The sequence below is a fragment of the Mesocricetus auratus genome, unplaced genomic scaffold, assembly GCF_017639785.1.
Source record: "Mesocricetus auratus isolate SY011 unplaced genomic scaffold, BCM_Maur_2.0 Super-Scaffold_100028, whole genome shotgun sequence".
NCBI classification, from domain to species: Eukaryota; Metazoa; Chordata; class Mammalia; order Rodentia; family Cricetidae; genus Mesocricetus; species Mesocricetus auratus.
In genome coordinates this window covers 20841280-20913368 of record NW_024429209.1, presented here as the reverse complement: position 1 = coordinate 20913368, position 72089 = coordinate 20841280, and the positions used below count along the sequence as shown (strand labels likewise).

The 72089-nt window shown below is 48.1% G+C and overlaps 1 long non-coding RNA gene across 1 annotated transcript; it reads right to left on the bottom strand.

Annotated features, from left to right (window-relative positions):
• Positions 1-40915: 40915 nt before the first annotated feature.
• LOC121134584 lies at positions 40916-71538 on the bottom strand. The gene is made up of 3 exons (XR_005871686.1): positions 71132-71538; positions 55710-55819; positions 40916-41095 (listed from the first exon to the last, which is right to left on the bottom strand). It is a non-coding gene; the product is annotated as an uncharacterized LOC121134584 (long non-coding RNA).
• Positions 71539-72089: the final 551 nt, after the last annotated feature.

Here is a 72089-nt window from a genome sequence, read left to right as displayed (position 1 = left end):
TTAATCCCAGCACTGGGGAATCCCACGCCTTTAATCCCAGCACTGGGGAATCCCACGCCTTTAATCCCAGCACTGGGGAATCCCACGCCTTTAATCCCAGCACTGGGGAATCCCACGCCTTTAATCCCAGCACTGGGGAATCCCACGCCTTTAATCCCAGCACTGGGGAATCACACGCCTTTAATCCCAGCACTGGGGAATCACACGCCTTTAATCCCAGCACTGGGGAATCACACGCCTTTAATCCCAGCACTGGGGAATCCCACGCCTTTAATCCCAGCACTGGGGAATCCCACGCCTTTAATCCCAGCACTGGGGAATCACACGCCTTTAATCCCAGCACTGGGGAATCACACGCCTTTAATCCCAGCACTGGGGAATCACACGCCTTTAATCCCAGCACTGGGGAGGTGGAGACCGGAAGATATGGCTGGGTGGAGTAAGGAATATAAGGAGGAGGAGACAGAAGCTCAGAACTTTTGTTCTGTGGCTTGCTGGTGTGGCTGCTTGGATTAAAGGGGTTTATCACCTTTGCCTGACCTCTCTGGCTGTGGCTAGCTTTGCATTCTGAATCCTGAGGCAAGCTTTAATAAATCATAAATAATAAATCACCACATGCCACCACACCCATTGTATGTGACTCTAAGCATGAAGCCTATGACATCATGCCTGCAAGCATCCTTACCAGTCCTGCTCATGCCCAGCCTCACTCTGACTGACATTTGTCTTGATTTATGTCATCCTCTTTGTTGGGGTTTGCTTTTTAAGATAAGGTTTCTCACACTGTAGCCCAGGCTGACCTCAAAATCAGTCTCCCTGGGATGTTGGGTGTGTGCTGCCCTGGCCTGCCTCATCTTTTCCTGTATGTGTTTATTGTCTGATGTCTGTCCTTAGACCCACACATGTGTGTACATGCACACACACACACACACACATGTGCAGCGCTCTTACTAGGCCTAGTGACCCACAGATGGCAGGAGTCAAAGGCTGACTGTGGACTCTGCATCTCCTATGCCTGTCTTGGTGCCTGGCTGCTCGTGGAGCCTGAAAGCTTCTGTCTTCCTCTTGTCTGGCCTAGGAAGTCAGTTTGCACACAGGTCCTCTCAGCTGGCAGCTGACTTGGTGCTCAGTGAAGTAATGGGTACCACAGTCACCAGAACAGCCGAGAGGAGCAGGGATAGAGAACGGTTAAGTCTTTGGAGAGAACAAAATAAGAGAGTAGCAGAGAGATCTCCTCTTTAAAAATGGTAGAAATAACAGCAAGTTATAAGTACTCTGGGAGGAAGATACAGCGGGGAGGGGCACGGTTAGGGCTGGGGATGGGGCGGGATGAACAAGGAGGGAGGTGTTTTGTGCTTGGGGAGGCCACTGGAACACAGGAACACAGACTGGGGAAGAAATTGCATTTCCTAAAAACATCCACTTGTCTCCAGCCCAGAAGCATGTCCTGCCAGCTGGGGACTGGAGCATAAGGAACACTCGGTGAATAGTTGCTGATAGACTGGTTTTCAAGAATGACTCCCACTGAGCTGGAACACACTGAGGGTCGTTGATAATTGGGTACATCTCTTTGAATCCGCCATGTGAGCGTGAGTCCGTGAAACTCACTCGCTCTCCACCGCACTTTACCCATCCTGCAACCCAGCCTCCGCCCCAATTAGCACCTCGGGATCGGTGAGTTCTGAATTAATGAGATTTCTCTGTGCTCACAGCTCAAGATTAAAATCGATGCCGTACCCAAATGAGAGTCAATGGAAAATAGTTGGGCACTGCAGAAAGTAACTTCCAAGGCCCGCCGAGCCTCCGTCTTAGGGAACATTGTTCAATTCTGACCCACTGTGAGACTTTGCAACCCACACAGCCAATGCCTTCCTCTCTGTCCTGGGGGCGAGGGGGTACTGTTGTCAAAGCCAGAGTCGTCCTCAGTAGGCTTTTCAGACAAGAAACATGCCCCTGCCATGGGCTTTCACAGACGCCACCACACAGCCAGGAGTGGCCCCAGACCACCCCCTCCCTAGTAGTCCTTCCTTTACGTCTCCCCCCCGGCTCTCCACATTACATTTCTTCTGGCGTCTGTGCGCGCTGTACTGTGTACGTGTCCAGGCGCACGCGTACGCATTATGCTGCAGGTGGAAGGGTATGTGTCCTTGTTAATGTGGGTTCCTGCACATGGGAGCGGGCGCGGGGGCAAAGGTCAACTGCAGGGGTAAAGTGAACGTCACAAATTGTCTTTATTATGGGGATACATAGGGAAACGGGATTCTAGACAGACTCACGGAATGCCGCACCTGATACCTCAGACCACGCCCTAAGGGTTGGTATGTACCCCCAAAATCTATTGGCTGGATGAGTTCCCACAACACAGGTGTCTTGCTCAGTCACCTCCCATCTTTAGGAGTCAGGGTCTCCAGTGACTCCAAAGCTTTCTGTTTCAGCTAGGCTGGCGTCTCTGACCTCCCAATGCGGGGTTATTGCTGTGAGCTGCTAGCAGCGACTTTTTTACATGGGTCCTGAGGATCTGGACTCACGTCTGTGTGACGGCACAGCGACCTCTTGACCCACTGAATCCTGTCCTCAGCCCCCTCAAGCCTCTTTTTAGCTTTGCTTTTGCTGCTTGAGTGGCCTCTCTTGGAACCCTCAGCAAGCATCATTTTGAGTCTCCTAGGTCAGAGCCAGAGCATAAATCAAAGGCGTGAGACGGCCAGAACTCACCGTCAGTTGGAAGTCATCCCTGCCTGGGGATGACGGCTTCACCCTTCTGCATGTCCAGTGTGAAGGGGGCCAGCTACCCAAACCGATAGTTCTTGCTGTCGCAAGAGCCCTGTGTTCCACGGTGAGCATCTCTTAGGACCCTCCCTACTGAAAAAGGCTGAGGTTTGGAGATGTGGCCAGAGCCCTGTCTTCTTGCTACAATTTGTCGTCTCCTTTTGCTTGTCAGGATGTGAAGAGTAGGGCCTGAAGTGGATGATCCTGGACATGTTGTACCCAAGGAGGCATCGGAGCCCACCAAGAGGCCCACTTAGGTTTACCTGTAATCCCCAACCAGATGCTCAGAGTCAACAAAAGCCAGACCCACAGCTAATCATGGTTGCAAAACCCAAATTATCAGAGAGCTAACCCTGGACAGATGGCGAGTTGGGTACACAAAAACAAACCCTGAGTGGCATTGGGGGACGTTGCCAAGGGACAAGAGAGGCGATAATTTTATTCAAAATCAGAATCTGTACGCAGCTGTGCTTCTAGCCAGCATAACCGAACACGAGGCCAGACAAGGCCACCAACACAGAAGCCATTTTTCTTTGCCAGTGGGGCCTGAGAAATGACCCTAGATACTGAAGTAACAGAATATAAACAGCCGTGTCTACACACACACACACACACACACACACACACACACACACACACACACACACACCAAACCTTGGAAATGGAGCAGCCTTAGCAGAAGCATTTATTTCTCTTCAGTCTCCAGAAAAATCACCTGATGTTGCCATTCAACACAGACTGTTTGGCACCAGGATCCCTTCCTCCTCGCTCCCTCCACTCTGGACACCTGAACCAACACCACTGACCTTCAGAGCGAATGGCAGATGTCTACCAGGAAGGGACCTGAGCTGCCTGCTTGTGCCCTGGCCGAGCTAGTTACCAGTCAAAACTCCAGTATCCTGTTACCTGGCACCCATTTCAAACATGCTCTGCGGGGCTCCAAACTGGTTTGTGCTGTGCTGAGTGAGGGAAGTCAGAGGAGGAGGACCCTGACACACGACACAAGGGAGGCCAGGTGCCCTGGACCTTGGGAGCAGTGCAGGGAAGTCTGGGGCTCCCGGGAATTCACAGAGGCCCACACCTTCACGCCAGTGGCCTTCACACCAGTGGCCAGGAAGTTGTGTCATTTCCACGGCTGTCTCCTTTGCCCCTTTCTCTCCTTGTTGTGCTGGTCAAATACTCTCTTGACCCCCCTGCCTGCCCCCCAAATCATGCCCACCAGTTCCTGCTTCGCTGTGGGCTTACGATGGTGTCTCTGTCAGCCGCAGGACCCCTTTCTCCAGGCCTTGTGTAGAACCTCCACCAAAGCAAAGCAAGCCTCCTCCACCCCACACACACACACACAAACTCCTCAGCCACACTCTTTCAGTGAAGAGGACGGATGTGCGCAGCTGCAGGGCACCCCTGCATGTGCACATGGGGATTTTCCCATCGCGTATTTGCTATGCATAAGATTTTCCACGCACGGCTGGTGGGTTTTCTCTCACAAACAGATGCCCCAAACTTCTTCCTTCCCCTCTCCCTTCATTAAACTCAACATCTGGCCCTCTATGAAGAGACGCCATAATACAGGAGGCATGAGGTGCGGGGGAAGGAGGGAGACACAGGCCAGGGAACAGAGTTGGCCCTCAAGCTCCAGAAACTTTGTGGGAGACTCTGGGCAGACTAGTTTAGTCTAACCCCTCCTTGCTTGCCCATCACGGAAGAAAGGGGACTCAGAACTACACTGAAACTTACAAACTGACATCAAGTCCTGAGCTACAGAAACATGGCACCTTCAGGCCTCCCTTAGGAGATTCTGGATCCGGTTGGGTATCCTCTGTTTGACTTCAGTGTGTCTGGAGAGCTGGACAGAGTGACCGTGACAGTAAATGTAACTAGCAGCAAGCAATGGCCCCAAGCCCACGGCAAGCCCACGGTTGCTCCAGGTTTGCTGTGCATTTGCATTTCCTCAAGGCCAATGCTAGGGTGGTGCCCAGCTTCCGTGATCCTCAAGAGCTATGAGGCTCGCATAGCATCACGCAGCCAGGAAATGGTCTCGCTTGCACTCATGTCCAGGGCTGTCTGACTTCTGACTTTCGATGTCAGCCTCGATGTCCCTTCCTGCCAAAAGAAGGCAGGAGCAAGGGACTGGAGGTTGCTAGCCCCCCTCTAGCTGAGCATGCTCTCACCCTTGGAGTGAAAGCTGGCTAATGGCACACTGCAACTCTAAGAGGAAACACTCAGAGGCCGTGTTTCCAGCTGCTTCCTGGATGTGCAGTTTTCTCCTGCTGTGAGATGGGCCACACGGGGAGGGGAGGGCTTCCTGCAGCTCACTCTGCTGTTCCCAATTCAGACGACCCTTGCTTCTGATAGGTCACTGAGGGCACGAAGGCAAGGTGGTCGGGAGGGAAAAGGCTTTTAAAAGTTAATCCCCCCTCTTTATTTTTTATAGCCCTCTGCCTTCCCAGATTTCAATCTGCAACCCTGTTGTCAAGGCAACACTAGGTTTCTCTCTTCGCACTCTAACGTCTCAATGGAGGTATCCATGGCAACAAGAATACCTTGTGCTTTCCAAGCCAGTGACCTTCCAGAGCCCCAGGACTTGTATAGGTTGCATTATGTTTAGAAACTTTTTACCACAGCAGTCGTACCTGCTCAGTGCCCAGTAAGCCTAATGAGTGATGTCTGTACTAGTTAGCCTTTGCTGAGTAACAAATAACTCCAAAAGCTTATATTACAGCCTCAGACAACAGGCATTTTTTTTCACAGCTCTGAAGGTCAGCCATGTGGTTCTTCTGGGATCAGCTAGGCGCACAGGTGCAATTCGGGTGAGTTGCCCATCTTAGCAGAATTCTTAGGTAATCTGATTGTGGGCTGGGTCAACATGACCTCGCCTAAGGTAATGAGGCTCTCTTCCCGGAAAAGCTGCATCCTGAGCAGGCTGTGCCAGGCCCTTCCAGCAAGGCAGAAGTTTACTGGGGAGCCCTGGGGGGCAGGGAGGGTGTGCAGATGAGTGAAGTTCACAGGTATGGGGGTGACCTGGTGAAACCTCTACCATGTCCTTCAGTCAAGACAGTCCCAGGCCTGGGCAGCTAACAGTAGTGAAGAAACAGACTCCGCTTCTGGAAAAGCAGTGGGGCCTGCTTTTCAGGCCTCCTCCTCTTTGGCTCCCATGTTAGTGAGGGAGCCCACTGCAAGCTGGCCCCGTGACATCAGCTCCGTAGTCACAGAGCAGCCTTGGCAGAGATGAAGCAGGGCCTCAGAGGTCCAGGGCTCTCTCTGATCGTCTAGAGGCAGGGCCGTGTTTGCGTCTGTCTATTCAGGCTGAACAATCCATCTGAGCCATAGGCTGAGAACGCAGCCCCCCCACACTCACATCCCCCCCACATCCCCCCACTCACATCCCCCACACTCACATCCCCCCACATCCCCCCACTCACATCACCCCCACATCCCCCCACTCACATCCCCCCACTCACATCCCCCCACTCACATCCCCCCACTCACATCCCCCCACTCACATCCCCCCACTCACATCCCCCCACTCACACCCCCCACTCACATGCCCCCCACTCACATCCCCCCACTCACATCCCCCCCACTCACATCCCCCCACTCACATCCCCCCACTCACATCCCCCCACTCACATGCCCCCCACTCACATCCCCCCACTCACATCCCCCCACTCACATCCCCCCTCACATCCCCCCTCACATCCCCCCTCACATCCCCCCACTCACATGCCCCCCCACTCACATCCCCCCACTCACATGCCCCCCACCCACATCCCCCCCACTCACATCCCCCCCACTCACATCCCCCCCAGGGAAAAGGGAGATTTGTCGCCAAGAAAAAGGACGGTGAGTTCTAGAAAGCCCCAAACAACAGAGACATCCTTCCAATCGTTAACGCTGCCACCAGCCAAGGCGTAAGTTACGGGAGCCCATGCTAGGTCAGCGGCCAACTTGCTTATGAGGTTAGACCTTTTTCTCAGGTGAAACGCTGGGAATCTTTAGAGCTCTGTCAAAACTACTTAAAGAAAAAAAAAAAAACAACCGACAAGTTCTGGGTGCTGCAAGCTTAGCACAGTTGGTAGAGTACTGGCCTAACATGATGAGACCCTGGGCTTGATCCCTAGCACCAGGTAAACCAGCTATGCTGATGCCCATCATCCCGGCACTTGGAGATAGACACGGGAGACCCACAAGTTCAAGGTTATCCTTGGCTGCGTAGTGGGTTCAAGGCCAGCCTGGGCGATCGAGAACCTATCTTAAAAATGAATAAATTACTAAGCAAACAAACAAATCTGGGGCACATCAGCAGTCCCAGCCCAACACTGAGATGACAAGAGCGGCCATCTTCTGGACCAGACCGTGGGGGCCCAGTGCGCTCCAGGGTGTGGTAAAAGCCCTGATGCCTTCCCATACCACTGGGACCAGGCAAACTGAGGGTTAAGCCTCTTCCCCAGGGCAGGATCCACCTGTCACCCAGCACCCCAGCCCGCTCTCTGTGACTCAGCAACTGTCTGCCATTAGGCTCTCACAAAGGCAAGCGCCCACCATGCCGCCTTTCAGAATAAGCCCCGAGCTGGGCTGTGAGGCCTGAGACTCCAGCTGCCCCCCCCTCCGCCACCCCCACCTCACTAATCCCCCATGACTCATCCACTTTAAAATTCCCGCTCTCCATCCACTTCCTGAAATGTCAGGGGCCGCCTGTCAATCAAGTCCCTAATCCCCAGTCTGAAAACCCATTTAAAACAAAAAACAAAAAAAAAAACAAAGTGATTTGTTTCAAAGAAAAAAAAATCACCTCATTGCAAACAATGACGACCCAGGAAGAGCAGACACCACGGACAGGCAAGACACATGACGCTGTCTGCTGGCTCTCCATTTAGAGGTTTTTTAAAGTAACTTGCAAATGGATCCAGGGGCCCATGAGGAGTCATTTCCGTTGTCTCACTGGTGTGTGAAAAACAGTGGCTCAAAACTGTCACCCCAAGTAACCCAAGAGCTGCCCGCTTCTTATCCCAGACTTAATGAGATGGATCCTTGTCTGGCCCATGCCCGAATAAGGCAACTTTCTCATGAAATACCCTTTAGATGGGCAGCGAGTTCAACGGCCACGAAGCTGACAAGAAAGCAATGTGTCAAAACTGATTCATCCCCTGCATTTTTAATGCCTTTAGCTCATTTCCTAATTCACAAACCTGCTGGCTTCCCATGGCGAGGCTCCATTTTTGTCTACATTTAATATGAGGAAATTGAGCCCATCAAGAAAACAGGAGGCCCGGTCACCTCGTGGGTCAGGGAGCAGGCAATTGGCTATTTCAGTAAACAATTTGCTTTCAGCCTGGTCCAAAGTCTTTTTCTCTCCCTTTGTTTTATCTACTTTTTGCTGTCTGGTTGGGGGAGGAAGGTATTTGTTTTCTGCCTTTTTGGAGGAACAGGGTTTTTTTCTATAGCACTTCAGCATGGATCCTGGACTGACCTAGAACTCATTGTGTAGCTTCAGTCTGGCTTTGAATGTATAACCCTTCTACCCCCATTTTCCAAGTTCTGTGGTGAAGGGCTACACCACCGAGCCCTACTTCCTGCTTTACCACATAGGAATTGTTGTGCCCAAATTCTGAACATCCAAATCACCAAGAGACCCACCCCAATGCAAAAGCAAAGAGTCTTTTTTTTTTTTAACGAGTTAACTGTCTTACTTAACTCAGTCTCCTCATCCACTCATCATGGCAGGTGGAGTGAGGAGGGACCCAAAGAGGCAGTGAGGCAGGGAATTTATTGGAGTGTGTAAGGGGAGTGCCTAGGGGTACGCAACAGTCTCAAGATTGGTGCGCTTCTCGCTTGGACGACCTGTCCTATGTTGATTGGTCAGCTGGTTGCTATGACCTATAGGCCCTCCCAGGGCAGTTGCTATGCTCTGAGTGTCTCAGGTATGCCATTTTTGAGTAAAGCACATCCAGAGCCCGCTGGCTAGCTTCTGATTGGTTCCTTGCCACATGGAGGTTATCTGACCTCTTAGTGACTTGGGAGGACCGGCAAGGTCAGGAAACTGAGGTCATCTTGCTGGGTCTTTTCCGCAGCCTGTCATGGCTGCTAAAGCAGGGGGCTGGGTGAGGGTCTGGTCCCTTGAGGAATAACTGTGACTCCTCTCCTTATACTTCCGTAGGTTGCCCTGTCACAAAGGTCTGGAACCTCTGAGGAGGGGGGAAAAAAATCTAAGCTTCAGCATGGAAGCAAAAAGGAGCTTCGGGGTGGAGAGAGGCACTGGCCTTGGTGCTTTCCCGGCCCTTCTCCACACACTGACATAATATATTTATGTGACTGAAGAGAGCTAATCCCTTTGGAGACAGCGCTGAAGCTGCATGGAGGCTCGGCCACCTGTCCTTCTCATCAGTCACGCCGGGAATGATTTGCGTGCGCGTCTTTCCGGTTTTACTCAATGGCATCCGTAATCCCACACTTGGCGATATGATGACCTTCAGAATGCCCTTCCTCCTGTTCTTCTCGTGTGTCTCAGTGCCATTTTCCCCACCAAGACAGCTGGCGACGTAGAGATGGAGTGCCATTGATCCCGTGAGAGCAGGAAGCGGGCTATCACTTGTCCCCTGGAGTTGGCTCAGGGATGGGAGCCTTCCAGGTCTGTCTAAACAGGAGGTCTGGACATCTCTTGCCACACTGGGAAACTAAATCACGGCTTAGATGAGCCTGGGAAACAAAGTTCTGCATGGCCTGGAGCTGCAGCTACTCATGGGTGTCCGTCAGCAAGCTGGAGAGCGGTGAGGCCCCGGCTGGCAGCCATAAAGGAAAGCTGACATTGTGTATTCAAAAACCGAGGGCAAGAGCTTAGAGGGGAGAGGACATCTGGGCATCTGTTCTAATGGCAATAAGACCTCAGCTCCCTCCAATAGCCATGTCCTGCCTAACAGCAGCTTGAGTCAGCCAGCCTCTGCAGAACATGAGAAACGACCATTCTATGTGAGGTCGTGTAGGAAGACCATTTCAGAGCATGTGAACAACTTGGGGATATCTCAGCTTTTGTAACATCCCCCCCCACACACACACAGTTCTTTGCTAGACTTTGACAGACTCTCCCAAAGCATACACACACGCATAATCTCCATGCTCTGCTTCTAGAAGGTACCCAGGCTCACTCTAACTTCTTCCTACGAGCAAATTAATCTGGAAGGTTGAATGTGCGCTACCTCTATTCCTAAAAACAAAGACTTGGGGGTTTATCGGTTGTCAAGGCAACAATAGCAGTTTTCTCCCTGACTTCTTAATGCCTAGATTTATGTTTCCATAGTTACAAGAAATCCCTAGTTCTTCAAGGTATCAAGCATTGATCTACTGAAACGTTCAGAGGTGGGATTGTGACCATCTGCTCCTCACGTTGGAGCTGCCCCTGGCTCTTTCCCACCTTGAGGTCCTTGTAGCCAACAGAGGCTTCTCTGGCTACCAGCTAAGTCACACAAGGGATTCTGAGGGGCAGGAACTAGAAAAGAACTAGGACACAGTACTCATTCAAGCTACCTACCGTGGCCAACACTGCCACAGAGAATTCTGCAAAAAAAGGTTGTTCCTCAGGGTCCAGGCACAGCCTTGGCATTGGAACAGACCCAGAGACTCTGAGATCCTCCATCAAGACTTCAAGCCCCCAACTTTGTAACATCCATACATAAGGCATAGGAGGTGCCTTCAGAATTCACTCACACACTCTTAATGGATTTTGTTTCAGCCAGTTGACTAGCAAATTGTGTTTATGCATATGGGCGGTACTGAGAATTGACACTCACTTGGCAATTGTTATACCACTGAGCTACACCTTTGGGTCTCTTCTCCTTTCTTATTTTAAGCGAGGTCTCACTATCTAGCCTAAGCTTAAACTCACTCTCCAACCCAAGGAGGGCCTTGAACTTCTCATCCTAATCCTCCTACTTCAACTTCATGAAGAGCTGGGATTATCAGACCGCACCAAGGCATAGCTAAGTAATTTTCCTTCCCTTCTTTTAAAGTTGTCAGCTTTTTTCTGAGGCATTACTACATGTGGTGATATATTATTTATGATTTATTAAAGCTTGCCTAAAGATTCAGAAAGCAAAACCAGCCACAAGCTATAGAGGTCAGTCAGTGGTGATACACACATTTAATCCCAGCAGCCACACTATCTAGCCAGGCAGTGGTGGCACACAACTTTAATCCCAGGACTCAGGATTAAGAGGTAAGACGGATCTCTGTTAGTTCAAGGCCACACTGACTACATGAAACTGATTCAGTCTTAAAAGAAACAGCTCACACAAAGGTGATCTCAGCACCTGGGATCACACGCCTTTAATCCCAGCACTAGGGAGGTGGAGACAGGAAGATAGGCTGGGTGGAGAGAGGAATAAAAGGCAGGAGGAGACAGGAACTGAGAGCTTTTGCCTCTGAGGATTCATGGAGAGAGGATTGCCCTTTCAGTTGGGTAGAGGTAAGATCTCCTGGCTTGGCTGATTTGCTTTTCTGATCTTCAGTTTGAAGCCTGAACCCCAATGTCAGTCTCTGGGTCTTTTATTTTTTATGCTACAACTATTCACACCAGGGATGACCCAGTAAATAGTAGACTATTGATCTAGCAAAGCCAGAGACAAGTCATCGAATGCGTGTTTATATGGGAATGTGTGTGTGTGTGTGTGTGTGTGTGTGTGTGTGTGTGTGTGTGCAGTTTACCATCTCTGGTTTGCTTTTTCAGAGGCCTAATGTGGTTCAAGGTGAAATCTCTCGGCTCTCAGTGGCAGCCACTATGCATGTCCTAATGTCACCCTGGGAAGTCCCACTTCCAGCTCCCCATTCCCTTCCAACCTGCTGGTGTAAACCACATCAAAGAAGCATTGCCCAGAGGAACTAACTTATCAGAGGCAGAGGGAGCTTGTTGCTGCTACTCTACTGACCCTTTGTCACCCACTGCCTATGCCTTTGTGAAGGACATCCCCCTTACTAACCTCTTACCATCATGCATCTGGGGAAAGAAAGGAAACATAGGAACACATCCTTCCTTTCCCTTCCACAACTTGCAATGAGTTCTTGTGTTTTTAGTATCACTTTGACAATAATTGATCTGCTTCAAGTAGTCGTAGTTATTATCTTGCCTGTGGCTCAGATTTCCTCGTCCTTGGTCAGTGACTAGAGTTGGATGTGTGTCCTTTGGTAAGTTTCTTGGTTTCATCAGTGGGATGGAAAACAGTACACAGAGTCAGGCGCGTACGAATATAATCACAACACACACACACACATACACACACACACCACTGCCAAAGGGTCTGGGGGCGTGGTGGAATATGGGTGCTAAGTGTTCCCCATGGTGGACTCTTTGCTCCTTCCTGTTTTTAGTCTGAATCTCCTGATTGTCCTTGCTCGGCATCTTTTGTTGGTACAAGTCACCAGGCACCTCCAGACCTCCACTGCCTCGTCTGCAAGCCCATCAGACACGAAAGCCCCCCGGTTAATGAGGGCAGTGGTCTGTCCCTGCCCTGCTCTCAGGCCAAGTCACATCTGCCCAGCCCCTGGGCAGAGGCTGTTCACACACAACCCTAACCTCACAACTTTGCAGGGGAGAGAGACGAAAGAACACCAAGTCGTTCCCCTCAGCCGACCTCTGTGAGTGCTGGCACAGAGGGACAGTCATGAGCAGATGCTGGCCCAGGCCAGGAGTTAGCCGGTTCCCATGGTCCTGCAGAATGAATGCCTCTGGGGCTCTGACAGGGCCTGGGAGCTTTCAAGGTCGCTTCACAGGGCAAAGGCTAGTGTGGGCAGAGCGTCATCCTTGGCTCCGCCACAGGTGCTCATCTGTTCTCATGGAGTGCGGTGCCCATGAATGCCACAGTTGGTGTTGGATCCCCTAGAGCCAGGACTCTGTAAAAGCAGTTAAGTACTCCTAGTCTCTGAACCGTCTCTCCAGCCCCAAGAAATCTGTCTTAAAACAATAATTTAGTATAATTTAAGTTACTTACTAAAGACAGAAGTAAATTTGCATACCAGTAAGATGTATATTCTTGTTTATTTTGCATAAAGAATTAAATCTCTATGGGAATATTTGGGGAATATTTGATCCTAAAGGACATAAAGCATCCTCAATGTTTCCCGGAGTGGACAGATATTTTATCATTGAAAATTTATAGTCAGAGATTAAAGCCAATCATACTGTCTTGAGTGAGGATGTAATACCAAGTGGAAGAAGTGTATTTAGGACCGTCTCAGAAATTGTTGGAAATTGTCCTAATACTGAGCCAAAGTCCACTGACTGCCTTCCTATGAAATTCAAAACAGTGATTGTGACATAATATTTTAATTAATTCTCTGAGAATCTAATACATTCATACAATGAATGTTGATCATATTCTCTGTCTTCTTTTCACCGTAACCCCTCCAAACTTAGTGTCCTCTTTTTCTAGAAGCTCACCAATCCCAGACTATGCTGCTCACGTACTATTCTGAGTGGGGGCCGTCGTTCACTGGGGCATGGTTGATCTGCCAGCGGCCGCACCCGTAAAGAAAACTGACTCCCCTCCCCCTGCAGCCCTCCACTGTCAATAGCTTCTCAGCTAGAGTGGGGGGGTCTCTCGAACCCCTCCTTGCTCCATGCTCAAATGACGATATTTACAATTAAGACTTCTAAAGCAGCACAAACCAAAGACAGACTAATTTGATAGACGCTGAGGGGTGGCAGGGGCAGAATACAGTCTTTGTTTTCTGATATTAGAACCGCAGCCTCTCTAAGAGCAGCAAACTTGTTGAGTTCTGTTTGAAAAGTACAGCCGCTTGTAACAACGTGCCAAGGCCTTGAACAGGAGCGAGTGTGCCAGGCGGCCCCATGGGCAGTAGGACGTGCACAAGTGTGCTCACCAGCGCTGTGGTGAGGTGCCTCGCTGCTTGTGGGTGTGAGCTGTCGCGAACACCTCAGACTGGAGTTTTGCCACCTTGTGTGTTCGATTTTGAAACGTCTTTTGGTCGTGCGTTCAGAAACCTTCTACTGTGGATGAAGTGTCTGCAGCCCTTGAGTGCAGTTATGCAACCCCCGAAGTCTCAAAGCAAGGGCCAAGAAGCTGGGGTTCTAGGCAACGAGTAGCATGCATTGCAGGGGAGGACAGGGGGCGTGGCCTGTTCTGATGCAGTGGGGGATGGATGGGCAGTGTCCTGCGGGATCAGCGTGTCTAGTGCTGAACCACTGTGGCCTTGCTCCGGCGTCTGAAGCCCAGGTAAGAGCAAGCAAAGCCTTGACTTCACACACACAAGACTTGGGTTAAGCAATAAAATAAGTCACCCATCTTCTTTATTTTTTATTTTTTTGGTTTTACGAGACAGGGTTTCTCTGTATTGTTTTGGAGGCTGTCAGTCCAGGCTGGCCTCGAACTCATGGAGATCTACCTGCCTCTGCTTCCCAAGTGCTGGTATTAAAGGCATGCGCCACCACCGTCCGGCGTCACCCATCTTCTAACCAAGATGTGTTGGAAAGTTGTGAGTGTCAGCTCACAAATGCAACCTCCCTGAAAGTTCAAGAAGCAGAGGTGGGTGGGTTGTGAGTTTCCAGGACAGCCTGTGATACACAGTGAGCTCCTTCTAAAAAAAACTAAAAATAAAGGGGAAAAATCACATGTAGTTGGTTCTAAGAGTCAACCAACTGAAGGTGAGGTGATTTTTAAAGATTTTTTCCAATTAAAATTTTATTGTAAGAAAGAAATTACACACAGAGATTACCCAGACAGACCCGAAGTTTCTGAACGGTGAATTCTATGTAGTTAGAGAAGTCATCATGAAGCTGCAGGGTGTCACACGGGGTTTACACCTTCCCTTCCGTTTCTATACGTGTGTCTACCACACACACAACACTGAAAACAAAAAATCAATGACAGACTTAAACTAGAAAAACAATTAGCTTTATGCCGTCTTTCCTGGACGCCTGAGTCCTGGACATCATCCTTCCCTCCCTACCCCCTAGATTGTGTGTGTGTGTGTGTGTGTGTGTGTGTGTGTGTGTGTGTGTGTGTGTGTGTGTGTGTGCTACATGTGTACTGCTGCTCACGGAGACCAGAGAGGGCATCAGATCCCCTTGGAGCTCCAGTTGCAGGCAGTTATGATCTACCTAGTGTGGGACCTGGGAACCAGAGCTGCCTCTTCAGCCCCATGGGGAGTGTTTTTAAATACATGCGTCCTGAATATGAACTTTTCTTGTCCTAATATGAGTCCCCAAGCAGTACGGCACAGTTATTTACACACACACACACACACACACACACACACACACACGCTCGAGAACACACACACGAGCACGCACGCGTCTGTTCTGAGTTGGGTGCTACTGATTATCTCGAGGTCATTTAAAGGGGACCATGGGAGGGCACCTGGAGGTGAAACGCAAAGTCTATAAGGACCTTGACTGTCTCAGAGTCTGATGTCCGCAAGCTGCAGAGCGTCCTCCAGGGAGAAGGCTGTGTGTGTGTGTGTGTGTGTGTGTGTGTGTGTGTGTGTGTGTGTGTGTGTGTCTGTGCTCTCCTGTTCTGAGCCTCACCCTTTCCCTTCTTACCCCTCCATCCAAAATTCCATGACGGACTGAAGCAGAGGGGGTGTGGCTGGCACACTGGGGGGAAAGGTCAGGAGCGTGGCAGAGCCCTCGGACCTGGTGCCCTTGAGCCACAGGCCTGCTGAATATCTACCTCAGGGTGGTGGGGGCGGCCCAGCCTTGCTTCCATTGTCCCTATTTGGAGTCCCTACTCTGTGCAGCTGTCTCAGTCAGTAACAGACAGGTGTCAAAGTAGAGATCAGAAAGGAGTTGGTGCCCTGCACACGCAGTTCAGTCCAGATGAGTCTGGTGTGCCCGGTGGTGTCCTGCACACACAGCCCATCCCAGACGAGAGTCTGGCGTGCCTGGTGGTGCCCTGCACACACAGCCCATCCCAGACGAGAGTCTGGCGTGCCCGGTGGTCTTGCAGGAGAGACAATGGGAAGGAGTTATGAACAGAGAATGGCAGGCTGCAGATGTGCAAGCAAGTAAGAGGACTCGGGCCCCTTGTCTAGATGTCTCAGCCCAGCCCTTTCTTCAACCGAGGTAGGAAGATTCTGGAGCCTAGATCCCACACGTGTACCCATACCTCTGACCTCAAGGCAAATGTGGGGACTTTGGAGTCATTCCATCAGTGCTTTGTGTGCTGGTGGTGGGAAGGGACCCTGGGCAGGTGAAGGTCAAGAAAGGGGTCCTTCTCTTTGGAGTAAAGAACAGGTACTGGGGTCTTCTCCTCCAAGGGTAAGTGTGTCCCTGGAGTAACTCCATGACCTTCAGATACAAGGTGACTGGGCCTGAGGAAGTAGAGGCAGTGGCTGGCCACATCCTAGTGACCACCTGGTGCCCCTCACTTGAGGTCTGCCTCCACGTCTCTTATCTCCAACGCCCTCTTCAGCTCCAACCAACCCTCAGGAAAGACAAGTAACCAGAAAGGAATGTTAAAAAAAAAAAAAACAAGCCATGAGCGAATCAAATAATCAGCAAGAGGGTCTGTCACAAGACCCGGAGAAAGGGGAGTCAGGCTGCAACCCACCAAGCCAGACGTTCCCAGCCCACCGTGGAACGCAGGGTCTCCCACCAGGCCAGAGTTTCCAGCTCTGCCAAGAGCAGATCTCTGTGTCTGACCTTTGGCCTGGCAGCCCAAAGCAGGGCGAACGGCATCCACCTTCCACCTAGTTGGAAACTAAAGGCTGGGTCAAGGAGGACAGCCAAGGAGACACTGTGCAAGACAGCGGAACCCAGGTGTCCTTGGGGGCGACCATGGCTTTCCACACGGGCGCTCCACTGGGAACAGTGGAGACTATGACCACGTCCCTCTTGGAAGCCTCCCAGGCTCTGGCAGCCCAGTCATTACCCTCCCAGAGAAGTTCACCACCATCCTCTGCTGCTATTACTGTTTCCAAAGGAAATGCAAATGGAATGGGTCCGGCCCAGAGTGAGTGAGACTTTGCTCTGCCCTGCAGGATGCTCTAATGAAGACAGGAATTACTTACACACCAAGGAAGACCTTCCAAAGGTTGTGCTCCCTGCCGAGGTCCTTTCGGGAGGGCAAGTGGTTGGCTGGTTGGCTTTCACTTCCGATCCATGTAGGGTAGAGGTTACAGGGACACTGTCAACAGGAGTTGTTGGAGGTGACATAGGACCGGTGTCCTGGGCACTGTGGGGTGAACAGCACTGCTAGGCTTCAGGCGCATGGGAAGACCCTGGCACCGTCCCCAGAGCTGTAATGAGTGCTTCTAGACAGTGTCTGCTTCCTCTAGGGGGCAGAACAGCCCCGGTGGCGGGCGACTGACCCAGGCAAGCTCTGCTATCCGACAGGGTCTGACCTGCAGCAAACCCTTTCACTCCATAGAGCCTCACTTTCCTAACAGCTGCCTCTGAATTTTCTTCCTTTAATAAAAAGTGTGTGTGTGTGTGTGTGTGTGTGTGTGTGTGTGTGTTCATCTGCGTGAGGGTCCCATGCCTATGTGTGCAGGTACATGTGGAGGCCGGAGCTCAGACACTCCCCCATCTTGGTTTTGTTATTGTTGTTGTTTTGAGACAGAGTCTCTCTTCTGGCCTGGAACTCACTGAGAAGGCCAGGCTGGCTAGCCAAGGACCCCTGAAGATCTACTGACTCTGCCTTCCCACTGCTAGTGTTAGAAACATGCACCATCATGCCCAGCTTTTTAGTGTGAGTACTGGGGTTGGATCGCAGATCCTCATGCTTGCACAGAAAGCATCTCACCCCCCTTAGCTACATCCCCCCTAGAAATTAGGGCAGTGTTGTCGTCTACTACCCAAAAAGTCCGTAGTGAACACGTATGAGCTTAAGGAGCAAAGTCGTACAACAATGACTTCGCTGGTTCCCTGTGCCCCATATCCCACAGAGACCCCGAGAGAACCAGATGACACCTACATGTGCATAGAGACTATATTACGGGGAAGGACACCAATACTCTGAATCGAGGTGTCTTCAGAGAAACTCCACGCTGGCCATTTCCAAGCTTGAGAGGGTGGGAAATTCCTGCTCCCTTAAGAAACTCCAGAATATGAAGATTCGTTTAGAAAAAGGACGAGTGAAGTTTCTACCTAGCAGTGCAAGCATTTGACCCTGCCCTTGGCTGGGATCGAGCAGCTTCAAAAGACTGTCCAACAGCTTTTGATGAGGCTTCCTTTCAACAAGCAAAGCTGAAGGTTTCTCATGTCTTGGCAATCGTGTGCTTAGAAGTCCTCCTTGGACAGTGTCTCTCCTTTGTCCGCCTGTCTAGCTGGTGAGTACCTGCCTAATCCACAGGTCTCGGGTCTGTCTTTGCCCCTAGTTGAGTCACCGTACCCCCAGGCAGGGCTCCCGCCGATGTCCACCATCTCCTATGTATCTCCATCGGGTGATGCGCCTCCATTCAGCATTCTCAGTCCCTCCCCACTGACTGGGCCAGCACGGTCCAAGATCGCAGGCGGTACATCCACGGACCTCGGCATGACCCAAGCCGACTGTGGGTGGCGCACAGGCACGTGTGTCTCCTCATGTTGGTGGCATTTGCTTATTTCCCCGGGGCCATTTCATGAAAAAAATAATAATAAATTGATTTTCTAAGTATGAAAAGATACGTCTACTTAAATAGAATTTTTAACCCTATAGGAAGTTAATAAATCAGTATAAATGCTGCAAAATGTCCCAAAACACTGGCCTTGGGATCAGTGGCTGACTGGTAAGGACCTGTGGAAGTGTGGAAGGTCTCTCCTGTTCTAGTCCCTTCCCTTCTCCCTGTCCCGTCACTCCCTACCGCTCACTTCAGCAAGGCCAAGTTTAAGGATTCTGCTACCCGCCCTGCCAGCCCTCTGGTCCCCGGTTGCAGTATAGACCAGCTTCCAAGCAGAGCTTGTGCAGACAGCACGCATCACCACCTGAAATGATGACTGCTTGTTCGTGTGCAAAGAACCACAGCACACCAAGCAACCCAGCCGGAACTTGAACCCATCACCGGCCTGGGTCAGTGGTACTGGGAGTTACCACGGGTTTACATCTACAGGCTCCCGGTACACCAGTAAACAATGCCACCCAAAACCAGGTGTGCATGTATATAGCCTCACATTGTCCCACTGTGAAACCTCAACTCCCAAGACACGACCTGACACACACACAAGGCACCCAGCCGATGTTGGCAGAGTAACTGATTTCTATATTGTCAGTACCGCTTTGAGGTGTCTTTCCTTGCCTTCCTTCCTTTCTTTTTCTTTTTTAGAAAGCCAGCACTGAGCTGACTGTCTGTCTGAGCAAGCGCAGCTGACAGCTGGGTGCGCACACCTGATGTCTATTGAGGCAGCAGCTGGCCCCTTGGCCCCTCTTCTCACAGACCAAAGAAGCGTCCTTGGCTTTTCCATTTGTCCGACTTTTTATTTGCCGTGAGGAGGGAGCAGCAAATCCTAAGCTCTTCACACCCTGAACTGGAGATGTGAAGTTCAATATTGGTTTTCTGAAATGAGAAAGAGAAATCTAAAAGCGAGATCAGCAACATAAAAAAAAAATCACTTACTCCACAAACATCATCACTGTTTCCTGTGTGCCAGGCCCTGTCATGGGCAGGGAGGCCTCAGATTGGTACAGTAGGAGACTGTACACCCACTCCTCCGGGGAGGGGAGGGGGCTTTATTGGTGTGCATGGAGCCCGAAGAAATACACCGGAAGCTAACACGCAGAAATTCTGACTTTGGAAAACTGCTTGCTGCTGTGGTTACCCACAACCTGATTCTTCAGGTTCAAATCCTGGTTGAGTATCTTTAGGAGTCTGGGCACGTGATTTAATTCCTCCAGCCCTTCCTTCTCTTACCTGTAGAGTCGGGAGCTCATAGTTCTGATAGCTTTGTGAGCACTAAATGAGTTGCCATGGGAAGCATGCTTAGCCCGATGGTAAGACATAGAAAATCATACCACAGTGGAGCAAAAATGCATGACCAGAGACTTCTATGTGGGGCTTCAACTGTCACTCATGAGCCGCAGGAGACTTGGTCAGAGCATGCCAGGAAACAAAAAACTCCGGAGGAACTGTCCTGATTGCTTCCCGTTGCTGTGGTAAGCCACAGACCGAACACAAAGCAAAACAAAACAGAAAATCCAGCTTGGGGAGGGGTCTCTTTGGCTTACAAGTTATAGGCCATCATCCAGGGAAACCAAGACAGGAAACTTGGAGGCAGAAACCAACGCAGAGGCCATGAAGGAGCACTGCCCACAGGCTTGCTCAGATATCTTTGTTATGCAACCTAGGCCCACCTGCTTAGGGATGGAATCACCCACAGTGGGCAGGACCCTCCAGCATCAATAACAAATAAGAAAACGCCTCCACAAGCACGCCCACAAGCCAATCTGATTGAGGCAACTCCTCAGTTGAGGTCCCCTCTTCCTTGGTGACTCTAGTCCGTAGCACATGGACAAAAGCTAACCAGCACACAGGAACCATGGAGGACTACCCCACTTTCCTGAAGGGACCCATTTCTCTGAAAGGGGGAGAAACCCCCACTGTGCTTCCAGGGAAGGGGGGGTAGGGAAGAGGAACAACATCTAACATTCCACAGCACTCCGTTATGTTAGCAAGGCCCTTCCTTGAGAGCAAGCAACTATCACAGCTCCACGGGGCCTTGTTGGGATCTAACTGAGCCAGGAGAAGTGAAATACACAACTCCATCCCAACCCACACTCACAAGGAGATCACTGAGAAGCACCCCTACAGTGCACGGTTTAGAGGCGCCGGCATGCTGCAGACACAGTACAAGGGTAAAAGACTCAGGGGAGGCAGAGATGGTGGAGTCTTCAGACTGAAGATGATGCTAAGGGTCTCAGTGAATGAAGGACTCGGCACGAAAAGACAAGTTGGCAGTGTGGGCAGAGGCACAAAGATTCAAACTTAGAAAACTAGGACACGAGCGAAGGCTGCCTTCCTCCCCCCCGTCCCCAGGGCTGATAGTGCAGCAGATCAAGAAGACTGCTGGAGGAATGGGGAGAGTGTCTAAGCTGGAGACGTCTTCCTCAGGGTGCTAGGAAAAGGATCAGAGGAAGCAAAAAGATACCAACAGAAAGTAAGCCACACATGTTAGAGCCGGGATCAGTGACAGACAGAAATCCGTCAGGAAGATGAGCAGAATCAGAAGCTGCGTCTGTGGAGAGATCAGTAGGACCTATAAGCATCACTACTAAGAAGAGAGGGTAGCACGAGTTACGAATATCAGAAATGAAAGAGACATCACTACAGATCCCACAGTCACTAAAAGGACATACAATGTTTTCCAATACTCTCTACCACTGTCTCATTTATGAACAATCCCATTCCCATTGCTTCAGAAACCTGGAAAAGACCAATGTCTGGGAAAACAATCTGCCAGCAGTCAAACAAGAAAAAAAAAGCAACAATCTCAAAAAGTCTCGATCTACTTTTTTTAATCAGTAACTGATAGAGCATAGTAAATCAAAACAATGTATGAAAAGAAATTATGTGTCACAACCAGCTGGGATTACAAGGCCGGCCAATTCAACATTCTAAAACCAGGTAATAAAATACATTAAATTAGAAGATTAAATAAGAAAAACAAAAACGCTTAGCAGTGGTGGCTCACACCTTTAATCCCAGCACTCGGGAGACAGGAGTTGGCAGATCTCTGTGAGTCTGAAGCCAGCCTGGTCTACATAGCGAGTTCCAGGACAGTCACAGCTACATAGTGAGACCCTGTCTCAAAGCCAAGAAGGGGAAATGAGATCACAAGTCCATAGCAATAGAAGCAGAGTAGGCACCTGACAGAACCCAACTCATTTGTGACAAGAACTTCTCAATAAACTCAAAAGAGAGGAGGTGTCCCTTCATCATAGCAAGAAACAAAATTCAGTTAGACAGGGGAATTGACTTCAAAAGATCCACTGTCCAACATGGTGACAACAGTTCGTAATGATATCGTGTATCCTTTAAATTTCCTAAGCGTGTGTATTTTTTTTTTTTGAGACAGAGCCTCTCCGTGAATCTGGGGCTTCCCAATTCAGCTAGACTAGTTGGCCAGCAAGTCTACGGATCCACTTGCTTCAACCACCACAGTGCTGAATTGTCTTGTCCTGCTTTTTATGTCAGTGCTGGGGAGCCACACTCAGGTCTGACCCGAGAAGCACTTCACTGACAGTCATCTCTTTAGCCCAAGAATCTTTAAGACTCAATTTAAAAAAATGAATCCAAGTCCTTGCTAGGTTCCTTGCCTAAAGGAAGAGCAGAGATGGCAAATGAGAACATAAAAAAACAATGTGCCAAACCAGACCTCTCTAAGGAGACAAGAATTCAGATGACTCTAGGCTATCGCTGCACACCTGTCTGCAAGGTCAGAACCCTAACTCTGGCGAAGCTGAAGACTTCCAGGGCACAGCCAGGGGAATGCAGTGGAATTCTCTGCAGAATGGTGCAGCCACTTTGGAGGGCGCCCTGGCAACTTTTTATAAAATTAAACATGGTGTGTGACCCAGCCGTCACACTCCTTGGTATTTATCCATGAGCTAAAAGCTGACATCCTCCGGAAACCTGTGGACAGCAGCTTTATTCATAGCTACCCGTGCTTGGACGCAAGAAGAAATCCTCTGGCTGGAGAATGGGTAAATAAACTGTGGTGCATCGAGACAGTGAGACTTTATTCAGGGCTAAAAAGAAATGAGTTGTGGAATGAAACAGAAGCCAGTATGGAGAGTAGGCCTACTGTTTGAGTTGAGAAAAGAGATGACAGACATGGGAGGGGGCAGTACTTGCCAGGGGTTAGCAATGAGGGACGTTTAGGGTATTAAAGCTGCCATGTAGAATTCTACAATGGCAAAGACGTGTCATTAACCTGTCCGAGCCCACAGAGAATAGGCCAAAAGTTCATAGTGATGCAAGCTGTAAATTTTGGGCGGCACGTGTCCAACTTCCCAGACACAACAAATGCACCACTCTGTTTGGGGGCGTTGCTTATGGGGGAGGCTACGAGGATGTGGGAAGCGCAGGTGTGTGGGAAATGTCTGCTGAATTTTGCTGGGAGCATAGAACTTCTCTAAAAAAATAAAGTGCAATTATAAAAAAATGGAACAATTAATAGCTTATAGATGAACCCAAACCAAAACATCCAACAGGCAAACATTAACAGCCACGCAAGCGCGGAGCTCTCAAAGTCGTTTGCCGTTTCTGATCCCGGCCGCCCAAGGACGTCAAACACCATGCAATGTAAATTAACTGAGGATTGAAGCTGGAGAGGAGTCACTGGACTGAGAAGGACAGGCAAGCAAAGACAACAGGATATAATCTGTCCCCAAGCACAGCAGCCAAAATCAGACAGGGAGGGATTCAACGTTACAGCTGATTTACCTCACAAAAATCCAGCCCAAAGCTGAATGGGAAGGGAGGATGGTCTAGTGACTCCCAGATACATTTTTTAAAGGGCAGAGTTTGAGGTATGGCGAGAAAAGATAGCAAGTTGATTTTCCGGTCTGGAAACTGACTCTGGAAGAAGAGAAACTGGGTTTTTGTTTGTTTGTTTTTATACTGACTTATTTGCACACGAAGTACCCTGGGAGCTGATGATAGGTGCTTATAGCGTAGATGTCCCCAGTTGCCTCCCAACACCGTGTGAGAGTCACAGTTGTCCCATTCTGGAGAACTGATGTAACACCTTGTCTCTCGAGAGCTCTAAGCAATGTTCAAATTATATTTAAACACCAAATTAAAGTTCTAACTATAAAAAATAAGGGTATAAACAAGAGAGAATTATATTACAATATTATATTAGTTTTAAAAACATGTCTGGAAGAAGGAAGTGGATTTTCCATATTGTCACTATGCAAAATAGAACATTCTTTCTACTAGTGCCACAGGAAGCACGTGGTCCACTTAGCACAGTCTCCATCGGTTACTCGTGGCTTGTGAGCATCCATTAGGGACTCCAGGACGCCAGCCACTTTCCAAGTGTGGTCACTAGAGATGAGTGCCGCACAAGTTTTCCTACCAGCGGCTACTGTACGCCTTCAGTTTCTTACTTTCCAGGAGGTGTTTTCCAATGAGCCTGGGAAAGGAACCTGGCCAGCCTGAGAACAGACCCACCATTGAGTTAGCTCTTTGCATTCGTCCAGATGTTTTGGCTCGTGAGACCAAAGCCTTGTTGGACAGTTGTGCTGGGCAAGTTTCCTTCCCACTCCCAGGGACCTCTGCCCCTCCCCAGAAGCAGAGACCACACAACTGTTTCAAGTCACCGAAGCTTTGGAAGCCATGTTGGAACTGACTGAAGGCCACATTTAAGGAAGAATTTGGTGTCAGGATTGATTTATGTAAAATAATAAATGGTGCCACTTGGCTGTTTATAGAGTTGGAGATAAAATTAGGTTCTAGACAGACCCTCCTTGTGTGCTGGGTCCGGCTCTGACAGATCACTGCCTTCGTGGGACTTAGGATAACACAGCGCACAGAAAATTTACAAGGACCTCCTTGAGAACACATTTCACAGCCGCAGCTAGTCAGTCATCCGGAGGGATCCTCTGTGTTCCCAGCATGTCTGACCTTTAATCTGAGACCAATACTTGGAAAGGGTTGTATGATGAAAAGCCTCAAGTGACTAACAGCTTTAAAGCAGAGGGTGCTGCAGCTAAACTGGAATTATTTCTCCCCAATTTCTAGCTGGTTCTAACCTCCCTGGTACACTCTCACCCTGACCACCCATCTGATGGTAAGAGAAAGAAAGAAAGAAAGAAAGAAAGAAAGAAAGAAAGAAAGAAAGAAAGAAGGAAAGAAAGAAAGAAGAGAGTCCCTGAGGGAAAGACTTGGAAAGAGGAATGTTCCATCCACTGGGCCACCAGTAAAGGGTGTAGACTTCAGGAAGAACTTGGGAGTTTTACCTTTTTTTTTTTTAATGAGCAACTCGAAGTCTAAAAGAGCTGAGAGTGAGGATCTGTGTGGCCTTTAGTCTCTACAGGATCCCAAGTAAGGTGCCCCAGGGCACCAGGCAGCTGTGTTGACTCGGTTGTTTTCTGCAACACGAGCTTGTAAAGACAGTGCCTGAGTGGTGCTAGCTGGTGCTGGAGCTCCCAACTGCTCCCCGGAACAACATGGCTCAGAGGGGCCTGCAACACGTGGTACTGAGTGGCCTCTTGGGGAGACACGGGAAGAGGGTGGTGTGGAGCGAGACGAGCTGAACACCAGCCTGGACAGACTCTTGACAGAAGAAGAAAAAAAAATAGACCCACTGCAGTGTAGAGTTTGGATAAAACTGAGTCAGAGTGGAACAGGAAACCGGTAGAGTCCCTTCTGGCTGCAATGCTGAGGGAGACTGCAGCCCAGACCAGAGGGGAGACAACTAGAGAGGTTCCAGACAGGATTAAGGTGGAATCCCCTGGCTTGGATAAGGAAGGAGAAGAGAGGGCATGGGCTTGGGAGATGGAGGCTGCTCTAGGCCAGCACCCGAGAGAAGTTTCTGCACCACAACACATGAGTCTTTAAATGTTGATAAGCTGCAGCGGGTAAAGAATGACCAGTCAGGGGCTCTCTCCCTTCATCCTTCTACTGTGCCTTGCTCCTGAGGGCAAATGACAGACTTTGACAGACTCATCTCAGTCACTCAAACTCATCTCAGGCACTCAGTCTGTCATAGCTGAAGTCCTGGAGGTCACCTGGCCCACTGACATATTGAGAGAAATACCAGAGGTCTAAGGGCAGGGCTTCCATCTGAGGGCAGCTCAGTTGAATAAAGCTCTTCTTGTGGTGAAGCTGATGGGCATGGTCGTGTCCAGAGCCCCTGTTAGTCTCTGATGGATGGTGTAAAGGACATGTTCATCACCTGAACTGTGAATCAACTAGACAGAAAATGCAAGATTTCTATGCAGCCCTGAGAGTCTGTGGCCTTGAATGGAGACCACATGGACGTGTGACAGTTACTGTGTGTGTCCCTAAGTATCATCAAATTCATCTCTTCTTCCTGAAGCTGGTTGGGCTACTATACCTTGACAACCGGAGTTCCTGGCTTCGTGCTCTTCTCTCTGAATCTAGGCCAAGAGGTGCTCAACACAAGCTGAACCTGTTGTTTTAAGTTTGCTCTAGTAAGTTCGTTCCTAATGTCAATGAAACAGCTCACTGCTCTCACTATATCCCGAATATCCTTTAAATTATTAAGGCAGATCATCTGTGTGCATGTTGGATTGTCAGAAGCCAGAGCGTAGTTTGCACAAAAGCATAGCCTGTGAGATAACCACACATCAAGCGGATGAGAGCCACGGCACGGCTAGGACATGCCAGTTAGCTCTGCTCTAGGGTACCAGGCACCAATCTCCAGGCTGTCCGAAGTGCGATGGAAGCTAACGCACGCTGAGCCCTGCCTGTCTACCAGCGACCCGGATGAGGACCCTGTGTCGTGTCAGATGAGGACCCTGTGTCGTGTCAGATGGGGACCCTGTGTCGTGTCAGATGGGGACCCTGTGTCGTGTCAGATGAGGACCCTGTGTCGTGTCAGATGAGGACCCTGTGTCGTGTCAGATGAGGACCCTGTGTCGTGTCAGATGAGGACCCTGTGTCGTGTCAGATGGGGACCCTGTGTCATGTCAGATGGGGACCCTGTGTCGTGTCAGATGAGGACCCTGTGTCGTGTCAGATGGGAACCCTGTGTCGTGTCAGATGGGGACCCCGTGTCGTGTCAGATGGGCAGCTGTCCCGGCTCCAGGGATGGCTGCATCGGTCCCGTCGCTTAATCTCCTAGTGCCTCAACTTCCCCCTAAAAACATGCAAGTGAGTGTGCTCACTGCTGGGACTGGTGAGAGAGTTAGGTGGAAACTTTAATGTAAAAGTGTGAAGAACAGAGCAGGCCTGAGCAAACACCCCATGAATTCTTGTCGTCGTTCTTACTTTGTCTCACAGAGATTTGTGTGTGTGCATGATGTGTGTGTGCATGTGTGTGTTCATGTGTGCGTGCACTAGCACCCTCTGTGTGTGCACATGTATGCATGTGTGCACGTGTGGGTTGTGCGTACCTATGAAGGTCAGAGATCAGTGCAGACTGCCTTCCTCAACTGCTTCCCACCTCTGTGAGACCAGAGTCTCTTGCTGAACACAGGCCTTCCCGATAGGCTAGGCTGCATGGCCGTGAGCTCTGTGGATCAAGGTTCTCTATAAATCCAATGGGGTTGCAATGTGTGCCTCCAGGCTTGGCTTTCCATGCAAATGCCGAGAGTCCTCACGCTTGTGAAGCAGCAGTCACTTGACCCACGAGGCCAGCTTCTTCCGAGGGCAGAGTGTCAAACACTGAAGCCGGCTGTTGGGTTTCCAGTGTCCACTTCCTGATGTCTTGGTGGTGACAGAAATCAGAGCAATCTACTGAGAGTGATCCACAGGATGTGAGGAGATCAAGACCCCTGGTTTCCTTCAAAGCCTATAATGGCTTCAGAGCTCGGGATCACCACCCAGTGCACACCACCCACCTTGGCACCCATGGACTGAGTATCTGCCACTGGCCCAAGTACCCCGAGCACAGGAGACGTTAGCATCTGGCCAGGTGCACCACAAGAATCAAAGGTGCTCGCCAGAACAGCAGGAAAGGCAGAAGCGGTCCTAGCCCATGCCTCCACTTACTCTGTGAAAGGGGAGCGTCAGAACTGAGCAGAGGGGGAGGGGCAAGGAAGGGGCGAGTGAAAACGGAGCTGTCTGTGTCCTCTAATCATAAGTAGGTCTCGTAATCTTAGGAATGACAACTTTATTAGCTTTTTTATTTGCAGACCCGTTTAAACTTACATGCAAGTCGAAAGGATATTGCAAAGAGTCTCTCAATAACCCTTTTGCGCAAACGCACCAATCACACGCATTTCACCACACTCCTTTTTTATCATAAACGCTGTCTGCCTGAAGCTTTTGAGAGTGAATTTTGTACATTGTGTCCCTTTATCCCTAAATACCTCCATATGCATTCCCTTGGGGGGTGGAGGGAGATGGTCTCTGATGTAATCACAACACACTTATCAAATTCTAGAGGCTCTGCCTTGAGATAAGCCTCCTACCCACATTGGAAGCAGGGGGGAGGCGAAAGAGTAGGAAGGCTGGAAGGCAGGGTAAGCACAATGTGTGGTGCTCCCTCCACCTGCCGCCCCTGCCAGTGGAGCCCCAGGGTCCTTGGAAGCAGTGCTCAGTATCCAACCTAACACCATGCCTCGAGTTTCAATTTGTCTAAAACTAATGAATGCCTCTTATCACCCTGAACATTCAGGGCTTTCAGAACTGAGTACCCCGTTGAAAACCACTGTGAGGAGTGCAGATTACGGTAGGCAGGCAGGTATTCATGCTCCAAAGGTTGGGGATGTGACTCGGTCAACACTGCGCTTGCCTAGCAAACACCAAACCCTGGGCTCTGTCTGGTACCAGCCACGCGCAAGTGCAGCCTTGGTGGTACATGGCCGTAATCCCAGCGCTCCAAAGGTAGGGACAAGAAGATCAGAATGTCAGTGTTATCTTTGGCTTCATATCTTGTTCAACACAAGTCTGGCCTATATGATACGCAGTATAAAAATAAATAAATAAAAATGCCGGGCGGTGGTGGCCCACTCCTTTGATTCCAGCACTCAGGAGGCAGGGGCAGGAAGATCTTTGTGAGTTCCAGGCCAGCCTGGTCCAGGGAGTTCCAGGCCAGTTAGGGCTGTTACACTGAGAAACCCCACCTGGGGGTGGGGGGAGGGAAAGGGAAGGGAAGGGAAGGGAAGGGAAGGGAAGGGAAGGGAAGGGAAGGGAAGGGAAGGGAAGGGAAGGGAAGGGAAGGGAAGGGAAGGAAGAGCGAGAGTTGGGAAGAGATCCATACAGCGTGCACCTGCTGACCTTGTGTTTCCAAACCATCTTGAGTGCGGAAATTGATGCAGCTGAGATCCTTTGGACACACATGATGAGTGACCCCTTCTGTTTAGACATCACAGGGACATTATGGAAACAAGGCCCCAAAGATTGGCTCTGAGGAGACGACAGTCCAGTGCAGACAACAAACACGCCGAGAGATCATTTCAATGTTGTGAGGTAAACTCTGAGAGCCACGCGCCTGTGGGCTCGTCCATGTTCTGCCACTTCGTTCGGTCCCCCACGCTCGGGCTGAGTCTCAAGGTGCGGTTTCCACTGGCTGTTTTGCCAACACGGGTCGCTAGCCTCTCATCATAGAATTTAGAGGGCATCATCCCGCCACCTGCCCGGTGTCCCTTTATCCCTGTGTCCTGGTGACCGAGTGCCAACCCTGCTATGGTTTGAGAATGCCCCCAGGTTTCAGGTGCCAAACGCCTAATTCCTCAATCACAAATCAAGGGCCCCGGAGAGGTGTGACCATTGAGTGGCAGGTCCATAGACGGATCTGTGAGCCTGTGAATCAATACGATACGGCTTTGGGGGAACTGCAGCTCTCTCTCCCAGACACTTGGCACCCTTCGCTGTGGCTAGACCCAGCACAAGGCTCTGACCAGAACCAGGCAGACGCCACACTGTTGAACTTCCCAGCCTCCAGAGCTGTGAGCCAAGACAAGCTTCTTTTCTTTGTAACTGACCAAGTTTTGAGTATTGCAATCCCAGCAGCAGAAAACAGATTGAGTGTGAATTCTACAGTCTGTTTTAAAAACCTGTATTCACTCAACCTACCTCACGTAAAGGGTTAAAATGTTGGCTGACGTGCAGGATAGACGAACCTTAAGCAGCGAAATACTCTGTGGTAGGATGCTTCTGAGGTAAGGGCATCCACAGCCGACAGGTTGTCAGAGTAAGGTCATTCGTGTATATAAATTTGTTTCTTTTTTAAAAATAATTTTCCTTGTATCTTGAAAGACCAAGAGATAAGCCATTGGTCTTGTTCTGTTTTTAGAAAAGAACCTGTTAAAAGGATGTTTCAGCCCACATCTTTTTATTTGTGTGTGTTTGTGTGTGGTGTGTGTGTGTGTCCATCATGTGGGACCCAGGAATGAAACTCAGGTTTGTCAGGTTTGGCCACAAGCAGCTTTACCATCAGAGCCCTATCATCAGCCCCACACCCTCTTCTAAAACTGCGCATGGGAAAATGGAGGTTTTTCTCTGCAGTGCTACTGACTCAGGGCTCCCTGGCATTCCCCTGCCTTCCTGTAGGGACAGCAGAGTCCACATCTGAAGCCTGCGTGCCATTGCAGCTAGCTGGGCTCAGGAAAGGAGACATTCCTAACAGAGGACACTGACAACACAGGCTGGATGATGTCAGTGCAAACAGTAGAAGTCCCTTCCCCCGCCCTGCACTTCGGCTGTCCCAGGGCAGTCACTACTTCGAAACGAGACTGAAGTTTACAGTAGAATGGCCACCCTGATCACACAGTTGGTGCTGGGAAGAATGCTCCTGAGAGGAGGGTTACGCTTCCTGCTTAGTCCACACAAGACCCCGGGTTTGGTCCCCAGCACTAGGCATGTGCCTGCCGAGCTGTGGGCAGGCTGCATACATTTGCTCTCAACACTCAAGGGCGACCTTCTTAGGTGGCTGTGCGTACCTCAACGAGCCTGACTTTTGTCAAAGGTCAAAAGTAGCCAGGGTGAGAAGGTCACAGAGTGGAGGTGTGGGACATTGCAAACTGCATCTGATAGGGAGGGGAGTCTCCTGAATACACAGCAAATTATTATAATGAGACAGGTGGGACTCAGAGGCCTCGGGAGGTTGACTGTAAAACTGTGGTGTGATGTGGTGATTCCGTTCAAGGCCTCCATGTTCTAATAATTGAAAACAGGGTCTTCAAGCAAAAACTTGTCCAAAAAAATGTCCTGTTAGCAAGAGCTGCAAGGTTGAAGCGTCCCAAATGCCCATCACCTAACTGGTGGGCGAATACACTGTGGCATGTACACCTAGGGAAATAACATCAGCCCATTAACAGGAGTCAAGTGCTGACACACGCTCGGTGTGGACGGATCTCAGAAAAGGGGGCAGAGATAACATGCCGCGTGATGTCCACCTCCACGGATGTGATGCACGGTCGGCGGGCCAGTCCAGATACACGAGGGTGGGTGGGCAGAGGTCAGCCTGGAGGTTTGATGGGCATAGAATTGTCCTCTGCAAGGGTGGTGGAGAGCTAGGTGGAGGTTGAGTTTACAGGAGGTGGTGGTTACAGGACATCGTGACATGCGGAATGTCACTGGTCCACTGTAAGATGGTGAAATTTTATTTCAGGAATAGAGCTTTCTTTTTATTCATATGTGTGCATGTACATTATGTGCACTTAGAACCACGGTAGAGCGCATGAGCATATGTGTGCATGCACATTAGATACATGTCTGGAAACCGTGGGAGAGCATATGTGTGCATGTACATTATGTGCACTTAGAACCATGGTAGAGCGTATGTATACATGTACTTTATGTGCATGTCTGGGAACCGTGGGAGAGCACATGTGTACACGGTGGGAAGCACCTGTGCATGCCTAAGGACTGCGTGAGAGCATATGTGTACAAGTATTCCGTGTGTACGTCTGAGAACCTGAGGAGGGTGTTGAGTGTCCTGCTCTGTTACTCTCTGCTGTATTCCCTTGAGACAGGGTCTCTCACTGAGCCTGGAACTGGCTGGAAGCCAGTAAGCCCTAGCGATAACCCTGTCTGAAACGTCTTCACTACAACTCCAGGATTATGGGGGCCATGCCCAGTTTTCCATGTGACTGTTGGAGATTTGAGTTAAGGTCCTCATGTAAGCACTGTAAGCACTGAGCCACCTCCTAAGCTCTGGTTTACATGTGTGTTTGTTTACTTATTGTGTGTGAGTGTGTACAAGTGTGTGTGTGTGTGTGCACGTGCACGCATGTGTGTGTGACTACCTGTCCTTGAGCATTAACTGAAGGCTGTGGAGAGCATTGTATCCCTCAGAGACTGAGTAACAGGTGTTCTGGAGACACCCAGCTCATTATGTGGTGCTGGGATCCAAACTCCTATCCTTGTGACTTCTCAGCAAACACTTTTAACCAATAAACTTTTATTCCCAGACCACAGTAAAGCTGTCTTTTTAAGGGGGAAATGGTGGTGTTGACAAAAGTATTTACAAAACACATATATGCACAATGCTGCTTCCGGCTTCCTCTCCCACAGAGTTAGGTCAGTGTCACATGGAGTGACACACGCTGAGGCACAGGGGAGCCTAGACTCCAGGAGAAGAGCCCATGGGATCACAAAGACCCCCATGTCATCAACAACGGTGTCTTTGGCTGTGGTTTCAGGAGGCTAAGGCTGGAGACCTGGAGAAATTAGAATCTCTTGAGAGGACGCTTTCCCTACAAGGAGTATCAACGAACACATGGGCATCAGCATGGAGGAAAGTACTCCACTGGGACCTGAATATCCAACTAGATGAAAATCCAAGACGCAACTCACCAAGGCTGAGAAGACATGCCCATCCTTTGAAAGTATCCATGGAGACTCTTGGGGGGGGCGTTACAAATGGAAAATGGAAACTTGGGTTTACCTCTCTCCTTCCTTTGCTTTAAATAAAAGCTAAAGGATCACAGAAACTTGGCGGGTAGCATGAGATACCAGTCATTGCACAGAGCTGTTTCTGCTGCTCCTCATACAGTCCCACAAATGGAACACCTGGGAACTCTAATGACCAAGGAGATGAGCTACTTGGCTCAAGGGAACTACTTGGTTCAAACTACCTCAGGCTCTCTACAATAGATCTTCCTGGAGTAAATCTTAACCCTGACAAAGTTCATGCAGAAAAGACCTGGCCCTCCGGTCAGCTCTAGGGCTTCAGAGAAAGTGTGACTTGCAGGCTATGTGACTTAAAACCCTAGCTCCCCACTCTGGGGGACACAGACATTCCACTGTGTGTCATGGGGCCATTAGGCCATGAGACTCACATCTGGGAGTGAATTGAGAGCCTCAGAGTGGGTCCGTCTGGTCCAGTCTCTAGGAAGGCTGTACCACATCTGAACTACTGAGAACAACCCCTAGGGAACTCTAAGAGACAAGGCGCCCCCTGGTGGTGCTCTTGACCAGGGACAGTTGCCCATTCCAGAGCATTCTACCCTAGAGAGGCGGCCCAATAATTAGTTTTATCCCCAATTAGAAATTAAAGGTGACCCACACCTTTAAACCCGACTCAAGAGGCAGAGTCGGGTGGATCCCTATGAGTTCAAGACCAACTTGGTCTACACAACAAGTTCCAGACCAGCCAAGGCTACATAGTGAGACTCTATCTCAATCAGAACAAAAAAGAATTATGTCTTGGGGGTGGGAGTGATGACTCTGTAGGTAAAGTGCCTACTCCACAAGTGTGACACCTGAGTTAGGATCCCCAGCACTCATGTAAACAGTCAGGCGTGGTAATGCATGTCCAAACCCTCAGAACTGGGAAGTGGGGTTAGGTGGATCCCAGAGACTTGCTGAGCAGTCAATCCAGTGAAGTGGTGGGCTCCTGGTTCAGTAAGAAACTCTTGTCTCAGAAATACGGTGGAGAGTGGTTGAGGAAGACCCTGAGCATGGCCTCTACACACATGCACACAGGAAAACTCACACACGCTATGCTTTGACCGTTGAGATTATTTTCATTCTTACCCTTATGACCAATAGATAGTAAGTACTGAAGAAAACACCGCATTTCGAAACCAATGGTATACATCTGTGGAGTTAAAATTTTAACACTCTACCATAAGTTAATGTCTTCTCATTAGGAAAAAAAAGTGGGGGTGAATACAAGCTGACCTCCCACGTACTTGAATATTCTTGCAACAGCCATGTGCCCTTGATGAAAAATCCACAGAACCTGGGAGAAAGTTTGTTCAAGAGACGTTACCGTCTCCTGTAACTACCAGCCTGGGGGCGGTCTTTAGCTCTGAATGGTATCTTATTATTTATATCCATGATACGGCTTTTTTTTTTGTTCCCTCTGCCTCATTTATTTTTAGGAAAACAACTTGAGGCATGTTTAGTTCTGGTGACTGGCTTGGCTTATTTTTTTAAGCATTGATCAGCCACAAGTTCTAAAATAAACACATTATTTGCTTTGGGTATACAAAAGCAAACAGAAGCAAAATGGGCTGGTTTTTCAGTTCACACACTTAAAGCACCTACAAATTATTGCTGTTCAGAATGAGAGTAAAGGCCAGGAGTCAGTAAACTTTCTCATCCAGGGCCAAAGAGGAAATATTTTACGCTTGGCAACAAGCAAATGTGTTCTGCCATCACTGCTGTCCTTGCCTTTGAAGCACAAAATCAGATTCAGGTCATATGTCAATTGGTTGGTGTTATCTGATGTCAATAAACCTTTATTTATAAAACCTACTTGCAGATCAACCTATTAGTTGAACAGCCTTCCTCCGGCATCTTCTGTGTTGGAACACTCATGAAAGATACCGCAGCCAGGCATATTTGTAACCCCAGTAGGGAAGTAGAAATAGAAGTATCAGGACTCCAAAGGCAACCTTGGCTACATAGTGAGTTCAAGGCCAGCCTGGACTACCTGAACAAGGTCTTGTCTCAAAAAAAAAAAAAAAGGTTGTAGCCATGGTATGAGTTTTATAATTTAATTCTTACTCTGGTAGTATTTATTTGGTTTTTCTTGGTTATTTACTAGTTAATATAAGGAAATTGATTAAATATTCAAATTGTAACTGATTGCATCTGAATAAGCTGTGTCAAAACCTTAATATCTGTCTTGTGGTCTATAAATCATCCTCATAATTTAATACAGAAAGCTGGACAGCCCATTTGTTTAAATTGCCACCCAGCTCACCTCCAGCAGACACTGAAACAAATTAAAGCAGCCTTTGCCACTTGCTACGGTGTTACTTCCTCAGGCAAACAGTTGGCTTATTCTTTCAAAGTTCCAAACATGTACAAATTTGTTGTATTTTCAACCTGATGTCTGTCTTGTTCTATGTAAGACCATCTAAAGAACTACATGAATTTCAACTGAAGCTCTATAAGCTTTGGGCTGAGCTGTGGTTTTTCATTATTTACGTATAGTTAAATAAACTCTGAAGGGAGGGCTATAACCCAGTCCATGTGATCATTTGTTTCCTGTCCGTTTAGAGGCTCCAATAATCAAGATACGTACCTTTGGAAGTAGCATATGCAGCTCCTGGGTTCTGGTGGTTTAAAACTTAGCTAAACGGGTGAGAAGATGGCTCAGAGGGTAAGGTGCTTTCTCACCTGGGCTCAGACTCCCCAGACACACAAAAAAATTCTAGGCACGGTGGTATGCACACTCGACCCTGGTGCTAGGGAGACAGAGACAGGAGAATCCCCATTGCCAGGCAGCGGTGCACCACACCTTTAATCCCAGCACTCGGGAGGCAGAGGCAGGAAGATCTATGTGAGTTCAAGGCCAGCCTGGTCTACAGAGTGAGTTCCAGGACAGCCAAGGCTACATAGAGAAACCTTGTCTCAAAGAACAAACAAACAAGAAGAAGAAGAAGAAGAAGAAGAAGAAGAAGAAGAAGAAGAAGAAGAAGAAGAAGAAGAAGAGGAAGAGGAAGAGGAAGAGGAAGAGGAAGAGGAAGAGGAAGAGGAAGAGGAAGAGGAAGAGGAAGAGGAGCAGGGGAGGGGGAGGAGGAGGAGGAAGAGGAGGAGAAAGGGAGCCAGGGTAATGGCTCAGTGAGCAAAGGCGCTTTGCCACCAAGGCTAATGAGAGACCACCAAGGCCATCAGATTGTCTTCCGACCCACACATATGTGCCACGACACACGCACACACACACACACACACACACACACACACACACACACAAACACAAATTGGCTGAGATCCCAAAGTAAAATCATATCTTTGAGGTTTTACTTTTGTAGTTTCTGGTTGAATACATGTCCAGGTAGTCTTCATCTATGTGATGGATCTGTTTATAACCCTACTTTCCCTTGTGATAAGCTAGAATTACTGATTTTAGCTGATGTCCTACTGGGTGAGCCCACTTCATGGCTCCGATGGGCAGAGCAGGGCAGTGGCTGGGGTAATGAGCCGGCCCTCTGTCACATAGTCCTGCTCTCATTTCTCCCTAGAAGAGTTTCGTCCAAACTTCTGAGCTGAAGGCAGAGATGGAAGCCAATAGCCTCTGGGAATCTCACAGTGACTTGGAGCAGCTTTCCAGTCCCTGAATTCATTGTCTATCACAACTTACGACATTATTCTGCAATAAATGCCAAAGTGAATCGAAGAGGGAAACAATGGTGATTTATCCTACCTATAAAGAAAAATTAATGTGATAAGCCACCTCCATGCTTTTTCCTTTCTGTTACAATCCTGTTTTTTAACATTTGTCTGTGATTTAAAATACTGGCTGTGTGCCCCAGGCATGTCTAGAAGATGGGTGGGGCTCATCTTTTCATCTTTAGTGGCAAGTGTCATTTGAATTTCTAGAGTGAGATGGGTAATTTGTTTGTCAGCCCAGTGTTCCAAGGGAAATCTACAGGAGAGGTAAAATGTAATAAAGAGGCTGCCATGAATCCCCAGGTACTGCTATGTGCCTGCACTCAGAAGCTATGTCATAAGCAACACAGTCGGAGATATTCCAAAGAGACGCGGTGATGTCTCCCCAGAAGACACAGACAGGTGACTCTACTACCCCGTGCAAGTAGGGCAGAGAATTTGTTTTACAGTTTGTCTTTTTTGGGTGTTCTTTTTTCCTGTTTGTTTCTTTAGGACTGGTTGTGTGTGTGTGTGTGTGTGTGTGTGTGTGTGTGTGTGTGTGTGTGTGTGTGCCCATACACTGTGTGAGCATGCATATAGAGACAAGAGGTTAATGTCAGTCGTTTCTTTAGGACTGGTAGTACGGTGTGTGTGTGTGTGTGTGTGTGTGTGTGTGTGTGTGTGTGTGTGTGTAGGTGCCCAGCACTTGTGTGAGCATGAATGCACAGACCAGAGGTTAATGTCAGTTGTCAATCCTCAGGAGCCATCTACCTTGGCTTACTTTTTTTGTTGTTGTAGCTGCTGTTTGTTGTTTTGAAATGGGATCTTTCATTGGGTTGGCTCTTTCCAAAGAAGCTATACTGACTGTCCAGCAAGCCCTTGGGATCTACCTGTCTCTGCCCCTCCTGCTGTGGGAACACAGACACACACACGTGTGCCTGGTGTTTTCCCATAGATTCTGAGATAAAGCTTGGTTTTCATGTTTATCTAGCAACTGTTTAGTTAACAGTCATCTCTCTTTGGCCCCTTTCTTCCAATACAGAGTGGAATGAAATGTGTTACTCTCTTAAGGACTGTGAGCGATCACACACATAAACACATATGTGCATACATATAAACAACACACACACGCATACCCACACATACCCCCCCACACACACACTGCATGTAACTAGGTGCATATACGTTTCATACACATACGCCATGTCCTTTGACCTCATCCCCATCCACTCCAGCCCCCTGCGTTCTCTCCCATCCCCCTCACAGCAGCCTCATTGCTCTAGAATCTCACTGTCTAGAAAGTTCCTAGTTTCTGGGGCAGTAGGATGTGGACACTCGGGCAGTGAGATTCAGGGTCCTGCCCAGACCCTCCCAGACATTCTAGACGAACACTGCCTGAGGTCACACCCAGTCCACAGAGCGGTCCTTGGTCCTAGAAGAGGATCGCGTGTGCATGCCCAGCCCACTGAGATTCCAGCTCCTAACACCAGTGTTTGGCTCACGTTGATCTGCTTTAGGTGGAGACAGCTCTGCCCAAGGCCTGAGGTGGTGCCCTGAGCACCTTGCCTGGAATGCCACAGACACACTCAAATACCCAGGCCAGGAGCGGGCATCAGACCCAGCAACAGGAGAGCCGAAATTATTACTTGGGACTTCTTTTTTATAGTGATCAGTCAGTCTCCAGCGTGTTGAACGGTATCTCACCATGGGTCTTCTGTTTTGGTTTGGTCTTTGTTGAGGTTTTTTTGAATGTGTATGTGCGTGTGGTGTGCATGACTTTGGGTATGTGAGTTCACGACTGTGTACACATGTACGTGCGTGTGTAGAAGCCTAACACTAACATCAGGAGTCTCCCTCAATCACTCTCCGCCTTCTCCATTGATATGATCCCATGATCAAATCCAGAGTTCACTGGTAGGACTAGTCTAGCTAGTCACCTTGCTCTGGGATCCCATTTCCTCCTCCAATGCACTGGAGTTCCAGACGGGCTTCCAATGCCCACCCAGCATTCTATGTGGGTGCTGGGGTTCTGAACTCAGGTCCTCATGGCAAGTACATTATGCACTGGACCATCTCCCCAATCTTTCACAATGGTTTTAACACACACATTCCTCCATCTTCCTTCTTTTCATTTGTTTGTTTGTTTGTTTTGATTTTTCAAGACAGGGTTTTTCTGTGTAGTCCTGGCTGTCCTGAAACTCTCTTTGTAGACCAGGCTGGCCTTGAACTCACAGAGATCTGCCTGCCTCCCCTGTGCTAGGACTAAAGGTGTGTGCCTCTATCATACTGCTGCCTGGCTTCCCTCATAGTGCCTGTCCGGCATGTCTTTGATGGTATACCATTCATTGGCCGAGCACTCTTCAGTGAACATCTAAGTAAGTGAGATGTGCTTTTGCCTGCAGTGCTGTGGTGACCATCTTATCACAACCATCCCAGCAATTCATTATCTTGCCTTTAATTTGCACCCGCCCTCTGTGCCCATGGGTTTCACTGCCATAGATTCAACCAACCTCAGACAGAAGACTCTAGGAGGAAGATACCTGTGTCCTAAGCTCCTCTGTACTCTCTGGACCCTGTCATCACTGCCCATGTGCATGCTGATATCCGCACAGTCCCCATGCCATACCATGACCCTGTGTCACCTACTCCAAGTCTTCGGGAGAGATGGACGCTTAGGCTCTCTTCAGTTGCCAGGGGTAGATCGAGTTAGACCCTGATCTCGCGCTACTTAAGCACTTGTAAAATGGGAAAACACCACAGTGCCACAGCTCACTTAGCTTTGGTTTTCATGGTAGCGATCAGGACTGCAGTAAGCGAATTTACTTCTTTAGGTACTTGTGTATAAATACAGTGATTTCTACATGGTGGAATATCAGTTAAAAAAGAGAGGAGTCTCAGGATTTACAGTGCTGGGTTCTGGCCCCAGTCATTCTATTTTACCAGCTGTTTATCATGAGCCAATATCACTGTCATCTCTGTGCCCTGGTTTCTTGTGTGCCCATGAAGGCAATGATAGCTCGTTATAATAATTATATGGATTTAAGTGCATACTGAAGACACTCAGCAAGTGATTATTGTGTCACCCTATGGAGCTCTTTTGGGGGGTAGTCATTTTACAATATTTAACTGGTTTGTGTTGTAAAAAGAATCGCATCATTTAAAAATAAAAAGAGTAAGTCATTTACACTGTGGGTTTTTTTAAGTCTACAGGGGAATATTCACCCATCATGAACAGACATGGGACTTTGGCTGAAGTACTTGATAGTCACAGATTTTTGGTACCTGCAAAGGAAAGGTCTGCGGTCAGCGACTCAAGGATGACCACATGTGTCCTGAAAGTGAACTTAGTACAGTCAAGCAGACTGTGACTTTGGACAGAATAGATAGAACACCTTCAAGAACATTGATCTACTTCCCTGGTTTTCATTTGGTTTGAATTTGAGGTTTTATTTGTTGTTGTTGTTGTCTTTTGTATTTTCAGCACTGAGGGTCAAACCCAGGTTCTCTCACAGCTAGGTAAGCACACTATCTCTGAGCTATCCTGTTACACCCCAGCCCTTTCCTATATACTTGATCTCCTTTCCCCCCCAAAAAAAACCTATAACAGAAATCTCTACCTATACTAAAACTTCCTGCTGAGACTGGAAAGAGCGCTCAACAAGTAGAGGTGCTAACGGCCAAGCCGGAGGATCTGAGTTTGAGTCTCAGGACTGACATAGAAGAAAAGATCAGGCTCCTGAAAGTTGCCCTCTGACCTGTGCATGTGCTATGGCACAAGAATGTTCACACACTTGATTAATTAACAGATAGATAGATAGATAGATAGATAGATAGATAGATAGATATAGTAAATTTACCCAAACCTCTATCATCCATGAATGGATGGGTTGCACGATAAATAAAAGACCCAGGGACCGATATTGAGGCTTAAGTTTCAAGCTGAAGATCAGAAAAGAAAAGCAGCTGGTCACTAGCTCTCACTCTACCTCAGGACTGAAAGCCTATCCTGACACCACCAAACCTCACACTGTTCCTCAGCACGGCTGGAGAATCCTGAGATCTCAATGTCTCCCTATTCTCAATGTGGCTGGAGAATGAATGCCTGCTTCTGACTACTGAAGACCCTGTTCCTATCTTTTATACCCCTCTTGTGCTGGGACTAAAGGCGTGTGATCCCAGGTGCTGAGATCATCTTTGTGTGAGCTGTTTCTTTTTAGGACTGGATCAATCTTGTGTAGATCTGGGTGGTCTTGAACTCACAGAGATCTTTCTACCTCTTAATCCTGAGTCCAAGGATTAAAGGTGTGTACTACCACTGCCTGATCTCTATAGTTTGTGGCTGGCTTTGCTTTCTGAATCCTCAGGCAAGCTTTAATAAATTATAAATAATATATCATCCCATGGATGGATTTTAGTGCATAGCTGACAGTGTCTCTAGTCTTTCCCCCTCTATCTTTCTTGAACCCAATGCCTTGCACATGATCAACATATGTGCCATTAAGCTACAATCTCAGTCAATCAACTAATACGCTTTAAAATTATCTCAGAGAGTCAGGCACAGTGGTGTATGCCTGTGATCCCTGCACTTGGTAGATAAAGACAGGAAGATCAAGAGCTCAAGGCCTGTCAATCAATCATCAGTCAATCAATCAATCAATCAATCAATAGGTAAATAGATTCCCAGATGGGACCATGCACTGTGGGATCAGATGTGCCCTTGAAAAAGTGACCCTGACTGTTCCTTGGGGACAATATCTATTCTTCTCTTGTCATATGACCATGATCATACTGACTTTAATCTTTATTTAGGATGTGGCAGCTCATGCAGATTCAGACAGGGGTGACAGGTGACTTAGAGCAGTGGTTCTTGACCTTCTAATGCTACAGCTCTTTAATACAGTTCCTCATGCTATGGTGCAAAGTGCTCTTCTGATCTCCACATGCATGTGATATCCAACACACACACACACACACACCACACACCAAACACACACACACAACACACACACATCATAAACCATATACCACACACACACACACACACACACACATGCATGCATGCATGAGTAAGTACATGTAATAACAGGGTAAATATTCAGGAAGAGAAATGTCTCTTTTGTAATGATTTACATTTCCTTTCCTCTCGTGGAGCCTCAAATAAAATTGTCTGCAGAGCTGGTCACCAGTCAATCACCAGAGTGTCTTTCCAGCCATTCCACAATTCCTGTGTGTAAGAATTGGGACATAGTTCAGTGACAGAGCACTCACCTAACACATATGAGACACCACATTCAGTAAGATAAATAGCGACTCTAAGTTTGTTTTGTTATTTCTGTGTTACACCTACAGTAATCTGTATATTTCACTTCTATGAAAAGTTAAAACCAGCTTACAATGATGAATTTTTTCATTAAAGTTATGCTTAAACACATACATAGCGTAATTAATTCAAAGTTTTACTTTTAAAGTTTTTATTACATTTGTTCTTTGTGAGTGTATGTAAGAGAGAGAGAGAGAGAGAGAGAGAGAGAGAGAGCATATATGGCAGTCAGAGGGCAATTTGAATGACTGATTCTCTCCTTCCATCATGTGGATAACCAAGAATCAATTCAGGTCAACAGACTTGGTGAAAAACACCTTTACCTGCTGAGCCAACACCTTAACCCTTAAAAGAAATGGTTATTCATTTTCTCTCAAGGAATACAGTGTCTGGTCCATCTGGGAGCATCAAAGGGGCTGACTCTCAGGAGGCTGATAAGGCAAGGTTGCAAGTTTGTAGCTAGCTTCAGCCACTTAGGAAGACCCTGTGGTGATACATTGTTTATGATTTATTAAAGCTCCTGGAGATCAAAATAGCAAAGAAACCACAATAGTTAGCCATTGAAGATAGGCAGTGGTGGCACACACCTTTAATCCCAGGACTCAGGATTAAGAGGTAGACGGGCCTCTGTTAATTCAAGGCCATAGTGACTACATAAAATTGACCCTGTCCTAAAAGAAACAGTTCTCTCAGCCGGGCGTTGGTGGTGCACGCCTTTAATCCCAGCACTCGGGAGGCAGAGGCAGGCGGGTCTCTGTGAGTTCGAGGCCAGGCTGGACCGACAGCCTCCAAAACAGAGAAACCCTGTCTCGTAAAACCAAAAAAAAAAAAAAAAAAAAAAAAAAAAAGAAACAGTTCTCTCAAAGGTGATGTCAGCACCAGGGATCACACACCTTCAATCCCAGCACTAAGGAGGTGGAGACAGGAGTGATATGACTGGGCAGAGAAAGAGAAAGGAGTAAAACAAGGAGGAGAAAAGAATTTGGAAACAGGATTGCCATTCAGCTGGGTAGAGGTAAGATCTACTGGCTTGGCGGCTTGGCTGCTATGCTTCTCTGATTTTCAGCTTGAAGCTTGAACCCCAACATCTGTCTCTGGGCCTTTTGTTTTTTATGCTTACAAGACCCTGTCTCAAAATGAAGTCTTCTTTAAAGATAGGGGTGTGTCTCCACGGAGGGGGGTATGTTTGCCAGCTTGTCAGGACTCTGAGTCAGCACCACAAACATGAAATAAAATTCAGGCCTCTTGAGAACTAGGAGAAAGTTCAGGGAGACCTCCAGTTAGACACATCATTTAGACAAGCATGGCAGCAATGATGGGAAAATCATGGCTGTCCCTAAAACCAAGTCCCTAAACACTGACTTGGTAAAGATGGTTTTGAATCCCCACGTTTGGGTGTGATCATATATGGAGGATTTCCACTGTGTCAAGCTAGGCTTCATCTTGAGATGGGCAGGGTAGAGACAGCATCTAGAAATGACATAATGCTAAAGCTCTCATCATCAACCCCAGCCACAGGGGATCTAATTAATCACTGTCTGCTTCATTGCTAATTTCTTGTCTCGGTTCTGAAACAGTCTCCTCTCCATTAAAGTGAAGAACACGTTCGTCCCTACATTTTAGGGTCTTGAGGTGTATTTTGTGCTGCTTGATGCAGTTTCCTATTTGCTTGTATAGTTACTTAAGCTGTTATCATTCACACAAAGCCAAGACGTGTTTCAGCCTTCCTGAACAGCCAAGATGTGAACAAGACATCCCACAAGCTCCGCAGGCAGAGCTGGCCCAGCAGCCGCACCCCCTCCCCGACACAGTGCACTGCCGTTATCCAAGAGACAGAAACAAACCCTTCCTCCGTTGAAGTTGTTCCTGCCATATTTTCTGTCACAGTGAAACAGGAAACAACGAACCAGGCTCTGAAAAACAGGCACACCTACAGAGTTCACCACCGTACATGAGAGCTGAGAGCCTCAGCTGCCAACAGCAGATGCATAGACAGGCAGGTGCCCACAGGAGAAACCCAGCTGGAGCCTGGAGCTCACATTTTTCTGGTCCTGCAGCATCTGCCCACTTTGTCTGGGCCTTTTTGTTGGTTCTGTGAACCACTGGTTCCCTTCCAATAAGGCCCTGTTCTTTTAACTTCTTCAGAGTCACTTTCTGTTGTTAGTAATTGGATTGCTGACCTTCGATTGACAGGTGTATACCTTGGCTTAAAGTTGAAACATGAATTTTCAGTTTGGAGCTGGTTGTGTCTGCTAGCTGAGGGTAAATTTGAAATCCAGATTTACTAACTATTTAGGACTGCTGCTTAAGACTAAAGTTACAAAGACAGGCTGGCGGAGTCAACTCATCTCCCGTGGACCACGATGAACACAAGCCCCAAGGAAGGCCCTGGGAGTCACGTCTGACTTCACCACTGACCTGTTGGAAATGATGCTCTCACTGAACAAATGAGCCCTGTAGCTGCTGGAACTGCCACACTACTCTAGGCTGTCGGAAAAATCCTGTTGTCCAATCCAGGCCGTGATCTGCTGAGGACTACATTCTTACAGTGTTGGGAGAGCAGAGCAGAGATTAAGGCAGAGCCTTGGGAGAGCCCTGTCATACAAGCATAAGGAACCCAAAACCCACATAAGAAAGCCAGGTGTGTTGGTAGGAATCTGCCATCTTGGCACGGGGAGGCAGGAACATGGCAGACCTCTGGAGTTTACTGATGCACCTACCTACCCCAACCCACAAGCACCAGGTCAACGAGAAAGACCCTGTCTCAAAAACACAAGAGCCAAACAAAAACAAGGATTGGGGGGAGGGTTGTCCTCTGCATGCATACATATGTGCATTCACACTCAAGAATAAATCAGACACTGGCTGGAAAGAGGGCTCAGTGGTTAAGAACACTGGCTGCTCTTCCAGAGGTCCCCAGTTCAATTCCCACCACCCACACAACTGTTGGCCAGGTGGTGGTGGCTCACTCCCTCAAGCCCAGCACTTGGGAAGAAGAGGCAGGTGGATCTCTGTGAGTTCGAGGACAGCCTGGTCTACAGAGTGAGTTCCAGAACAGGTTCCAAAGCTACACAGAGAAACCCTGTCTCAAAAAATGAAAAACAAACAAACAAACAAAATATATCAAGGACTTGTGCACTAACTCCTCTGTCTTACTCAGAAGTCCTAGAAACAGGACAACTGTCCAGCTGTCACCCAGGTCCTCACTGTCTTACCCCATGGCTTCTCTTCCCAGAAGAAGCCCTAACTCCAGCCTCCTGAATTAATTCGAAAATAAAAATAAATAAATAAATAATGCGGCCGTGGTGACCCACACCTGCAATCCCAGCAGTAGAGAGGCTGAGGCAGGAGGATAACTACAAGTGTGAGCTACACAGTGATGCTCTTTAGCAATAATAATAGTGATAACATTCAGCTGCAGGTGTAGTGTAGGCCAGGATAGGCCAGGGCTATCCCTGTGGCATCAGCTTTTTTTTTTTCTGGTTGCTTTCACATTATTTCCCAAATTTCTCCCTTTCTCTCTCTCTCTCTCTCTCTCTCTCTCTCTCTCTCTCTCTCTCTCTCTCTCTCTCTCTCTGTCTGTCTCTCTCTCTGTGTGTCTGTCTGTCTCTCTCTGCCTCTCTGTCTCTCTCTGTCTCTGTCTCTGTCTCTCTCTTTGTCTGTCCGTCTGTCTCTCTCTCTGTCTGTCTGTCTCTCTCTCTGTCTCTCTGTCTCTGTCTCTGTCTCTCTCTCTCTCTCTCTCTTGCACACAGAAACAGAACTAAGCAAACAGACAAGGAGCTGCCGCTGGCATTACGCCGTGGCTGCCCCATGCTCCTGGGTCATGGCCATCTCATTTTGCCTGCCACCTGCACACGCAAGCATGGTGCAAGCTAAATGCTACCTCAACATTCATTTCCCTCAACAAAGGAGAAAAGTGCCGTAGGAATTGCCTTCTAATTGCAGCTATGCGGTGGGAGAGGTATTTGATGTTTCGTTCCTTCAAAATTTGCTGCTCTGCATTTAAAATGCATTTGCTGGAAAAATCTTGGGTTTCAAGCCAGGCATGGCAGTGCACACCTGTAACACTTGGAAGGGGGCAGGCAGGAGGATCAGGAATTCAAGATCATCCTTAGCTACACGGTTGTTTCAAGAATAGCCCAGGTTCCTTAAGTCCCTGTCTCAAGAGAGAAAAAAAATGAAAAAAGAGAATGATGGGTAGAGGATAAAGAAGGACTGGAAGGGGAGAGATGAAGGAGAGAGGGAGGGAGAGAGGAGGGAGGGAGGGAGGAAGGAGGGAGGGAGGGAGGAAGAGAGGGGGAGGGATGAGGGAGGAAGAAGAAGAAGAAAAACTTTAAATTTATTTTGTCTGATTTTTTTAATTTCAAAAAGAAAACTCAAGGGACAAGATGGTTCAGCAGGTAAAGGCACTTGCAGCCAAGCCTTACGACCCGAGTTCAATCCCAATGCCCCATATGTGAAGGAGAGCATATTCTCCTGCATGCTGCCCTGTAACCTCCACACTGTGTGCACTTTCCATTAGGCAAGCATCAGAGCTGAGGCTGAGAGGATCATGGGGCCCATGACTGGCAGGCAGAGGGGACAGTGGCAGCCGAGCATTCTAACCCAGGCCCTGCAGGCTCCATGCTTTTTGCAATCACAGTGACTCCGGGGTTCTCATTCATCATCTGCCCTCACTTGGAGGGTAAAGAGCAGCGGGACGCATTGAGACTGCCTTTGACATTTATCAGAACTGAGGAAACTAGACATGTAATTAAGGAGAAAGCATCGAGAGGTGCCCTCTCTCCCTCGGGCTCTGTGTAGGTGTTCCGGTAGTATACATCAGGTCAAGTATTCGATGCCGCCTTTGCTCCCAAGGAAGCTTTGTATGGATGCTCAAGATGTGTGCTGCACCCCACCTAAAAGATGACGTTCACATTATAAACAGATTTACAGAAGATCTGAGGCCTCCTAGACAAGCTCTGGGTACCCCACAGCTGCGCACACAGCCATGTATGTGTGCCTAGGACCACATGTTTTATGCACACACTCTGAGACACATAGGGGTCTTTCCATCATCACCGCCCTTGAGTCCATATCCTCACTGAACTCGGAACCCAACCTGGTCCTCCAACTTCAAGACAAGGAGAGATGGGAGCAAGCAGAGCAGCACGGACAGTCTTCTCTGCTTCTGTGCACGCCAGCCCCTAGGTCACTTAGAGCCCCCATCCTTCTGGGAGCCATTCTTGCTGCTCAACACAGGTGGGACCTTCTCCTTCACGTCCTCAACAGGTGAACAACCTATTTAAGAATGCAAGGCACCCACTGTGCTAACTGTGCTCACTGCACCCACTGTGCACACTGCACCCACTGTGCACACTGCACCCACTGTGCCCACTGTGCTCACTGCACCCACTGTGCACACTGCACCCACTGTGCACACTGTGCTCACTGCACCCACTGTGCTCACTGCACCCACTGTGCTCACTGCACTCACTGTTCTCACTGCACCCACTGTGCCCACTGTGCTCACTGAGCTCACAGCACCCACTGTGCCCACTGTGCTCACTGTGCACACTGCACCCCACTGTGTTCACTGCACCCACTGAGCTCACAGCACCCACTGTGCCCACTGTGCTCACTGTGCACACTGCACCCCACTGTGTTCACTGTACCCACTGTGTACATTGCACCCACTGTGCACACTGCACCCACTGTGCTCACTGTGCCCACTGTGCACACTGCACCCACTGTGCTCACTGTGCCCACTGTGCTCACTGTGCCCACTGTGCTCACTGCACCCATTGTGCTCACTGTACCCACTGTGCACACTGCACCCACTGTGCTCACTGTACCCATTGCACCCACTGTGCACACTGCACTCACTGTGCACACTGCACCCACTGTGCACCCTGCACCCACTGTGCTCACTGAGCTCACTGCACCCACTGCGCTCACTGCACCCACTGTGCACACTGCATCCACTGTGCACACTGCACCCACTGCACCCACTGTGCACACTGCACCCACTGCGCACACTGCACCCACTGTGCACACTGCAACCACTGTGCTCACTGCACCCACTGTGCTCACTGCACTCACTGTTCTCACTGCACCCACTGTGCCCACTGTGCTCACTGAGCTCACAGCACCCACTGTGCCCACTGTGCTCACTGTGCACACTGCACCCCACTGTGTTCACTGCACCCACTGAGCTCACAGCACCCACTGTGCCCACTGTGCTCACTGTGCACACTGCACCCCACTGTGTTCACTGTACCCACTGTGTACATTGCACCCACTGTGCACACTGCACCCACTGTGCTCACTGTGCCCACTGTGCACACTGCACCCACTGTGCTCACTGTGCCCACTGTGCTCACTGTGCCCACTGTGCTCACTGCACCCATTGTGCTCACTGTACCCACTGTGCACACTGCACCCACTGTGCTCACTGTACCCATTGCACCCACTGTGCACACTGCACTCACTGTGCACACTGCACCCACTGTGCACCCTGCACCCACTGTGCTCACTGAGCTCACTGCACCCACTGCGCTCACTGCACCCACTGTGCACACTGCACCCACTGTGCTCACTGAGCTCACTGCACCCACTGCGCTCACTGCACCCACTGTGCACACTGCACCCACTGTGCACACTGCAACCACTGTGCTCACTGTGCACACTGCACCCACTGCACCCACTGTGCACACTGCACCCACTGTGCACACTGCACCCACTGCACCCACTGCGCCCACTGTGCCCACTGCACCCACTGTGCACACTGCACCCACTGTTCTCACTAAGCTCACTGCACCCACTGTGCTCACTGCACCCACTGTGCACACTGCACCCACTGTGCTCACTGTGCACACTGCACCCAGTGTGCACACTGCACCCACTGTGCACACTGCACCCACTGTGCTAATTGCACCCACTGTGCACACTGCACCCACTGCACCCACTGTGCCCACTGTGCTAATTGCACCCACTGTGCCCACTGCACCCACTGTGCACACTGCACCCACTGTTCTCACTAAGCTCACTGCACCCACTGCACCCACTGTGCACACTGTGCTCACTGCACCCACTGTGCACAATGCACCCACTGTGCACAATGCACCCACTGTGCACAATGCACCCACTGTGCTCACTGCACCCACTGTGCTCACTGTGCACATTGCACCCACTGTGCACAATGCACCCACTGTGCACAATGCACCCACTGTGCTCACTGCACCCATTGCACCCCTATCTCTCACAGGTACTCAAACTTGCCACAGCTTTGTGGATAAATAATAATAATAATAATCTGCCTTTCTTACTGGCAGAAGAAGCTCATAAGGCCTCAGGTCATTCTACCAGGTTCAGTAAGCTCACACACACAGTAGGGACTCGAGCTACACCGGTAGAGAGAACGGGGGTTGTGTGAGCGCCCTCGGCAGCTCTGAAACAGTCTCTTCAGAGAAGTTTCCTCCTAGAAACTTCCTGATCCCCGAGTTGACATTTTCTCCAAGAAAAGCTATCTGGGAGGACAGATTCTCGGGAGGGAATAAAACCTTGCTGGCTCACCTCCCTCCCACAGACACATTAGCTTCTCTTCTTCTCTTTAAAGGTCTTCCTTTGAAGTTCCGTGCCCAAGTCCAGCATCCACCTTCCAGGTCAGAGCAGGACATGGAAATGTATGGGATCTGACTTTTCTCCAAGGTGTCACAAGTTAGCAAGTAGAACATTGTCTGGAGTTGGGAAGTGTGAATCACTCTTAATTACTTTGGGCTCTATTTTCCTGTTGGTTGAATAGACACACAAGTAAAAGCTCATTGTGTAATCTCTCAGGCTCTGAAGGGACAGGAAATGAAACAAATAAAGGAATCTGGTCTTTTCAGCCCCAGACCTTCACACTGCTCCCACGGCAGCTTTAAGAAACAAGGTATTCTTAAGCCATCCAAAATGCTATGAATGTTCTTGGGAAAGAAATGAAGCCATTTTCAAAATTACAGATGAATAAAGAGCCCCACTTTTTTCACTAGAACTTGACAATAGCTGCTGCATTTAAAAAGATGTTAAAGGTGCCAGAGCACCCCATTACTGTCAGAGACCAGAGGGGGCTGCTGAACCCATCATCTGGCGGCAGCATTGCTTGTCTCAATGACAGATAGCCCAGCCCTGGCATGTGACGGTCAAGATAACTCGGGTCAAGTCTTGCCAGAATGGGAAAGTCTACTTGAAGCTTCAGTTTTGTACTGTGAGTCAGCCAGGTTGGAGCCTTTAGCTCAACAAGTACCATGAGTCATTGGAAATTATGTATCACACTCAAAAGCAGAAAACTTGTTAAATTGTGTTGTATCCCACCCACCTGTGACATTTGATTCTCTACAGAGTGGGGAAAAAAACAGTATACATTGTAATTTGGTGTCTATTTTTCAGGTAATTGACTTAATAAGTTGAAATTAAATCATGTGCCACCCAGTTTGCATAAGAGATGGAGGAACTGAGCAGAAACTTTCTGGAACACTGGGGAAGCTCACCCTGGTTAGTCTTTGTTGAGTTTTTTTTTCTCCTCCTTGGTGGCAGAACAGGCTGTTAGGAAGCCATGCAAACTTTTTCTCCTCTGAAACACCACTCAGTTGCTCAGGATAACATACATATCATACATTATTTTGAATTTCAAGCATAAAAGCACAATGTATAATTCAAGTTCTCAACAAGATGGGCACATTATAGGAGCAATGAGATAAGCAAGTGTAGTGCATGTGTGTGTATGTGTATGTGCGTGTGTATTTATACATGTGTTCATGCATGTGCATGTACATGGGACATGTGTGTGCATGGGATGTGCAGTCCAGAGGTCGATGTTGGGTATCTTTCCTTCACTCTTGGCCTTTATTTTTTGAGACAGGATCTCTCACCTATTAGGCTAGCCTGTCTATCCAGCAGACCCTGAGGACCCTCCCCTCTCTCCATCTCTACCTCTCAGAGCCTGGCTTACAAAAGTTGGTCTCTTTACCCAACTGGGGAATCCAAACTCAGGCCTTCGTGATTGCATAAAAGACTCTTAACCAATTGAGACACACCTCCCCAGCACCATGCTAAGCACTAAGAAGACTTACATCCTCCTACTCTGCCAGCTTCCTAACCCTGTGTGCTGCCCTGATATGTCACCTAAACCTGGCTGACTTCTATTCTCATTTTTTTAAGAACTTACAAGACCAATTTAGGGTTCCAGAATAAATACTAATAGATGCAAAGAATTTTCAGCAGAACTCCTGAGCCAAGAATTCCTCTTCTTAAGTGAAGTGGCTCGGGCCTGATCTCAGATATGCGCTCTCTCTCTCTCTCTCTCTCTCTCTCTCTCTCTCTCTCTCTCTCTCACTCACTCTCTCTCTCACACACACACACACACACACACAGAGAGAGAGAGAGAGAGAGAGAGAGAGAGAGAGAGAGAGAGAGAGAGAGGGCAGAGTTCAGGCGCAGACTTCATTTCATCCACAGTGAGTCCACTGTGTTCCTTTCCACCATTGTTCCCATCAGAGAGGTCCCTACCTCTCTTCTTACTGTAACTTGAGCTCAAGCCTCCGTGCCTTGATTCTCTCTCTTACCCCCCTCTAAATAAAGGTTGATAACTCACAGCAATTTCATGCACTGGCAGACGGCTGTGAAATTCAATCCATGCCTTCTTTTCCTCAAAAGTAGCAATCTAAAGCAAAGCAGACAGCAGGTCCCCATGGACCAAGTAACAGTCCAGAGGGTTCTGGTTTGCAGGAAGCCACTGAAAGAACTCAGTCCATGGACTGTGGTAAAGAAACATTGGACCAGAATTGAGAGGGGCCACATGTGGACAAACTGAGAGGCCTCAAGTTGTTGGGGGAGAATGATGGAATTTTGTTGCCAGGAATCCTTGTAGGTTTTAGTCCTGTGACCTTAGCAACATGTTGGTATAAGATCACTGAACTTAAACAGAGGCCACATTGATGACAGCTGAAGATGGAGTTCTATTATTGGCCCAGTGCTTTCCTAACATGCACAAAGCCCTGGGGTTGCTCCTAGACAGTGTAGTGGGCATCTGTAATCCCAACACTCAGGAGGTGGAAGCATGAGGATCAGGAGTTCAAGGCCATCCTTTACTACATAGGAAATTAGAGGCCAGCCCAGGCTACACACGATTTTGTCTCCAAAATAAGAAAAAAAAAGTCAACAAATTAAAAAAAATAAGGATAACTAAAAAATGGAACTTGACCACTGACAAATGGAGATGAGTGACAGACAGAAAAAGGAGGGGCCACAGGTACTGAGAGTTTCAGTCCGAATGACAGAGGAAGTCTAGGATAGAGTGAAAGATAAGTGGGCTCCATGTTGTGTTAGCTGTTGGTTTCAGATCTGGGGACTGAACGCCTGGTCCAGACAATGTCACAGGACTAGCCATGCCTGGCTAGAAGGAGCTAAGCCTTCTGTCCAGGCAGAAATGTAAGTAGGTGGCAAAAACCTTAGTGATCATGGTAAATATTACATATATTATTATTAATATACATATTAATAATATATATATTAATGCAAGCATTGGAAGACAGCTCAGCCAGTAAAGCATTTGCCTTGGAAGCATGGTAAGCTGAGTTCTATCCTCAGCACCCATGGAAGAGCTGGGTACCACAGTGCAACACTATACTCCCAGTGATGGGAAGGCAGAGACAGCCAGATCCCCAAGGCTTGCTGGCCAGCCAGTCTGGTCCAGCCACCCCACCACCCCAGGTCCCATGAGAGGCCCTCGCTCAAAAACCTAAGACTGAGGGTGTTTGAGGAAGGGAGCCGGCCAAGGGTGTTTGGCAGGTGAAGAGTTCTGAACCAAAGTCAGAAGAGGAGGGCATGCCTCCTTGCAGGGCAGGGTTGTAGCTTCTAAACTACACGGACATGACAGCAATATGTGCCACGGCTACTATTTGATTGTCACTGTGAGACGGCCACCGTATGCTGGCCAATGCATGACTGCCACTTTGTAATAACCGTCGTGGGATGTTCTCTATGTGACGGTTACTGTAAAACGGACCCTGGGTGAGGGCCACTGTGTGATGGTCACTGTAAGATGATCTTTGTGTTCTGGCCACAATGCGATGGACAACGTGTGGTGGTCACACACACGTGATGACCACCTGGAGGAGGTGCTGTGTTGGCCACCACGTGATGGTCACGGTGTGATGGACATCATTTGACGGCAACAGTGTGACAGCCACTGTGTTATGGCCATCTTATGATGGTCACACTCTGGTGGCTGCTGTGTAATGGTCACTGTGTAATGCCCACATGTGACAGACACCTCTGTGATGGCCATAGCTCAATGGCCCCTGTGTGAAGACCACCGGGACTATGTGATGGTGACTGTGTGGCGGTTACTCCATGATGGCCACTGTGTGGCAGACACTAGTTGGTGATCTCTGTGTGGTGGTCAGTGTGCTGATCGCCACTTTTTAATGGCCACCGCGTGATGGTCGCTATGTGATGTCCACTCTGTGAGAGTGTCTGGAATCCAGGCACAACCCTTTGTCTGTCACAGCCATTGCCAACTGGTTGGAGTATATTCTGTTTGAGGGGCTGGAGATGGCTTCTGAGCAGAGAGAGGCTCCTCTCAAGTTGCCTGAGGCTTGACTAGCAGGACCCATATCTCTTGTAGTGGCTCTGGATTTTGCCAAGTCCTTCTCCTTCATGGAGTTTGTTCCCCTCGTTCTCTCTTCCTGAGACAAATAAAATGAGTGGTTCCAGTGAGCGTGGCCTTCGGGCGCTCACCACAGCCCACCCTCTGAGGATCTTGACCTGTGAGCTTGGCATCAAATGTGTCTGCTTGTGGTAGCACAGGGCTTCCTGCCTTCTGGTCCACCGCAGACACCTAACTCACCTCAACACACTTTCCACACTTTCTGGCTTAGTACTCTATGGGAAGCTGGCCTCGAGTTACAGGGACTGTTTTTTCATAACAAGTGAATTCTGACTGCAGAATCTCCACAGGTGATCCCGGAGGCATAAGCAGTTTGCACTTGGGAATTTCCATTCTTCCTGGCTGTGTCCCCTCTGTTCAGGGTTGCTTCTTTGGATCTCTCATGAGCATTGATTCGACAAGCTAGCGGTGGTACACTCCGTGTAAGGTGTCTCAAAAACAAAATGACAAGAAGAGAAAGCGCCACCGTAGCGAGGGACTTGACAGCTAGTGTTCTCTGTAAAACAGACTTCAGACACCCACTTGGGCACCCTCAAACCCTTTTATCTCCTCCATCAGTGTGCAGCTAACACCTGTCCCTTTGTGGTTTCCTGACACTGAAGACCATCAACCATGTTTCCTAGTCTCCATCCTTTTATCCTTTAACTGAAAGCTTTTCTAGTCTTCACGAGTGGGTTGAGAATGGATTCCACAAATGCACTGAGGTCAGAGAGAATGCATGTCTCCACGTATCTTTTGTTCTCACAGCACCAACATCAGAAACTGGGCACCATGGGCTCCTCAGTAAATCTCTGTAATTAATCTGTAGTTTACTGAGATAAACATATTCTAGGACAGTTTACGAACACCAAACATTTATTACGAACATTTATTTTGAACCCAGTTATTTGCGAAAGAGTCACAGGGCCCCCCTTATTGATAAGACTAATCAGTCACGCCTTACCTAATGTCTTATAGCCGTGTAGGCTGTCATACTGGAGCCACTATGGCAAGTGAGTTGGCCTGTTTGAGAGCTGTAAGTGATCAAGAGCCTTTGTTTGCTACAGTGGCAGTCTCCATGCATTAAGTGTCGTTAACTGAAGTCAGCACACAGCAGCCCACACCGGTGACCCCAGGAGCAGGTGTTCAGGCCAGCTTCCCCAACACAGCACGCACGGCTCACATCAGCCTGGGCTATGTCCTTTGAGCTGAGGCATGTTCTGAAAGCACGTTTGGTTCACAGGTTCTTCCTTGGAGCAGAAACTCTCACTTCCCTCATTTTCTCTCTGGGGATCTTAAAATAAGAAGCTAAAAGATCCTCTCAGTCCAGGAGTTACACTGGGCACTTCCAGTGGTGTGTGGTTTTGAAAACACTGGGGGGGGGCAGGGGGAGAGAGAGAGAGAGAGAGAGAGAGAGAGAGAGAGAGAGAGAGAGCCACACGTGCCCACCCTTGTTACACCCTTCACACACACACACACACACACACACACACAACGCCTCTCCTTTGAAATTACCATCTTTGACTAGAAGGCTATGAGAAGCTGGGTCAGGTGGAAATTGAACTGACAGCTTTTGATTCATTTGTTATTGAGAAAAATAAGGCACTTGTCACAAGGGAGTTCCGGCATGTTCTGAGGGAGACAGCCTCCCCACATGCACCCACCCTAGCTCCCTGGTGGTTTTTCCACCAGCAGTAACAAAAAGACCCTGAGGAAGCGTCTGAAGTGTCTGAGGTGTCTGCTGGCATCAGACCCTCTTAAGTTCCAGTGAGCTGCAAGGATATGGATGCCATCCCTGGATGCTGGGTCGGGTACACCTGGGCCAGTTTCCATAGCAACGTGCCACAGTTGGACTTAAGCAGTTAGCACCTCACAGAGCGGCAGGGTAGAAGACCAAGGAAACCACAGGCCTGGTTCTTCCAGCAAGATGAAAGGAACCTCAGTCCTGGCCTCTCTGGAAGCTTCTGTAGGATTGCATAGCATGGGTTGTGTCTGAGTCTAAGTTGTCCATTTTTATGAGAACATATTGGGAACCCACTTTATTGTTTTGGGTTTGGGTCTTTGAGGAAAGCTCTCCAGTAGCCCAGGTTGACCTTGGACTCACTCTAAAACCAAAGATGACCTTGACCCTGCGGTTCTCCCAATTCCACCTTCCAAGATGGGGGATTACAAGTGAACAGTCACTGCATGTGGGTTAGGCAGTGCTGAGGCTGCAACCCAGGGCCTCGTGCATGCTGGGAACTCACTCCATCAACAGTGTCCTATCCCCAGCCTGGCTTAGGACTTCAGTGATGTCACCTCCGCTGGTTATCTATGAAGTCCTTTCCCCAATCATGTCAAATCTACCAGGACTGGGACTTCACCATCCAGGAGAGCAGACACAGCTTAATCTAGAACAGTGAACAAATTAGGCTTTGCAGGCCCAAAGGTCACCAGCTAAGCTACTCACCCCTCTGTGATGGCACAAAAGCCTCCACGGTCAGCATGTGTCCTGACTGTGAAACATGAGTTCCATGTGCCTCCTTCTGTGCCACAAAGCAGAGTTGTTTAGGTCAGAAGTTACCCCATGCGCCTGTAGCTAATGGGCCAGACAACGGCCAGATACAGACATGCAGAGATCACCCCACTCAGGCCTTGGAGCACATGAGTTCCTCCCTGTGTTTGTGTACATGGAAGGCCGGCTGACAAATCCGTGCCTACCGTGTGTGTTCACAAGAACAATTTGTAGGAAGCCAGTGTCCTGGACCCCACAGAAGCCCTGAAAACCTTGGCCCAGAGGACAGACCCAAGCAGCAGTATCTGTTGAGTCACTGAAGATGGTGTAAAAAAAAATACCAAGGAAATACACACCCGGCTCTAGATGAAAATCTGAGCCTCATGTTCCACAGCACGTAGCTGATCATGTTTGTCAAGACACGCATGGTCTCTTCCGTTTTAAGTGCCGCTCCCGACAGCAGGGTCTGGAAAGAACGGGAAATTGAAATGAACGAAGTGGATATCAGAAACCTCTGATGTGAAAAAAAAGAAATGTCTCTGTGCATTTGATAAGCTGTGTGGAGTCTCTACTGAGAACCATAAATGGAGAGTTTCATTGCTTCTCAGCTACCAGGGAGAGAACAGGGCACGGCCCTGTCTGGGTTTGGAGGCATGTTTACCATCCTTCTGTCCTGGCTGAGGGGCAGAGGCAGAGCTAGGCCTGGCAGCCGACACCCTCAGCACAGCCTCTGCTCCCCATCTTCCATCATAGCTACTGAGCAATGTCTGACAGACATAAACTCTAAACGTTCAGCAGGGATTCTCAGTAGCCCTGTGCTAATGGGTCCACCTGGTAGCTGGCTGAGTATCCAGCCTCCATCAATTTTCAGCATCGTGGCGAGCCCAGACCTCACTGCTCAAATCGAAGAATAGTGATATTCCAGTTGAAATATCCTGTCTGTAGTAGTTCAATACCAGTTTTGACATCCTCCAACAAACTGTTCTCTGGCTTTTCTTTATTATCATTTTATGTTGGTGCATGGGTATGAGTGTTTTACCGAGTGTATGTATGCCTGTGTACCGCTTGTGAGCCTAGAGCCTGCAGATGCCAGAGAAGGGCTTTGGATTCCCCCTGAACATGGGTTACAAATGGTAGTGAGCCACCATGTAGTGTTGGGAACGGAACCCAGGGCCTCTGCAAGAGTAGCCAGTGTTCCTAACCAACGACAATCTCTCTGTCCCCTCACATTGATTCGTAGCTAATGCCCATACTAATTAAAGAAACCCATCAGAATCCCAAAACTGCAGCTCTCCATGGCCGATAGGTGATTACAATTGAACATGATAGAGATTTTTAAAGTATAAGACAAAACAAACAAAATATCTCCTGAGATTTTCATTACTGCTTTAAAATTAAAATATAATCCCATCACTTCTCCCTTTCCATTTCCTCCCTACAGCCCCTCCCATGGTCCTTCTCATTCCATCTCAGACTGTTTGATGACCTCTTTTCTCGTGTGTGTGTGTGTGTGTGTGTGTGTGTGTGTGTGTGTGTGTGTGTTCAACATGGTGAGTTCACTTAGTGCCTTGGGTATATATAATTTAATGCTGAGTACTTTGTACTGGGTAACCAACTAAGAGGCTCATAGACTTGGGAGAGGCTAGTTCTTCCCCTCTCTGAAGTCATTAGTTACCCATACTTCTTTGTCTAGGGGTGGGGCCCCTTCCATGTGAGCATGTCTATTGGGGTTGTCATTGTTCAGCTCTTGTATAGGTAGCCATATTGCTTCTGTATTTTGGGTGAAGCTACCCTGTCATTTCTAGGAGACACAATCTCACATCAGATTTTGGGACTCTCTAGCTCTTACAATCTTCCCATCATCTCTTCCTCGATGTACCTTGGGTGCAGGAGCAGTGACTATGTAAGCTGCCAAGGAAAGAAGTAGTCAGTAATCACACCCAGCTATCACACCTATGAACTGCAATAGTAGCCAACATGGCAAGATAACCCTAACATTGCAACAACGGCACTCATGTCTCTACAGCAACCAATGGTTGTCTCATTAAGACCTGCTAAACGGAAGAGAAATCGTGACTGGAACCAGAAACCTAACCAAGGACTGAGGAATGGATTTTAGAAGAGAAGCTATGACTGCCATTTGACTAACCCAGCATACTTGCTAACTGCTTTCTAAAATGTACCCTTACACCCACAGGTAAGCGTAGCTCTCATCAGAGAAGGCTGTCTTGGCAGTAGACACGGAGAACAATAGCTGATCATAATGCAGAGAACAATAGACCATTGTGGGGACCCAGCTCACAGAATACATCCTGTTTGTCTTTAAAGAACTCTTGCAAGTTAGTAAAGTTCTGCAACCCTTGCTGCTCAGGAGGCTGAAGCAGGAAGGCCATAAGCTCAAAGCCTGCCTGGACCACAAGGAACTCAGGGCTAGCCTGGGAAACTTAGCAAGACCCTACCTCGAAATAAGAATTGGAAAAAGGCTGAGAATATAGCTCAGAGATAGAATATTTGCCTAAATAAGCAAGGCCCCTAGATTTTAATACACACACAGAGAGAGAGAGAGAGAGAGAGAGAGAGAGAGAGAGAGAGAGAGAGAGAGAGAGAAGGAGAGAGAAGGAGAGAGAGTGAGAGAGAGAGGGATGGAGAGAGAGAGAGAGAGAGAGAGAACTGACAGACAGCACAGTGTACAGATCTGAAGACAACATTTACAAGAACCCTTTAACAACATCACCCCTGAATCCATTAGCAAGCCATGCTGACCACCCATTCTCCCCAGTGTGTGGGAGATCATTGCCAGGAGTATGAGCTATTTGCTGTCTTCCATGATGTGGGGTTGGGAAGGTGGCTCAGTAGGCAAAGTGCTTGCCACCCAAGCATGAGAACCTGAATTCGAGTCCCCAGCACCCATAAAAGCCTAAAAGGAGCAGCAAGCCCCTTTAATCCCAGGAGGACCCTTGGGACTCGCTGGTCAGACAGGTGAGCCCAATCAGTGAGCTCCAGGTTCAGCAACAGAGTCTGCTCAAAAGACTGAGGTGGACGGAAGACACCTGACACCAACCTCTGGCCTCCAGATGTGCACACAGACCTCACACACAAGTGCACGTATACACCAACATGCATGTGCCCACACAGGTGCAGATCTGTGTGTCCATCCATGTATTGGCATGTCTTTAGCATGTTAGTCTTTAGCATGTTAGTCCTGTGGGCTCTCAAGGACTTTCCCACTATCTCCTGTTTCTGAAAAATCCTGTCTGCATCTACTGACTCTGGCCTCCTTGATTATTGCTCATATTTCTTTCTTATTATGCCAGGTAATTTTTTATTTTATGCCAGACATTGTGGATAATACATTGAGTTCCTGAATTCTATTGCCTTCTTATAAAACACGTTTTTAAAAAATACTACCTATTAATGTTTTATAACCACAAAAGTAAGAGTATTACAGACGGGATGCTTTTTATTTCTCCAGAGCAAAACTGACATCTTTAGCAATGATAAAGGCTCGAAGATTTCATCTGACACATAGACTCCATTGTTCAGAACAACTTCGAAAGGATCCAAGCCTGCTCTTAAGATGATTTGTTTCCTTAGACCGTTCTAAATTGTTGCAGCCCCAAAATTGCTTCAATCCAATAGCTGTGTCTTTGTCATCAACGTGTTCTGTGCTTCTGTAGGTTCCAGAAGAAAAGGGCACTGCCTGTCTCTTCCACCGCGTGACATGGAATGTGGCTAACCCCCCACCCCCAACCCCCTTCCAGGAGTCACGAGTCTTCTCCTGAAGAGACAATTATCCCTCCCATCCTGCTGTTCCCTCAGATAGTAACTCGGTGGTAATTAGAGAATTAGAGTCATAGCTTCCAGCTACCAGCCAGGCTCTTTGCCTTGCTTGATATTCCCCCATAACTTTCTTTAAAATGTTTGATGGAATCTGAAGCATTATATTTTTCCTGTTCTGGTTTGGAGAAATCCTCACTCTGCTTTCCTTCCTGTGCCATGAAAGCTGTATCATCTCCAGGGCAACAAACACTGTGTTACTGTGCTCTTTGATACAAATTCTCAGAACAAGCTATACATGTAGCTGCCCCTCCTTTGCAAGCAAGGTAGAATGAAACCTACTTGCCTTCTGCTTCCCTGGCTGTTTGGGATTTAGTTCTACAAGGATATTATGTCAAAGGAATAGAACACACAGGAAATGGGAGCTAGGGAAGATGGCTTGGGAGATGACTCAGCGGATAAAGACGACTGTGGCCAAGGCAGACCTCCTGAGTTCCATCCCCAGGATGTACATAGTAGAAGAAAAGAACTGACTTCCACAAGGTCCTCTGGACTCCTCACAGGCACCAAGACATGTGAGAATATTGGAAGCACACACACAAAATAAATAAATGTCACAAAGTCAACTTGCCATTTATGTATATAGGCAAAAAGAAAACAGGAAATGAAATGAAATGAACTTATTTTACTAAGTTGCCCCAGGTTCCTAAAGCAGAAAGAAGAATTTCAAAGATCAGCAGTCCCCTGGATTTTCTCCTTATAATAATTTTTTAAAAAACAGAGCTAATTGTATTTGAAAAGACTAAAGTTTTAAGCCATACTTTAAAGAACTACCATGTTTAATTATTGCCTTTATGAGACTTTTATAAATAGAAAATTTTGGTGCCGCAGGTAAATCCTATTTTTACCTTTACTGCCATCAACCCGTGAGTCACTAGACGAGGCAGACACCCCTCTTCCCACAGGTGATTGTTTTTATATTGCAAAATTGATTTTGCCCTTAAAACTACAGATGTGCGCCAACTAGTTATTTGGTATTTATTAAATGTCAACCATGTGTCCAGCTTTGGGACTGTTTAAACATTATTTTTGTGATTAGATGCCTGTGTGGGCTGGCTCACTGGAGAGTTTAACCATTTCATGTGTAGAGTGCACCCACAGAGACTTTCTTGTTGGAAGGGAGGATATTTTGGAAGAGTTAACTAATATCTAGTTTCCATCAAGAGAAGGAAACCAATTAAATTAATTAAAGCAGATAGTGCTGAAGCCAGGCCAAATCTGGCATGCTAGGATCTCCTGGGTAACCAGCCATGCGAACGTATGGCACACTCAGATCCTTTGGGGTTCCCGTTGGGGTCAGTAGAGGCAGCTCCCACGGTGAATGCTGTTTCCCATATATCCTACATGGTCCTAAATTGACTCTAGAAGGACCCCCAAGAGTCAATGGATGCTGCAACAAGGCAGAAACCAGCGCACCTGCCATGGCTGCCGCCGTGGGTGGGGCTGAGTATGTCCTGCTGTGTACTGGCCTCTGGAACTTCCCTTTGGTTGCTTTAAGTTAGATGGTAAGTCTGCCCCAACTGCTTTGAGAAGTTTCTGAACACTTTTAAGTACTTCAGAGTCGAGAGTGACTGGTAACTTTGACACCCCACCCCCACCCCGAGGTCAAGTATAAATTACTTTTCCTTCCACAGAGCAATGTAACCTTCCGCCATCGATTTCATTTTCTCCCTGCAGGGTCATCGTGATTCATAGATGAGTCTTCACTGTTTTCAAAGACTGGCTTCGGGCTGACGTCAAGATGCCCGACCTGCGTCTGTCTCCTGAGGTGCCAGGCCCTTGTCATCTGCGCCCTCCTCCACACTGTCCCCTAAATCTCGGTGACTCACTGTGCTGTCCTGTGTATTCATCCCACGCCCACGCGGATGTGGGGGCCTTGCTCGGTCCGGCGTGAAGCTTCGTGCCTGTCTCCAGTCTCTGGAGAGGCGAGACCCGCCAAAGCAATTTAACAGGTCACAGAGAGAAAAGAAGATAAGACAATCGAGCCACACTCCAGATAAATTACCAGCAGCAAAGAAAACAGGGAAATTATACAAGGCATCGGTGTTTGGGGTTTGGGAGTTAGAGGGGCCGTGAGAGGAATGCATAAATACATATTCACATTTTGGAGAAAAATGAAGCCAAGAATAAGGGCAGACAAGGGCAGGTGCTTGGAACTGCAGACCTCCTGATTCCTGGGGGCTCCTGAACACTCCTGCCAGTCTTGGCCCCAGAGTAGGGTGTAGCCTTGAAGACCCAGGCCCCATGAGTTTTCCATGAAGCTTCATTTCTCTTTACCAAGGAAAACAGATCATGCACATGGTTTTGCCAGCATCAGACTCCCAGTTCCGTTCCAAAGGCATCTTCCTCCATTTGGGCCCTTTAGTATTGGGGGAGGGTGGGCGTGGAGAGACCACCTGCTGGCTTGGTGAGGCCCCCTGCGGGGAGGAGAATCTGTCAACTTCTGAACACCATCTAAAAGCAGTTCTCTCTGCCGTTCTGCTTTCAAATATTTCACCTAATCTGCAGTCTCACGGCTGCATCTTTTGAAAAGCAATATTGTTTGTTAACTAGATGTTAATTTTCACCATAGCTACCGAAACCATTCTCACTAGTCCAAATCAGTCAATTTTTCATTTTTTAAATTTATGTGTGTTTCAGTCTCACTTTCCAACCTCCCTCCTCCCCGCCACATACCTCCCAGCTCCCCACCGCACGGGTGTGTGCCTGTGTGTGTGGGTGCGCATGTGCAAGTGTGTGTGTGCGTGTGCGAGTGTGTGTGTGCGCGCGTGCGCAAGTGTGTGTGTGTGCGCCTGTGTGTGTGTGCGCGCGTGTGCGCGAGTGTGTGTGTGTGTGTGTGTGTGCTCGGTTTGTGTGCCACGTGAGTGCAGTTGCCTGTGAACGCCAGAAGAGGGCCCAGAATTCCCTGGAACTTGGGTGGTTGTAACCCTCCTGATGTGGGTGCTGGGAACCTAACTCAGATCCTCTGTAAGACCAGTCCAAGCTAACTACTGAGCTGTCTCTAGCCCCAAATGGGGCATTTTTAAGGTCTGGCCACTGGGCCTTGACCAGGGTGGAGGTTGTGCAGGTGTGCACACTTTCGTAAAGATCAAATACGTACGCAGCATTGTCTGTGTTACGAAGCAGCGCCTCCTGCTTTTTTCTCTCCAAACAAAAGTCATTTGCAGGTGTGACCTGCCACTAACACAATGTTCCCAAGACGTTAAAGGGACTGTTAAAATTCACCCAGCATTCCCTTTCTGTAATAAAAGTGCTCATTTGTGCAGTTCCTTCCGAATGTGGACATGGAACTGTGATCATGAAGTGTGCACTCTTTAGGATTCTGTCTTAGTTCCCAGCAAAACGTCATATCAGATATTTGTCTGTTTGTCATGTTCTCATAATTCCCCATCGTCATGGTCGTGAGCTTGTCCATGGAATGATTGGAGACTCATTTATTTCACCACTCTTCCTATATTGGACATTCAGGTGACTTCAGATTCTTCATTAAAACAAATTACCCGTCTGTAAACATTTTTGCAGGCATTCATTAATTCATCCATGGGAGGGAATATTAATTTGAGCCTGTGTTCTATAGAAAGGATTTTTTTTTCTTAATGAATGCAGATGTAGACTCTTCTTGGAGGAGTTCTGGGCAGGCTCAGGACAGCACAGTCATAACACCAGCTAATTAGGGCACTTTATGTTTGCCAAAGCCTGAGGCCTGGTTCCATATGTCAGGTTGTCCCTGGGCTCTAAACTCCAGCTGGCTGGATTTGCTTCGTCTGTATGGAGCAGGCAGCCCCTAGGTCAACACCGCCCGTAACCAATGCGACGTGGTTGAAGAACGTTTGTTTGAAGTATCCCAGAAAGCTGGGGAGAAAAGAGTCGCCATCCCTCGTTACAGAAGGTGAGAGAGTGTGTGTGTCATGGGAATGAAACCTGTCCGCAGGCCACTTCAGCCGCTCACCCTCTGAGGGAGGAACCACAGCCCCAGCTCTACACGAAAGGAGGCTAAGTTGATCAAAAGCTCCCGCCCCAAAGTGTTAGAATCGGAATCTAGAAGTCCCAGCTCTAAGCTCTGCGCTCCCTGCCAGGGGCTCCTGCTCTCCCCAGACAGGATTATGTCCCAGGAAGCAGAAATGCTCTTATTATCCTGTTTTCTATATTGCAGGCGTGTTTTATTGATTGTAGGAAGTGTTTAAAGGTGATATTGTGGGGAAGTCATGGTAGCCAGAGTGTAAGGCAGCTCTGGTCACGTGACATCCACAGTCGGGAAATGAGAGCAATGAACTCTGGTGCCCAGCGGACTTTCTTGTGGTTTCCTTTTTATCTGGTCCGGACCAAAGGCCATGGGGAAGTGCTGCCCATAGTCAGGGTGGCTCTTCTTTCTCTCCTCAGAAAACACTCGTAGGCATGCCTTTTGTATATCTGTTAGCAAGAGCCTTGCCCGTGCTGGCAAATATCTATGTAACTGTGCCTATCAATAGCAACCTCTTCTACACTTTGAGGCAGGGTACCATGTAGCCCAACTGGGAACCTCCTGAAGGCTGGGATGATGGGTTTGTACCACCACACCTGGTTTATATAGCCCTGGTGATGGAGATCGGGCCCTGTGTATTCTGGGTAATCAATGTACCAACTGAGTCCCAGGCACCAGTAATAGACTGGGTGATGGGGTCAGGGTCTCACTATGTAGACACCTGGCTTGGAATTTAGACCAGGTTAGCCTCAAAGATCTGCCACTGAGATTTACCTGCCTCTGCCTCCCAAGTGCGGGATTAAAAGCACTTTGCACCTGTCAGTGGTTTCAGCCAGATGCTTTTCATGTTTGCTGACTTTCACTTCTGCATATACTCAGCTCAAGATGTTCGTATTTGCTGAATTCTGCGTAACTGGCGTATACTGAAGAGGTTTCTTTAACTATCAACCCTTTGCCATGTTTGAGTCTCGCGTATTTAAAGCTTTTCTGTGAGGTTTTGTCTTCATTTTATAAAACGGCAAGCAAAGCTGAGGAGACAGTCACCACCAGCAAACTCAACAGATTGAGTTTGACTCCCAGGACCAACAAATGCAAAGAGAGAATAGATGTTTGCAAGACACGTGCCCACACATGTGCATAATGAGTAAACATCCTAAATGACATGTGAGCTGGGCAGGACAGCACAGTCCTGTAATCCTGGCTCTGGGGAGTCTGAGGCAGGAGGATAGCAAGTTTGAGGACGGTCTAAGGAATACAGCAACTTTATGGACAACCTGAGCTACAGAGACCCAGTATTTTTTTTTTTTTTGGTTTTTCAAGACAGGGTTTCTCTGTGGCTTTGGAGGCTGTCCTGGAACTCGATCTGTAGACCAGGCTGGTCTCGAACTCACAGAGATCTGCCTGCCTCTGCCTCCCGAATGCTGGGATTAAAGGCGTGCGCCACCAACGCCCGGCGAGACCCAGTGTTTTTAAAATGTTGAGCGATCCTGTCTACCAACGGGTTCAGTTATCTTTTGAAATGGAATACTATCTGGCAATAAAAAGGGAATTGGACTTTGTTATTTGCAAGCCCAAATGTAAGTGGAGTAAGTATAATCAACCAGCCACAGAAGACAGACACTTCATTATCTCGCTTGTGCTAGAATAGTTTTTTGTTTTGTTTTGTTTTGTTGCTGTTTTTCAAAACAGACTGTGTTGGCCCTTGCTGTCACCAGAACTCTCCGTAGACCAGGCTGGCCTCGAACTCACAGAGATCTGCCTGCCTCTGCCTCCTGCGTGCTGGGATTAAAGGTGTGTGCACCACCACGCCTGACTGTGTTCAAACACTTTTTTAAAAAGGAAAAGATTTAGTTGAAGTTGAGAGTTGAATGTGAGATTCATCGGTGGGCAGTGGCTACAGTCACATGGATGAAGAGGGGCAGGGCTGCTGTCCTGTGTAACTACAGATGATGCCAATGTGCCACTCGCTTCAAAGTGCTGGAGAGGGTCGGGAAAGTTTTCAGGTAAAGGAAGTAGAAACTTTGAGGTTAGGGACATGGCTAAGTGGTAGAACATCCCGCCTCAGAAGTGTGCAACCAAGGCTTCTTCCTCAGGGATAGAAAAAAATCAGACAATATACTAGGGCAAAAGCAAGAAACTTCTGAGGAGATAAAAATTTTAACACTGCACACTGTACGTGTATGGAACTAGTACATGTTACCCCATTCGTATATCCAATTTAATGTGATTATAAATGTTATTTATATGTGTGCTATATGTGAGAGAGATGTATTCATGAGGGCATCCACAGAGGCCACAAGAGGGCATCAGTCTCCAGGAACCGGGAGCCGCCATGTGGGCACTGGGAACCAAACTGCAGCCTCTGGAAAATGGTGAGAGTTCTTAGCTACTGAGCCGACTCTCCAGCTCCAATACCTCTATGTTTTCATAGCAGAGTGTGTGTGTGTGTGTGTGTGTGTGTGTGTGTGTGTGTGTGTGTGTGTGTGTGTGTGTGTGTGTGTGTGTGTGTGTGTCTTCGGTCCTCAGTAGCACAGGGGGGTCGGCTTCTCTGAGACCTGTGATGGATGCGGTCCTGTCTGGAGTTTTAAGCAATGGAGGTTGACTGTGGTCACCTCCACTTTCTCTTCTGCTGGGGCTGGTAGCCAGTCAGGTCCACGCACAGCAGCTAGTGGGGGGTGAGCAGCGATCGGCCGTTCCTCTAGGCAGAGGTGCCCAGGCCACACCTGCCCTGACTTTTTCACCGCCGCCTGGGTTGTGCTCACCACCGTCTACTTAATGCTCTGTCCTGCCTTCATGGGCTTGTTTTTTGTTTTTTTGTTTTTTTGTATGTTTTTTGTGTGTTTGTTTATTCTGTTGTTTTGTGTGTGTGATGCTTTCCAGTGTCTTTTAATCTTCACATCGTTTTGTTTTCTTGAGGCTCTTGTGTTCTGTTGTTTCTTTATTATTCTATTGCCCTCTCGTTTTATTTTTAACTTTACCTGGTTAATAATAGATAAATAAATAAGCCACGTAAAGATGGAAAATACACAGAGAGTCTGGATACTGTATGCTATTGTGTTTTTCAGTTTTTTAATTGCTCAGGAAGGAACAACTGCTAAAGTATGCTTGATTATAAATGCTGCTGAATTAATTCAACTTATATCTTTTAAAAATGCCTTGACTTCAAATTTTAAGTATAAGGATATGTTACTTGGGAAAAGAGATTTTGTTTATGTTTCTACAGAAAATGAAAATCTGAGGATTCCTTCCAGGCTTCTGTGGTTTGATGAACCACGACCCCCAGAAGCAGTGGCCCAAGTGATTCAACATCTAAAACAGCTTCATAATTAATATAGCCTCCTGTGTGTTCATTGGGGACTGAAGCGGCTCTGGAACCAGGCTGGCAGGAAGGCTTCTCTTTACACCTGGTATTTTCTTTCCAGCGTTGGGCTTAAGCTTGGGTAATCTCTGGGTTACTGGTGAGATAAACTGTTCTGAGACAGAGTCTCACTATGCGGCCCTCAAGATCCACCTGCCTCAGACTCCCCTGTGTGGGGTTGTGTAAAGGGAAACTTTTTCCTTGAGAGAAGCCTTCCCGCCAGCCTGGTTCTAGAGCCGCATCAGTCCCAAATAAACACACAGGAGGCTGTATTAATTATGAAGCTGTTGGCCTTGCTTGTTTCTTACTGGCTAGCTCTGACTTAAGTAATTACCCCATAGTTGTTAATCTAAGTATTTCTCTTACCAGAGAATAGTTCCCGGCTTCCTACCCCATGGCGTTACATCTTGACTCCCTGTCTTTCTCCTTCCCAGAGTCCTTCTGGACTCCTAGTCCCTCCTATCTTGGTTCCCTGTTGGCTCAACAGTGCTTTATTGACATAATCACAGGACCTCCCACATCAGGGTCGCAGGCACGCACCATCACACTCTGAAAGGTTCAGGCATTACGCTGGCCTGGCCTGTCACCTAGCAGGATGCACTCAGGCAGCACTCTGGCCAGCCCAGGGTTCCATGAGAACCAGTCTGCATGCACATGCAAAGGACCCCTTTAAAGGACAGACCCCCGCCCGCTTCTGCTCCCCCTCATCTCATCCTCTCTTCTCTCTCATCTTCCTCTCTCTCTCTCTCTCTCTCTCTCTCTCTCTCATGTCTTTCTCCCCCCTTTCAGTCTCGCTATAACAAACTATGATTAATATGCTCTCCATGGCTTGTTCTGCTCCGTCCATCCCACCGGTCCTTATTCCATAACTAACAACACACTCTACCATATGCAATTCCATATCTAGCCTCCCCTGTGCGGGATCGCAGGCACACACCGCCGTACGGAATTTTGTATCTTGCCTGGTAGACTCGTGTACTCTGACTCCTGAAGTTTACTGCAAAGGCTCAAGAGGGAGGTAAATGTAGTTTTGTAAAGTTTACCAAGTCAGGTAACCTGGAGAACCAGAGTTCTGCCAGGTGCTGGAGACTGTGACAGCTATGCCCCAGGGCCAAGCTTTGTGAGCTTCTGATTGCCCAGCCCTGCCGCGGCCTCATCTGTGCTTAACTAAATCGTCTGGGTTTGCATGAAGCCGTTCTTTTCTACCGCTACCGCGCCTTCTATTATTTACATCAACTGGTTTGTTCAGTTTAACGTCTTCTGGGTATTTTATTGGATTTAGGGAATTACCATCCCCAGAAAATAATCGCTTCCAGGGCAGAGGCAGAAAACTCAATGGTGGAACACTTACAAAGCAGGCATGAGGCCCCAAGGTTTGCTCCCCGGAACTGACAGAAAATATGTTTGGGGGTGCAGGGATTACCACGGGGGAACAAGGGAAGATGAGGGCTGGCAGGGGTTCAACCACACTGAAAAACATGTGTGAAAATGTTATGACGCGTCCATTACTCTGTGTGCCACCCAAAGCAAACTTTGAAAGCCAAGGGGGAAAGAAGAGAAATGGGGGGAGGGGTAAATCTCCCTTCCAGAACACAGCATGGCTCACATCCAATAAAATCTCCCCTGGCTGTCGGCAGGACATGTGCACGTGCGTGCGTGTGCCTTGGGAAGCCTGTTTGCCAGGATTTGCTGGGCCTTCTTGTTAGGTTTATTCAGTGTGGGCTGGCACTGGTGCATGGAACCACTCCTGGGTTAGAGAATTGTTCATTCCGTGTTATTCAGACTTCTGTCACCTGGATATGGATGGATGATGTGTCCCCTCTCGGTGAGCTCCCTCTGTATTGCCCTTGTGTCTTAATTATCCCCACAACAGTATTAAGCGAATCTACACTTTAATTTCATCCTTCTTGTAGGGAAATATCTCTATGATTATTTACTGGTGTATATATACATATATATATATATGTAAATATACATATAATTTATGTATAAGAAACTGTGTTCATGGTCCTATCTCATAAAATGCAGTTGAATTTTGTCATGTCAGTTTTCAAAATTAAGGAAATGGGTACCTGTGGATCGTCATTTAATTTGTTCATGTCTTGTATTATTTGTTTTGTGATTGAACCATCCTTGCATTTCCAGAATTCTGTTTTCTCTGTAATATAGTGTCCTCTGGGTGGCTTTTAAGACTTTATCCTCTGGATTCCTGACTTCGTCCAGGCCTCCTACGGCTTCCACTCAGCAGTCAGCCTGGGACGCCTCCTCGTGAAAAATATATATTTTTTGTTGTTGTTGATTTTGGAGACAGGGTTTCTCTGTGTAGCCTTGATTGTCCTGGAACTCACTCTGTAGACCAGGCAAACCTCAGATTCACAGAGATCTACCTGCCTCTGCCTCCCGAGTGCTGGGATTAAAGGTGTCCACCACCACTACCCTGCATGAAAAATATTTTTGAAAATTCAACATAGAGTCCTTTTGTTTGAAACTTATTAGTTCCCTGATGCGTTTCTGAATTTATTTCCTCTGTAAACAATCTGAAGAGGCGTCCTTCATCTTGAACCGATTTTAAGAACTTTTTAAATTTGGTGTAGAGAGACACATACATCTCTTTGAGAATTACCAATACAGTAGCAAATTTACACATACTTCTTGTAACCTCTGTTTCCTGTCTAACTCCTGAGTTTTCTAGAGATTTTTTTTGCCTCTTTATCTTTCTCAAATCTTCAAGGAATCCACTTTTGATTTCCTTGGCATTCAGGTTTTTTGTATTTTTTGTTTTGTTTTGTTTTTCGTTTTCCCTAATCACAGCTTTAGTTTTTGCTTCTCTTCTGTGTTCTTTTCTTCTTTCTGATGTTTACTGAGCACAGGATGAGCCTTCTCTTTTTCATTTTGAATAGGGAAACATTAGGCGCTTTCGTTGGCTTTTGCTGTAAAGCTTGGTTCGGATACACCTGGTTGTATCCGTTTTTTGTTATTTTCTAAATGTCTTTTATCAGGTTCTTGATTTCCCCGTTATTCCAACTGGTTTTTAGGAGACTTATTTTAAACAGCATTGTAACTTGTAATTTGGTTCTATGTGCCTGTATCTTTTAAAGATTTATTAGTTTTTGTTTTATATTCACGTATGTGTGTGCATGTACACAGGTGTGAGTTTATGTGTGCCATGTGAGTTCAGAAGCCTGCAAAGGCCAGAGGAGCACACAGAAACCCCTGGAGCTGGAGTTACAGGCCATTGCGAGCCACCGTGTTGGTGCTGGGAACTGGACCTGGGTTCTCTGGGAGAGCAGCCCGTGCTCTTGCGACTGAGCCAACTCCCCAGTCCCTGCCGAGGCTTTTATTAGAAAATTTTGGTCAGATGAAAAGCAGCAAGTGATAAAATCAGTTCATTGTTCCTTGGATAATTCTAAAGAAAATCAGTCTTGCTTCATGTATAGGCTTCAGAATTCTGTCTGCCTCGTCGGGTAACATTTAACACCCCTCCAGCTGAACTTGTCAGTTTCTAATCGCAATTCTCACAACGTTTCCTTGTGGGCTTTTGTCGCTACATTTCGGGTACATATAGATTCAGCCGCTATCCCTTCAGTGTGCTGTGTCTGTGTTTGTATGACTGTCGACCTCTTTCCCTCCATGTGCTCTCGCTTGAATTACTGCCGTCTTTTTTTTTTTATCATCACAGCTGTATATCTATTGTATTTTCTAATTTGGGGTTACTTTGTGACTTTAAAAAAAACATGTTCCCATGTTCTGCATACTGTTGAAATATATTTTAGAAATTAGGCTTGAAAACTTCAGCTTTGTAACGGGTGTTCCGATATTATTTTCATTTGACTTATATTCTCCCCCCCCTTACATAAAGCTTTTAGAATTTCGATTGAATACAAGTCACCCAAGTAACCATTTTCATAGCTTACGTTTTTCTGCTCTAAGCCAGCTTGTCAGCAGTTTGAAGGGGCTGAAAGGGGCTTCCTGGCGCTCACCAATCATCATCGTCACACGAGCGTGCATTATCAAACGGAGTGTTCCACCCTGACTAACACAACAACGCTCCCGCCTTGGGGGAGCTTTCTTTGCTTCTATAGTTCTCCATTTCTCTTCTGAAGTGCTTGTTCTTTTCATACGTTTTGAGGCTAAAGCTCGTTTGATCCTTCCTCTGTTACGGTATTGTTGTCTGTGTCAAATTTTAAATATGCCACCCAAATTCCTTTTTGTGCCCAAAATACTACCAGCCCACCTCATTTTACTATCGCCTCGGTACCTCCATGCAACTCCTTAGGATCCAATAAACCATGGCGTTTCATTAGTTATACTTCATGAGGAAATTTGAAAAAAAAAGTTTTGACAGCTAAGTCCTTCTCTTTAGTGAACACTCCATAAAATATCCTTTATCTGAAGGTCACCGTTACTGTTGGTCGGCGTCCAAGTGAAATGTTGGACATCCACCTCCATTTTCTTCTAGTACTTTCTCACTTGTTATGATGGAAGGAAAACTTGTCAAGAGAAAAAAAAATGATAAGCACAATTTAAGTTGTTCTCCACCCGGTACCGACCTCTCGAAAACACAACACCATGAATAGCAAGCTTATATTAACTCTTATTAAGGTGAGAGTTTTATCACTTACGGTGTGCTTGGTGTTGAAAGCTGGAAACAGCAGGGATTACCGAGCGGGGAGATGGATAGCCACCCGAGTTGAGGGACCGGAAGACCAGTGCTGCTCTTGGTTACTGTTGGCATTCCCAGCATCAGTGCGCCCCCTACTGACTGAAGTGCAGACGAAGCCCTTTGAAAGCACCATCCAAGGAAAGCCATTCAACAACCAACTAACCGTTCTTTTCTACATAACGTAGAAGCTCCGCCAGCTATCTACGAAGCTGTGTTGGGTCTTCAAGAGCTTGCGGTTAATACCTCAGTCCTAGCACGTGGAGCTCAACACACTGGACACCTGGAAGGACCGTCCTTCTGTCTTCCCCGGCAAACATCCCGTCCGCACCAACGGGAGCATGAAAGGGTTCGACGGTGGCCGACAGAGTCCTCACACCCGAAATCCTTCTGAGTGGGGCGAGACCCCTTCACAAAACCCTCCGAGCTTGGCTTGTGTCCTGCCACCGTGAACCCCACGTCACCATGCCAAGTGCACGACTCTCCCCAGCCCCCCGTCAGCACTTTTCCCCGAGCCTTCCTGACCCTCAAACCCTTCTTCTTAGCCTCCAGAAACCCATCAAACACTTCCTCTCTTTGTGCGCCAACTAATGGACAGCGTTTTGGACACTGGAGAGGGATCCGTTTTCCGTTTTACGCTACTCCAGATGATTCTGTGGTCTGCATCTTCGTTCGATTTTCTGAACATCCAGTTGCAGCAAGCTCCATCAATGGGAGTCACCAGGACCAGCGAGGACCCCTGAGACTTCCCAGCTATCCACCCTCCAGAAGGGTTGCAGCAGTCCGCGCTGTGAGTGGAAGTCCACGGAAATCGCTATGTCACGTCACGGGTAGCAGCTCTGAGCACGCGGCGTGGGTTGATCTCAGTAGTAGTATCTGCTACTGAGATAGTAGGCTCTCTTCATTTGCGTTTAGTGGCT